Genomic DNA, 72,089 nt, shown 5'->3' on the forward strand with positions numbered 1-72,089 from the left:
AACGTTTATAAATAGTTAATTTGTAAATAATATTTTTAAATTTTTATTTTGATTTTGTTACACATAATTTTTAATTGAATAATGTTGAAGTGTTTATATAATTAATTTTATGGTCAATAAATCTGACGGTTTTTCAAGACTCGAGAAGTTATTGATAAAGAGATGTATGATGAATTATGAATGATTTTGTCCAGATACATAATTTTTATACTCTCCTATTTTTATTATTAATTATTCTTATAGTTTGATATTTAAAAACGAAAAAAATAAGCATTCTCATTTCTTCTATTTTTCACTATTTATAAAAAAATGAAGGCCCATTTATATTCAGATTTATATTTTGACCTACCACTTAAAAAAGATGAAGATAAATATGAATATCCATGACATTTAAGTAAAAATTATCTTTTATAAATAACTAACATGTATTTTAGTTTATATATACTATTTTTGAATCAGGATAATGTTATTATTATTATTATTTAAATTATATTTTTTCTGATAATATATATACATCTTTATTGTGAGTTTTTATAATTTAATATTTTAAAAAAATTTTACAGTAATTTTAATTTTAATAAAATATGATATAAATAAGGTCACGTCAATATTAAAATAAAAAATACTTATCTAATAAATTTGTAGAATGATTAATATATTAACAAAAAAATAAAATTAATTCTTAAAAATAATAAAAAAGTAACTCATGCCTGTTGAGCCAAGTGTCTTCAAATTTTTTCAAATTTTAGTTTTTTCTTTTATCCTGCGGGCTTATTAGAAAAAAAATCAACTAATCACATAAGTTCCTTTGCATTTTATAAAAAAAAAATTATGAACTATATATATATATATATATATATATATATATATATATATATATATATATATATATATATTAACGCTAAACTTTTATTAATTTTATATTCTTTTAATTTTCACATTTTTCTTTTGGTTAAGATTATGGATATTAATTAACGCTAATCAAACCTAAAATTAAGAAATAATTTTAACTAATGGATTAAAAATGTAAATTATTCTAAAATTAAGTAGAAAACTAATTTTACTAATTTTAATTACAATTCCACTCAATGAACAACAAAAAATTGTAAATAATGTGAACAATAGATCATCTCTCAAACTCATGAAATATGAATAACCTTAATTAATTTAAAATTTAAATAAGTTAGGAGGTAACCGTTGAAAGCGATAATGGTTGTAGATAATGTGTGCATGCTTAATGGGAACTGATAGCACGTAGTCATAAGCTGAAAATGAGGAGATTATTTAGAACCCTCATTCCCCTCATTCCTTCATTCTCTGCACCACATATACATCCCCACTCCACTCTCTGTTAATTAATTCCACTTCTTTTTCATTCTCTGCAACACCAAGTATATATCTACTACCACATATACATGTCCACTCTACTCTCTGTTAATTATTAAACAGTTTTCACATTCTAAATTCCAATGCCGATCTCCTTTCAATATCACTACTACTATTACATTATTGTTCTCCTCTCCATCTCCCTCAGAGCAGGTGCTCCTCAGTTTTCCACAGTATTTTCTTTTGTGATACGTCTTTGTAGTTTATCTATGTTACATGTGCTTTTTGACAAAGTATTGATACGGGTACTCGAATATATATTGGATATGCTTCATGATCATCTAAAATTATGTTATATATAATTTGTGTATTTTATATTCTTACACGAGAAATGTTAGAGAGTCGAAGTATGTTGTTGAAAAAAGTGATGGCCCAAAACAATAAATTTCAATGGCTCTCTAGCTTTTCTCTTTTTACATTGTACCCTTATTTGTACATACAACTGAGTAGCTTATATTGTAGTAATTATATACATGAATGTTTTGGTGTCACAGATGGGATACAATTGATACTGGTAAACAACTGCAAAGAAAATGTATGGCCGGGTATTCTTGGCAATGCAGGTCAGGATTCTCCTAAGGAGGGAGGCTTTCTCCTTCCGAGCGGAGAAGAGGCGGAGATCCAAGTCCCTAGTGGTTGGTCAGGGAGGATCTGGGGAAGACAAGGGTGCATATTCGATGACAAAACAGGCAGAGGAACTTGCGAAACCGGCGACTGCGCAGGCCTTTTACAATGCAAAGGTATAGGAGGAGCCCTTCCTGCAACGCTAGTGGAAATGACGCTTGGAACCTCACAGAGTCCGCTGCATTTCTATGATGTGAGTTTGGTTGACGGATTTAACCTTCCGGTGTCAATGAGGGCGGTTGGGGGCAGCGGAGGGTGTGGTGTTGCGGCGTGTGAGGCAGATTTGAATGGTGTGTGCCCTGTATCGCTTGTTTTGGAGAGGAATGGGAAGGTTGTGGGGTGCAAAAGTGCGTGTTTGGGTGCAAGAACACACAGGTATTGCTGCAGTGGGGAATATGCTAACCCGGACAAGTGTAAGCCTACGCTCTTTGCTCGAATCTTCAAGGCTGCTTGTCCACAGGCTTATAGCTATGCTTATGATCACTCTTCAGCCCTCAAGACTTGTAAGGCACCTCGCTATTCCATTACATTTTGCCCTCCCAAACCGTAGCTATGTGTTTTTACTTTTTACAATATATATTTTATTTAGTGCTTGATTATGGTTGACGGTGTTGTCACATCTGAAACTCTGCTTTTCTATTAAGTGCTCATGTTATAATAATAAGTTAAAATCAAATGTTAGGAATTTTTTACTCTCTCTCATACCATAGAGGTAAAAAGAAAATCCAGCCTTCTCTTCTTTAATAGTTTTTTTTTTATGGCAATTACTCCTATGAAGATGCCAAAAACATCTTCTCATGATGATCCTTGTTTAAAAAGTGTAACTTATTTGTTTAGCAATACTTTGAATAAAGATAACACTTTTACTTTAAATAAAAATCAAACCCTATAATCTATCATCCAATGATCAAAATGAAATATTTTCACACGATGACAATCATAAAATCTTCATTGGAGTAGCCACCTTTTTTTTATATATAAGCTTCAACCTCCTCATGATGACTATATATATATATATATATATATATATAATGGATTGTGATGATAGAGAATGTTCTTAGTATTGGATTAGGAGACAGAACAAGCTATTCCAAAGATTAAAGCACTTGTTCTTTGCTTCCAATTTCTAACCAATGTTTACCTACTAAATATAAGATGTGAGAATTGTATTGGGAAGTCTTCCACGCAAATGGAACAATATGAATAAATTTACATTGGAATGCATGTTGTGTAATTGATAAATATTAATTTCTACATACAAAAATAAAGGATTTGGAGAAACTCTTCTATATATCTGGAACAAATCCATTTATTTGCTTTATTCCATATATTTTTTAACGAAAATATTAGGAGGGTGACGTTTTAATTAGTGTAAAAGGAAAAAGAAAAAATTAATTAATATTGATTCAGATATAAAATAAAAATATCGATTATCTATCATATTTCTCTATTATTTTGTTTAAGCTATATATTTTCAGCAACATGTATATTTTCTGACCCACTTTGACTTTGGCATGAGGTTGAAATTTAGTGACAAATTTAAAAATTTTAATAATAGAATAATATATATATAATATAACAAATTTTATAATTATACTATATTATTATAAAATATAAATAGTCTTTAAATAATCTCACGAATAAATTAAAATAATAAAGTAATAATTTAAAATAATAACAATAATATTTAAAATTATTTTATATAACATAATATCTATAATTTCATATATATAATATTTATAATTATATATTATATTTAAAATTATATAATTATTTTAATAATAATTAATAACTATTAAATAAAATAACTTTAGTCTGTTTAGGCTATTTTTTTTTTTATTTTCTCTCGTACATCAGTTTTATTTTTATCATTAGCACCATGCCTAATATTTATACGGCTTCACTTCGCGCGTTCATTAACGCCTTTGACGGTAATAGCTACCAAAATACTGTGAGGTTACGTTAGACCCAACTTTACGTATCCAACGCCGGCCACCATCTACTCAAGTTTTATACACTGACGTCAAGTAGGTGGAGTTAAGTAATCAAATCTTTACCAATAAAATGTGGCGTATAATCCTCTATTCCACACGGATATATCCACCCAAAATCGCATGAGCAGACGAAAAACTAAAAGGGAACCAAAAATAAGCCCAAATTAAATTAGTATATTAACTATAGCCTTACCAAGTTGGAAAATTCTATAGGATCTAATATATTGACGTTTAAATTGTCTAAAAATTGAGAGAGGTAAAAGTGAATTCTATTTTTTATTTTTGTATCAAATAATTAAAAAATTAGATATCATAAAAGATACCTTCCAAATTATCAATAATTTTTGGACAAATGTACAGTTAATTATTAACACTCGTAAATTCGTGCAAAATATAAAATTTATGTATGTTATTTGTTGTTAATATGCATGTAACTGCAGTTTTATAAGCACAAATTATGCTATGTATGTATATTTGTAAAAATGAATAAAATTAAAAAAATAATGTATCAATCAATTATTGACTAAAATTAGTCTTGGAATTTTCGATTAATTAATTAATTAACGTGGAAACGTAGTAATAATAAGGTGGTTGTAAAACCGATAAGCTGTTTTATGTGTCCCAAGTATTGGAGACTAGCTAGTCAAATATAATGAAGCACAATTTCTTAAACATGATCTGTTTCTTATATGAGAAAACATATGTGATTCTTAAGCACTACCACCACAACATTTCAAAGCTAAAACAGAAACGAATCAAGTCCAATAATAATAATGGAGTGTGTGGTGTCTGAGTTAGAAGGCAGGCTTCTGAAGGACTCCGATACTTTCTGCTACTTCATGCTGGTAGCTTTCGAAGCATCGGGTTTGATCCGTTTCGCATTGTTGCTGCTTCTGTGGCCAGTGATTCGGATTCTGGACAAGGTTGGGAAGGGTGACATGGGGCTGAAGGTTATGATATTTGCGGCGGTTGCGGGTGTTGGTGAGTCAGATATAGAGTGGGTGGCGAGGGCGGTTTTGCCCAAGTTCTTGATGGACGATCTGGATATGGAGGTATGGAAGGTGTTGAGCTCGAAGAAGGAGAAGAGGGTTGTGGTGACGAAGATGCCTAGGGTGATGGTGGAGAGGTTCGTGAAAGAGCACTTGCGCGCTGATGAAGTGGTTGGGGTTGAGCTCTGTGTCAATAGGTTTGGTTTGGCCACCGGCTTGGTTCGTGGTGGCTCCATTCATAATGTTTCAAGCTCTGATAGCAAGGTAATCTTTTCAAACCGTGAAAATGGCTTCGTCTTCAACTCGATTATTTTTATATAAAAACATGTACATTTTCAGTGCATGCAGGAAAAGTGCCACAATGAACACCAGCTGCTCCGCCCACTTCCAGTGATCTTCCACGACGGCCGCCTAGTGAAGCGGCCAACACCCTCCACCGCTCTCTTAATCCTCCTATGGACGCCCTTAGGCATTTGCCTTGCCATAATCCGCATCATCGTTGGCTCCCTCCTACCCTTTTGGGCCACCCCTTACGTCTCAAGGCTCTTCGGCGGCAAGGTCGTGGTCAAAGGAAGGCCACCGCCACCCGCCTCCCCTGGAAACTCCGGCGTGCTCTTCGTGTGCACTCACCGTACCCTCATGGACCCCGTAGTCCTCTCCGCCGTGCTCCGACGCCAAATCCCAGCCGTCACATACTCCATCTCTCGCTTATCAGAAATGCTGTCGCCAATTCCAACGGTTAGGTTAACAAGAATACGACACGTGGATGCGGAGAAAATCAAAGAAGAACTATCGAAAGGCGATTTGGTGGTTTGTCCAGAAGGAACAACATGCCGTGAACCCTTCCTTTTACGGTTCAGCGCCCTATTTGCAGAGCTAACTGACCGGATAGTGCCGGTGGCCATGAACTATAGGGTAGGGTTCTTCCATGCAACTACGGCTAGAGGATGGAAAGGCTTGGACCCTATTTTTTTCTTCATGAACCCGAGACCCGTTTATGAGGTGACTTTTCTGAACCAGTTGCCGGTTGAAGCCACGTGCTCTTCGGGTAAAAGCCCGCATGACGTGGCAAACTATGTGCAGCGGATATTGGCCGCCACGTTAGGGTTTGAGTGCACAAACTTTACTCGGAGAGATAAGTATAGAGTCTTGGCTGGGAACGATGGATCTGTGTCGTCTTGCACTTCTTTCGTTCATCGGATCAAGAAGGTCATCACCACCTTTAAACCGTTTTTACAGTAACATTTTGCATTGCTTGCAACTTCATTATTATATATTAGTCAATAAGATTATTAATCCATTGTGTTTTTTATTTATCATTACTCAGCTCTTTTATTCGTTCGTTCATTTGTTTTTATCCTGGATCTTGATTCCTGAAGGAAAAAAAGCACATATATGGGAAACATGAATCAGTGACGAAAAAGGACAAAAAAAAAAAAAAACAATAATGCTTATGCTTAAAATGACTTAACATTTGGATATGGGTAAATTGAAAACTAGTGTGTAACCAAGTTCCTCCTTGACTGCCGTCAATTAACAACATAATAAAACAAGCACGTATGTGTTCAGGAAGGGGAGCGACCATAGTGTCACCAACACCCTCAACAACTACGCCAGTGTTGTAAACTTATTTTAGCGGAAGCATTAATTAGGATCTTAAAAGTTATGATTTTTATACCTGGATTGGTTGTCATAACAAATCCTGATTACGGTAGAGTTAAACTTTAAGATTGATTTTGTTGAGTTTTAGTTACAGTAGAGTTGATCTCTAACACTGGTTTCTCTCTCCTTTTTTTCCTTACGTTCATGCTTTTTTTAGTGAGTGAAAACTATAAAATGTCTCGTGTATTGAGGCAGGAAGAGGATCATTTTTATATGTGATATAATCTTTAAATCTAATGCGTCCATCAAACATTAGCATTAACGGATAAGATTAAGCCATTAATGATTTATAAATAATTATAATTAGGCCACAATAGAAGTTTAAATTACAATAAATTTCCAACATTCTCCCACTTGACCTAAGTGTAATCATATTCTCACACATTACATAATTGCTTTAATATGGTAAAATACTTTGTGTGAGTTATGGCCGTCATGCATTTAATATGAAACACATTTCTTTTCATATACTACAACCACTAGCATCTTACTACACAAGCTACATAAATAACACAATTTTATATCGGTCCCATAAAGTTTCTAGATCATTATGTTATAACTCATACAATAATATTACTTTAACTAGAAACAACAAACTATCAATGTTCAAAAAACACATAAATAAACATAGTGAGCTCAGAGTGTTAGTATCATTCAGAAGAACCAAGACCCATTCTATGTACATGTTCCTTAAATGTCTTTGGTTGCAATCCTTTAGTCAATGGATCAGCAATCATAAGTTCTGTTCTAACATGTTCTATGGACACTCTTTGTTTTCAAACTTCCTCCTTAACGCCAAAGTACTTTATTTCCATATGCTTGGCACCTTTAGAATATCTATCATTTTTTGAGAAAAATACTGCTGCAGAATTATCACAATAAATTTTCAATGGCCTAGCAATTGAGTCAACAATGCCAAGTCCTGAAATAAAATTTCGCAGTCATAAAGCTTGATTTGTAGCTTCAAAACATGCTACAAATTCTGCCTCCATAGTAGATGTTGCTACAACACTTTGTTTGGAACTTTTCTTTTCTGATTTGCCAGCTCCTTGAACCAAGTTGACAGAATGACCACCACAATTCTTAAGTCTATTTTCTTCCTGTATGAGCTTTCCAATTAATTCATTAACGTCCCATTTTTCCTTCGTGACATTATAATTAATTTGAAAATCTCCATACTCAGAAGCTAATGAGTTCATAATGAATTGCATCATAAAGGAGTCATCAACTATCATACCCAGTGACTTTAATTTTGCAGCAATATTAGTCATCTCAATAGTATGCTCTTGCATGCTCTTAGACCCATCAAACTTCATGGACGTGAGCTGTGACATTAATGTACTAGCAAGTGACTTATCAGCTGAACGGAAGCGGTCTTCCACAAACGCAAGATATTCTTTAGCACTTTCTGTTTGTGGAAGGGTAGTCTTAATATTGCTTGCAGTAGTCATTCGCATAAACATAAGGCTTAATCTATTAGAACATTCCCATGTTTTAAGTGCATACTTTTCATCCTCATCATTGTCATCAGTGACAATGTGTTTCTCTTCTAAAAGTGACAAGTCAAGATCCAAAAGACCTAAATAGAACTTCACTTGTTCACTCCATTCAGAAAAAGTTTAAACCATTAAACATGGTAACAGATGAAGCTTGCGAATGAATTGAAATACCTGTCATTTAATCATACAATGCTCATATTAATTTTAATTTTATCATTTATTCATATTACAGAACATAACAAGCATATTACAGTTCACCTTTGGGTAAAATTCTATAATATACTAACATATTAACATACAAATAAATGCCATATTTATCATACTTGAAGATTAAAATTCTCTGCTAAATACATATACCATCTTTGGACAATACATATATCAGACCTAAGAATAATAATTTTTTCTCGTTCAAGTCTATTAATAATAGAAGAGATTTCCTTTGGGTAAATCTAATTCTAAAATTAATTAACACATTATTAAATATACTGGCATTTTACGTTATAACTTGGTCACTTTGGTATACACAAGCAGTAAATAATCTAAATAAATTTAATACTATAAATAAAATATTTATAGACTTTTCATAAAATTAGAGTACATTACGTACTCAAAATAATTTCATAATTGTCATCAATACTAAACTTAAACTCAAGAGTAAATTCATACATGAGTATAATTTATGATCAAATTAAAATATTCAGAAGAAAACATATAGAACATATACAACCACAAATATGCAGTTTTGATGGCATGAAATTTGAAACCCACTTAATTAAAATCCAATTATAAATAATTAATCAGAAACATTAAACACCGTGGATATCATAATTAGATTAGAGAAAATCACATACTTTCAAAACACATGCTCTGATACCACATGTAAACTTATTTTAGCGGAAGCATTAATTAGGATCTTAAAAGTTATGATTTTCATACTTGGATTGGTTGCCATAACAAGTCCTGATTACGGTAGAGTTGAACTTTAAGACTGATTTTGTTGAGTTTTGGTTACAGTAGAGTTGATCTCCAACACTGGTTTCTCTCCCCTTCCTTTCCTTCAGACATTCATCAGGATGGCAGTTTCACGCTCTTTTCAGTGAGTGGAAATTGTAAAACGTCGTGTGTATTGAGGCAGAGAGAGGACCATTTTATATGTGATATAATCTTTAAATCTAATGCATCCATCAAACATTAGCATTAACGGATGAGATTAAGTCATTAATGATTTATAAATAATTACAATTAGGCCACAATAGAAGTTTAAATTACAATAAACTTCCAACACGTGTCTCATCGAGCTCATCCATGACGCCACTGTTTGGTTCGTTCCACATTGATGCCGCGTCAGCAACTACCGCACCTTAGCCTCATTCCAGTTCCTATTTATGGCCCATCTGTCATAAAAGTAACTCAACATCAGTTTTTGCGTCATAAACAACAAAGAGAAAGTCTAAGGGCCAATAGATTTTGTGGTTTTTAACCATCAATTAGCCATCAATAATATTTTTAATAGTGTGAGATTACATCTAATGGTGTAGAATCATTTAATTTTCTTTTGATGGTTAAGTACTGGCCAAAATTTAACAAAAGTACTGCCCCTAGCACTTCTCAACAATAAATAAGAATTCAAAGCATCTCTCTTCTCCATTAGGAGGAACTAACTTTAGTTCCTATTGTGGTCCTACTTAATTAATTAATTAAAATATTTAAAATTAATGTAATTAATTTTTTCAATAATGTAATTTAAATATTTAAATTTAAAAATAATTAACTATTAAAAGATATTAATATTAAATAAATTCATATATAACAATAATACACAATATATAATTTGGGATTACACTAATTTGTAAAATTACTTAATACAAAGAAAAATATTATTTAATATAATAATATAAATATAAATAATATTTAATATTAATTATGATATAAATAATTAATATAAAATATTAATTAAATAAAAATTTAATTATTTAATCTAATTAATTATTATAATTATTAATAAATTAATTATAATTTAATTACTTAATTAATTATTATTTAAATAATTAATATAAATTATTAATTAAATAAAAATATAATTATTTAATTTAATTAATTATTATAATTATTACTAAATTAAATATTATTTGATTATTTAATATAATTATTTATTTAATTATAATTTAATATAATTATTTATTTAAAAGATAACTTGTCATGTGACAAGTTACCATTGCTTGTCCATGAGTCCCTCTAAACAGGGACTCTTCTCCCTTGAGATCTGTGCAGAAACTCGTTTTTTCTCTTCTCCAATGGTTCCGTTCTTCTTTTGTCAAAAGCAGGGCCTCAACATACTGCTCATTGGAGTTGCTCTTAGGTTCCTTCTTACTACCATCCTTTGACGGATGCAAAAAATTTTGATGGTGAGAATAAAATTGATATAACGTGATAATAATTTTTATAATAAAAATAATATATGTATATAAAAAATTAAATATTAAATTATTTATTAATTACTATATATCTATATATAAATATATGTATTGTTTAATTTATTTTTAATATATATTTTATATTTTAATACATATTTTATACAAATAATTATTTTTTATGTACATATAACATAATAAATGATTATATTTTATTATTATAAAATATGATTAGTCTTCAAAATATTTAATATACAAGTTAAAACACTAAAATAGTAATTTAAATAATAATATATAATTTAAAATTCTATTTTTTTAGGTTTTATATTTTTTAAAATTTAAGTAATTTTTCTCTTAACACTACCATCAAACTTTATCTCTTTCTATATATATTACTAAACAATTATTTAAAAATTCACTTCCCAACACAATTAGAAGCCGATTCTTATTGATATTAATAGTTAAAAAAGCTTTCAATTAATATAGTTGCTACGCAAAAATTAAAGCTAATTTGAAAAGAAGATAAATAATATTCTTTTAAGTTGATTTTTTAAAAAGAACACTAATTTCGTTTAAATATGAGAATTGATTATTCTAACGAATATCTAATATAAAATTTTTAAATTGATGATTAAGTCCTAAAAGTTGAGTAAAAAATTATTGTAGAGTCAAATTTAATAATATAATAAAGACAAATAAATATTATTATCATATATTACTCAAAAAAATTCTAAATTGTAGTGAAACACTTGTGCTCACACCAATATACTTGGAACCGCCCTGCTACCATCAACAATCGCATGCTCATGTAGAGCGACCACACAAAGAAAGAAATTATCTCCTTTTTCATATTTGTAATTTTACCATACCCCTTTTAATTTATGTGAATAAAGAGATAAAATTATATCAAAGGGGATGAAGATGAATAATGAGGATTCTTACACGCTATATGTTCTTCATGTTCATTCAATTTGAAATTTGTTTCTTTTATTTACTTTATAAATTGTTTAAAAAAAATTAAAATAATTTTGGTTTATTTTTTAATTTAATTGAGATTCATTTAGATTCATAAATGAATTTGATGTGTTTTTGTTAATAATTGAGTCTTTTTTTAGCAAAAAAGAATGAAATTATTTATTATTACTTTATTCAATTATATTAGATTTTATTCCATTCTATTCAATTTATCTTGAAAGCCATTTCAATTATTGGGACAAATTATTCATCGACAACACTCTTGAACTACAAATGAATCGAAAATATTACTAAAGCGAAACTATTGTTTAATACAAAATGAACCGAATATTTGTCCATTATATAAATTTGAATTTAGAAACACATGCGTGTAGAATGAATCGAAAATATTATCAAAGTGAAACCACTATATAATACTAAATGAACAGAACATTTGTTCATTATATAAATTCAAATTCAATTCAAAATGTTGATGTTGTTGGTGATTACGATAACAAAAGCGAAAAAGAAGGACCTACGTGCGCGAATTTAAAAGGAGGAGAAGAAGGAGGAGAAAACGAAGAAATAGAAGGAGAAAACGAAGACGAAGAAGTTGCGTTATTAAAACGCGCGTGTGATACACGTTGGTGTGATAAAAGTTATTTTTGTTGAGATTGGACCAATTTAGTTAGACTTGGTTGCCAAAAATACTTGAATATGTAACTGGACTATATATATATATATATATATATATATATATATATATATATATTTTTAAATTAATTTGAATTATAATAATTTGATTAATAAAAAAGTAACATGTTATGCATTGTTTGTTTTTTCTTAATCTAGTGTTAATTTGATTAACTCTAAAATAGTTACTAATCGGTTTTAGTAATCTACTTTTTTCAATAAATCAGACATATATACTGAATGTGACCACAAATAATATAGTAATAGTTAAATTTACCAACAAATTTTTATATGTTTATTGTGAACTAAGAATAAATATAATTTGATTACAAATATATATAAGGTAAATGCTATCCTACCCTCTCTAAAGTAACATGTAAGTTACCCTCTCTGATGTGTTACATTTTAATTGGGTGTTTATTTTAACCTGAGTTACCTTCTCCACTCTTTCGTCGTCGTTGCGCCTCCCAAGCCTCACCGTCTCATTGGTGTTTTGTTTTATCTTCCCAAATCATTCTTCTAGAAAAGGTACTCAAACTCTCTCTAACTGTGTTTACTCCTCTCCACTTCTTCGTCGTCCTCATTACACCTCTCAAGCATCACCGTCTCATTGGATGTTTTATTTTCTCTTCCCAAATCATTCTTCCAGAAAAGGTACTCCAACTCTCTCTAATTGAGTTTACTCCTCCCCATTGTACTCCTTCATCATCGTCGTCGTTATGCCTCCCAAGGATCACCATCTCATTGGGTGTCTTGTTTTCTTTTCCCAAATCATTCTTCCAGAAAAGGTACTCCAACTCTCTCTGATTGCGATTACTCCTCTCCACTCCTTTCTCGTCGTAGTTGTGTCTCCTAAGTATCACTGTCTTATTGGGTATTCCATTTTCTTTTTCTGTCAGGTCGTCACTGTCTTCTAATATATTATTAACTCTCGTGAGATTAAAGTAACTTAGGTTAAAATAAATACCCAATTAAAATATGAGAGGGTAATTTACATGTTATTTTAGAGAGGGTAGAGTAGCATTCACCTATATATAATATAAATAAACATGTCAAATAAAAGGTTAAATCAATATGCTTACTAATGTATTTCTTAAATTTTGCACATTGAAGAATAAGTATGTATTCGGTTGCTTGGTGATCACGTAGATAATCGAGTAATTGAGTTGCAAATTGATCCCACAATAATGTAGATCTTATTTTTCCTCATTTTTAAATAAAAGCGAAAATTAAGAGAAATAAATAGTAATATATAATAAAAAATTAAAAGACTTTGCATATGAATCGGTAATTGTTACAAAATAAAATCTCTTTGTGAAATATTAAAATCTTACATACTGCAAACCATGAAGATTAACCATAATATAATGACCATTTTTTTCTACTTTTGACCATGAAATAAACTCTCTTTTTCCGGTCAAGGGTTCAATAATATTTAATTAAAAAAATTGAATTAAAAGCATCAAATTAAGAATAAATAAATGTATAACATAATAATAATACAAATTTACTACGTATCAAATAAGTTAGATTTTTTATTTGTTTGTCTCAATATATTAGCATGAGCAAAAAAATCAAAATGATTGTCAGAAATTTTACGATCATCGACCATATTTGCTATACGTTACTCCTTCTTAAAAGTTATTTTACACACGTGTGCAGTCGGTAGATAAATTCTGCTTGATTCCTCAATCAAAAAAATTGAGAAGACATAAACCTTCCCAACGATCAGATCATTCTCAAACATCTTTGCCAAATAATTATTGATTGAACAATGAATTTTGTCACACTGTAAAACAAATTAAATATAAAGGCTATTAGCATTTATAAATCTATGAAATCGCACTGTTTTTTATTCGTGCAAGGGTTTACTTATCAAATAAACTTAAAATATGAACAAAAAATATTTATAAAATGGATCTAGCATTGCTTGAAAGAATCATGGAAAATAATCAACTTACCTTATTATCCATGAGAACTATTTCTATGTAAGTCGTCTTGCTCTTGTCAAATTTGGATGGGACTTTCCATAACCTTATAATTCTTGCATTTATTTTTCAAACTTTTTCATTATATAATCTACTATAGGTAACATTATTGATAGAATCGTAGCTAGTAGCTATTAGGTATAAAAAATAATAAACACAAGAAGATTTATGTCTAAGTTGCAAATTTTTTAAATGATAAACAATTGTAACAATTCACTATTACTCCTTATATATACACACACACACTAATTGTACACGGTAATAATTAGCGAATATTTTTAATGGAGATACTTACTACAATTAGGTGAAATTTATGCCATTATATTTTATTAACCTTTATGATTAATTCAATGGAGATACTTGTTCAGTATATATGTTATCTACATTAATTATATACCAATATTTTTAAGAAAAAACTAAAAAAGGAGATATATAAATATATATAATATTATTGCTATATAGGAAGCATACATAAATTACTACGTTTTTTTATTATATTATACAACTTAAAAGTATAGTATCATGTTATTATTAATTCTAGATACTTGTTATAATTATATTAAATTTAATTATGATTCTAAATAAATAAAATAGATAACATTCAATATTATTATTTTTTATATTCAATATTTATTGTAAATATAAAAAGTAAAATGACTAATGAAAAAAATATGAGCAGAAAAATAAAATATATTAATTAAAATTCAATTTGTTATCTAATTAATCTTGTGTTCATACGATATAACTTCACGTAAATGTTATGAATCGCAACTTTTTTTATTCTAAACAAAAAATACTATACGTAGCCTTTAGTAATACAAAAATAATTATAAAAATTAATTATTAATTTTGATATTAATCATAATTTATTATTGATACCCTATTTTTTTTAAATATGTTTACTTTTTAAAATATAATGCGTATACCGTATAGACCTTTTCTATTATTATTATTATTATTATTATTATTATTATTATTATTATTATTATTATTATTATTATCCACTAATTGATATTAAATTAAATGGGTCACCATTAATATGTGCATCAACTATCTACTAATAAAATTATTACAGAATTAAAATTATATCAATTAATATAATTAGAATGATTAAAAATATTGATGATTGATAAGTAGTTTAATAATGCATTGAATATTGATTTGATATAATTATAATGAAAATATTTTCTTAAATTAATATAATCATGCATTATTCATAAACTAATTGTAAGAATAAATTTATTTGAAAGAAAAAAAAGAGTTCATGTGTAATTTTTAAAAATCATAATAATTTTTTTATTTATGTACATATATTTTAATTTTGTTAAATAATTCTATATATATATATATATATATTTTTTTTTTTTGGTGACTAAATAGAAAAGAAAGAAAAAAAGAGACAAAACCAAATTAATTAGCTAGGGTCATATCTAAATCTATTAGATGTTGAAGCTCACTCCATGGTTGGCTCCAATTCGAGTGAATGTCCGCGACAGAAGCAGCTGCTTTAGCCATACAATCTGCAACACTATTTGCAGTCCTCTGAATTAAAAGAATAGAGACTCTCCAATTCCAATTCATAACCTCCTGTATATGTTTTGCCAAATCCCATTCCAGAATATCCTTACCAAGCATTCTTTGGTTTACCAAGAAAAGAGCTTCTAAACAGTCTGTTTCACAAATAACCTCACGAAATCCACTCTCCCAAGCAAGAAGTAAGCCTCTCCAAATTGCATACAATTCAGCAAAAAGAACACTGCACACTTCGACTTTCCCAGTGCAACCTTTCAACCAACATCCATCAGGATTGCGAATGATACAACCAAAACCAGCATAGCCAGAAGGAGCAAACCAACTAGCATCACAATTCAATTTAACAGAATAAACTGGAGGTGGAACCCAATGCAAACAAAGTGAAGGAGGAGACAGAGATTGATGCATAGCAAAATAGTGTGAAACTCCCTTACTGAACTACGAATCAAACTCACCACTTTACTAGCACTCCATGAATCATCTATATTAAATAAGTCATGGTTCCTGCTTCTCTAAATCCACCATATGGTCGAAAAGAAAAGAAAAATATTTTCACTCCTTGCACCTCTATAGAGCCAATCATGTAAATTCGAGTTATCTGAATACAGGCCTAAAAGGTTCCAGACCTCCTTGGCCCTAGGGCACTCCCAAAGACAATGAAGAATTGATTCAGAACCATTCTGACATCGATGACAGGTGCTAGATAAAGCTAAACCACGACCCAAACGAAACTCTGCCGTAGGAATAGCATTATGAAGACTGAGCCAAATCAAGAACTTGTACTTCTCAGGAATATGCAGTCGCCATATCCACAACCAATTATCATGCTCATTCCAGTCAAACTTTCTTTTGGCTAGCCAACTGTACCCACTCCTAGCTGAGTAAAGTCTAGAAGATGCCACACCCCACGACCAACCCGAACTCTCTCCAGCATTCAAATCTGGATTATAAGCATTCAAACGCTGTTTGACATCTTCTGGAATGATAGAGAAAATATCATGGAGATTCCATTGACCATCTTTCCAAACGTCTCTAATAGTTAAATCAGAGTCAGATATATGTACAAAAGGGACATCTTGAGCAATTGGACCCTCAATACTCTAATTGTCAAACCAAAAAGATTGATCAAGTGACCCAACGCACCAAGAGAAGGCATCCTTAAGAGCACCAAAAGCCTTTGAGATACTCTTCCAAACATGAGAAGCATTGCAAGGGACAGGGCCATCTAAAACTCCCTCATTCCTCATATACTTCGCCCTCAATAGAGCAACCCAAGGCTTGTCCTGACAATGAAAAAGTTGCCACACCAATTTACCAAGTAAAGATATATTAACACACGCAGGATCTCTAACACCCAGGCCACCAAATTTTTTTGGAGTGATCACGGTCCTCCAATTAACAAGAGAAAGACCTTTACCATCAACTTGACCCTTCCAAAGGAACTGTCTCATCATAGAAGATAATTTGTCGCAAACCCAATTTGGAAAAAAAGATACCTGCATATGATAGACAGGAATGAATGCTGCAACAGAATTGATCAGGCAAAGTCTCTCTGCTTTATTTAGAAGCCTTCCTTTCCAATTAGCTAATCTTCCCCTCACCTTTTCAATCACCGAATGAAAAGAAGCCCTACTGGTACGGGAATGATTAAGGTTAACTCCAAGATATCTTCCTAAGTCCAAAGCAAAACGTATTGAAGAAACACTAGTAAAAATATCTCTTCTACGAGCAGTCACATTTTTAGAACAAAAAGCTTTAGACTTTTCAAGATTCACTTTCATGCCAGATGCCTTGCAAAAAATGTTAAGAGAATGCATGACCATTTGGACCTGACTCTTTGTAGCCTGACAGAAGAGTAAGAGATCATCTGCAAACATCAAATGAGAAAATTTTGGGCCACCCCTAGTGACAGAAACTGGTTTCCACACACCCTCGACCACCTTATGAGATATATAGCAAGCAAGTCTTTCCATACAAAGCACAAATAAGTAAGGAGACATTGGATCGCCCTGTCTAAGCCCCCTTCTAGGAGCAAAACTATCCAATCTATTCCCATTCCACATAATAGAAAGAGATGATGCACGGACACAAGTCATAATCAAATTAACAGTGATGATAGGAAAACCAAAAGCAATGAGAGTACTCTCCAAAAACCTCCAATCCACCCTATCATAAGCTTTTTCAAGATCAATTTTAAAGGCAAGAGTACCTTTCTTGGATTTTGTATGCTTCATAAAATTCAGAATTTCTTGAGCCACAATAATATTATCAGGAGCACCACGACCCGGAATAAAACCTCCTTGTAAAGGACTAACAATATCTGGAAGAAAAGGCCGAAGTCGGTTAGTCAATACTTTTGTGATAATTTTATAAACAACATTACACAAGTTAATAGGCCTGAAATCCTTCATAAAGGTAGGGTTATCAATTTTAGGAATAAGCACAATCAGAGTTTCCATGATGCTAGGATTTAAGAACTCTCCCAAAAAAGCGCTCCGGACAATATTCCAAATCTCAGTGCCTACTATCTCCCAATATTCTTTAAAAAAATAAGCTTGAAAGCCATCTGGACCAGGAGCCTTAAAAGGGCTCATACTGAATACTGCTGACTTGACTTCCGCAAAAGAGACAAGGTCAATTAACCTAGCACAAGCCTCAGTACTTAGAGTGGGCATCGGAACATCCCCTAAACAATCAACCTCAACCTCTTCCGTTGTACCAAAGAGATTCTTGTAAAAAGAGAGAGCTTCTTCCTGGAGAATATCTGGATCAGTAGACCAAGACCCATCTCTAACATATAATCCATGTACTCTATTATGGTTTCTACGTACCAAAGTCTGAAGATGAAAGAATTTAGTGTTTCTATCCCCATACTTGACCCACTGCTCTCTAGATTTCTGGTACCAAAAAAGTTCCTCTTGCAACAAAAGCCTATTGTAATCTTCCCTCAGTTCAGCTTCTTTAATTCTCAGAGATAACACATCGGTAACCTCCAAACGCCATTGAATCTGATCAATATGATATTCCAGCTTATTTTTTCGCACAAAAATATTTCCAAAAATCTTTGAGTTGAAGTCCAAAGAAGCATGTTGAACCATCTTAAGCCTTTCGGTAACACTTCCAAACTCTTGATTCCAAGCCTTACTAATAACATGTTTATAAGAAGGATGTGTTGCCCACGCAGCTTGGAACCTAAAAGAACGTGAACCTTTCACTCTGGGGCTACCATGACAACGAACTAAAATAGGACAATGATCAGAATGAAGCCTGCTAAGAATTTCAGAATAACCCTCAGGAAACATTGTCATCCACGCCTCATTAACTATAGCTCTATCCAACTTTTTAGCCAAGTCCCTGCCAGCCTGAACTGCTCTATACCAAGTATATCTCCTACCAGTCACTTTAAGATCAAAGAGCTCACAGTCATCTAGAGTAGTAGCTAATAGACTAGCTCTGTGAGAAGAAAAATAAGCACCTGTACTCTCATCTGGTGCCACAATCTCATTAAAATCACCAACGGCCATCCATGGTCTATTATGGCCTGAATTAATAGAACGCAAATGATCCCAAAGCATACGTCTTTTTTCGAATTGAGGACTCCCATATACTGCACTACAAAGCCAAACTAAGTTACCCACACTCACTTTTACTGTGATACATTGGTCAATTTGATCAATAACCACACAAGAAGCATTAGCAATAGAAGATAGAAACCAAATGCCACCCCTGTGTCCTACTGCTTCCTCAATACCAACACAATGAAAACCCAACTTATCCCAAAAATTCTTCAAATTATTAAACATGGTATGAGTCTCAAAGAGAAAGAAGAAAGATGGTTTATATATTCTCACCAAATTTTTGCAATGCACACGGGCCATCTTGTTAGACGCACCCCTCACATTCCAGGCTATGATATTGAAACTATCCATAAAAATAGCAAAAAGAGAGCTCCAATAACAAACCCGAGACTCAACATGATGTTCCTGTCTTCGACGATCCTGCCTTTAATGGACTCTCAAGTTGCAGCCCAATTTTCTCCGTCGAAACTTGTACCATACCCGCCGTCGATGCTCCATCCTTATCTACTGGTGAATTCTGCAAAGAGTTTGGGCGAGGACGCTTTCGCACAGTGCCATTTGTTGTCTCACCTTGCTGCTGATGATGAACATTGTGCCGGGTCCCCGAAGAAGCCACACTAACCGGTTTTCCAATATTGATGCCCCTGCTTAATTTTACTTTGGATCCAGTTGCATGTGTTGTACGTTGGTGATTAGGCCTTGTCCAAGTATTGGTAGCCTTGTTAGGAGTCTTCTTTACTTTTGGTTGGACCTGATGGGTGCTAAGAGAAGGCTTTTGACCCATTTTATACTTCCCTTTCCTAATCACTTGAGTCCAACCTTCCAAATCCTCATGTTGTGCATGGTCTACATGAACAGCATGCAAATCACTCTCCACCAAATCCGGGACAGTAACATTTACAGTCTCATCTCCAAGATTCTTGCCAAAATGAAAACTTGCCTTTTCTACATGTACTGGATTTTTTGAATTTGAGCTTTCTGGCTGCTTTGCTACATCGCTGATCACCTTGGCATTAGTTCCTCCTTCTGCATTGCTGTCAGTCTTGCACACCTTCATATCATGACCAAACTTGAGACAGGAGCCACAAATAAGGTGAAGACTTTCATATTCAACCTCATATTCAACACCTTCAACAAGAATCTTCTTAGTCACTGGCAATCTTAAATCTATCTGAACACAGGCTCGAGCATATCGTCCTCTTTCAGCTAATTTTGTTGCCAAATCAACCTTAACGGGAATGCCAACTGCAGCCGCAACACGGAGCATTGCATCTTCTTGGTAGCACCAAATTGGTAATCCGAAAATTCTAATCCACACTAAAGTTGCTCCAAAACAGTTTTCACTTGATCTAAACTCTTGATCCCAAGGCTTCACAGCCACATAATTTCCCTCGATCATCCACGGACCTCCTAAGAGAACCTTTTCTCGCTCCTCAGCTACATCAAACTTCACAAGAAAGTAGTCAAATCCCACGTCCAATAAATCAAAACCTCCCTTAATCCTCCATACCGTTCGGAGTTTATGAGACAATGCAGTGTAGCTATAATGTTTACCTAGCACCTTAATCACTATAGCATCCTTATAAGGTTCTGCCAAGCAATTCTTAGTTCCTTGGGTAAACGTGACACTCGGTGGCAAGAGATCTCCTTGCTTCCCAGAAACTACCGCAATGTTATCTCCCGATAAAGTTTCAACAAGTGAAAAAGCTTTAGCAATCTTGGAACCCACAACTTTGTCCCTGAAAGAAACCTTCAAAGGCTTAGAAACCCCTCCCGAAATATGATCCTCCTTTTACCCTGATGCAATCCCTCCCCCGCTCTCCCCCTTATCTCTTCCGCCGATATTACCGGCTGTCTCACCGTGTTTCACCCTCAAAGTCTCTTCCCCGCTCACTCCACCGCTCATCTTCAATTTTCAAAATTGTACAGAGTACGGAGTACGTACTCCCACTAAACCCTAAAAAAACAAAGTTTTTTTTGGTTCCCGTTTAAGTTGGAAGAAAAAATTCTCTCTCTCTCTCTATATATATATATATATATATATATATATATTACAGTAGTTTTTTTAATATATATACATAAAAAATATATGAATTATATTTTGTTAAACTCCATGTCACCGGTTATTAAAAATATTTAAATTACATATATTAATTATTTTTTTGTTATAATTATTTCGTTTTATATATATGATTATTTTTATTCTACAATTATGCAATAATTTTTTATTTTTTATATCCATATATATTTTTCAATCTCGACCCCATTCATATACATATTAACAATTTTTTTTCTAATAGTGATGTTTTAATTTTTCGTTTTCCTTTTTTTCACGTATCTTTCCTTTTTCTTTTAAATAGTAATGTCTTAATATTTTTGTTTCTTTTCTTTTAAATACGATTCTCTTAATAATTGCATTACTAATCTGAAATACAAAATGAAAAAAAAAGTAATACATATATTCAATAAAAAAAACTTAAAAATAAAAAAAATTATATTAAAAAAATTTAAAAATAACATATATATTCAAGAAGAATAGTCGTAATATATAAATTGAGACAGCAATTTAAATTTTTTAAAACTAATTTAATCAAATACCAATATTAGAAATAAATTATTTAAATAATATTTAATCTATTCTAATTTTTAGACACGTATAGATTAGAGTCATTCTCGTAACGATAACCAATTAAAACAACATCGTAAGTTCGAACATTTAGAATTCGTGCAAATTCGGACTATCCCCTTGATATGATATTACACTATTTTACCTCATTTACTGAATTGTAAAATTCTAATTTTAACCTTATCACGTGCATAGTCACTATTAATTGTTAACTGTTAATAATATGCATATTCGAACATTTATTATCATATCATATCATATATTTATAATATAAATAGGTCACCATTAACATAGTAACTTGCCACTAATAAAATTATTGCATAATGAATGAGAATTAGAATTGTATTAATATAATTAAAATTAATACAATTTGTGCAAATTCGGTAAAATAGAGTTTATTACCCCTTCGTTTGACTCTTATATCCACGTAGTTAGAACCCAAATTAGTAAATAGATATGGTATTTCATGGATGTAGTGCATTGTAAACGATTGCGATAAAAGACAATCGCATTGGAACATTAGATGAAAAGAATAAGTTGGAGTAAGATCAATCATTAAATTATTAAAAGAATAATATAATGGAATGAGTATATAAAAAATACCAAAAATACTTTTAAATTGTACCTTAAAATGATCAATTTCGATGAAGAATAAAGAATACATTCTTATTCTATGAAGTAGTAAATAAAGAATAATAAATTAAAAAATGAGTTGACTCTCGTATCTAGACTCATAAATTACAAAAAATACTATATATAGCCTTTATTAGAATAAAAATAATTATATAATTTAATTATTATTAAGTAGATTTTTTTATTATTTACATTATACATCATATATTTGTTTTGTTAAAATTATAAGATTTTATCATATCATCATTAGAATCATAGATTTTATCGTGGTTAGAATAACCCATGTCATTATCATATCATATTATTATTATTATTAAAAAGACTTATAAGTACAGAATAACCCGAATAACTCGTGCATTGAAAAGAATTTTATCATGATTAGAATAACCCGCGCCATTATTATCATATCATATCATATATTTGTAATATAAATAATATAAATAGGTCACCGTTAACGTAGTAGTAACTTGCCACTAATAAAATTATTGCATAATGAATGAGAATCAAAATCGTATTAATATAATTAAAATGATTAAAAATATTTTTAATTAATAATTAATTTAATAATGTATTAAATATTAATTTTATATAATTATAATAAAGATATTTTTATAAAATAAATTAAAAAATAATATATTTATTTTGAAAGGAAAAAACTCACGAGAAAATGACACCTCACATTTATTAATTGGGAGAAAAATACAATTTTAATATATTATTAAGTAAAAGTATATATAATAATAATAATAATAATAATAATAATAATAATAATAATAATAATAAAGTTAACACATATTTCTATTCTTTGAAGAAAACAAATTTAACTAAAATTAGTTTTCATATTAAGTTATTAACTAACGGGTAATGTTAGATAGACCAAAAAAATAGTCAAAATTTGTCTTATTTAGCATTAATTAATTATCGCAACAATTAATGAATACTAAATAAGATAAGTTATGATTATTTTTGACTGATTTTCTTTGGTTACCAAACATTTTCGTTAACTAACTGGTTCCAGAAGTTCAAAATTCCCAAATCTTATCCTTACTTTTACAAGAGTGTTCAGTTAAATGAAAATTTTCTGCTCCATTCTTTACGTTTTTTTTTTTTACCTGCCAATTCTAATATGAGTGGTATAATATTCTCCTACCTTCTTCGCATAATACGTTTTTATTTATTTATTTATATTCAGTCTGATGACTTTTATAAGTTTATCACTAACATTATTTCCTTCTTAAAGCACATGTGATATAGTCTGGACCCCACGTTAAGAGTTAAGGACATCTTTAGATAGAGACCCCTAAAGTGTGATAATTAAAATCTCATATTACAAATATATCAAGATTGGTTATTCAAATTAACATATATATGATCAATTATTCCTGCATAATTTGGTATGACAGATTGGGCATTATTTGTGGTTTGTATTTGGCGAGAGAGGAGCTAGCTAACTGGGTGAGGAAACATTGACGTCATTCCCCCAACTTGTGTTAAATTGATTGAGAAGATAATTAATAAGAATAAGAAAATGCTCCCAAGCTACCGCATTCAAGTCTAGAAGCCTATGTAATAGGTGGCCAAAAGAAGATTCGAATTTGGTTTCGGTTCATCAACTAATATCTTTTACTATATATAAATTTTATAAAAGCACTCGTTCCGGATCTAGCGTTCAAATTTTTAACGGATTCAATATAATCGAATAAAAAATATTCTCGTCATCTTATTTGTTTGAAATTATTTTTATCTTCTAATTATCTTCTAAAATTATATAAAGTGAGGCTTCTTTTAATAAAAATAAGATGACTTACATTACTTATAAAAAAAAATTCAATTATTCTTCTAAACACGATTTATTATAAAAAATTAAAATAGATAGATAAATAAGTAATCATAACCGTAATAGTCTACATAAATACTAGACAACCGACAAAACAATGGAAGAATTTATCATTGTAAACTTAAACTAGCAAGAGTAAAAGTAACGGAAAAGTATTTTTTTTATTTATGTATTTTTAAAAAAAAATTTAATGTTTAATTTTATTTAACTTTTTAATCATTTTTTTATTCAGATTAAAATTATCTCTGACGTGTACCCTAGAAAGTCGAAAATAAATTTAGCCGAAGAATAAAATTACGTAACTCGACTGCAATTTTAAATTAGTCAAACATCATCTACAGTCCGTTACCCATAATAACGGCACCCACAATATCACTAAAAGATCAGAACAAACAAAAGGAAGCTAACACTTCATTCATTTATAAAACGAGCCAATAAACTCGGTTAACCACATGTGACATAATTCACTTAATTTTTTCTTTACATCCCTTTCTTCACACGTTATTCTAACTTGAGCGGAGTACTTTTTACAGATGCTCCCGCCGTGGTGTTTCATTTTACCAAGGTGTTCCATCCTTCACCCAGAACGACGTATAACTCTCCATCGAAGTTGAACGTCATCAACGGAAAGAATCTTCATACATCGGCTACACACAAACGGAACAATCTCTAAGTATTAGTTCTATCTAAATTATTAAAAGCAAAATTAAAAATATTTATAATAATTTTGATATAAATAAAAAATATTAAAAATAAAATCAAATGAATTAAAAATATTAAAAATAAATTAAATAAAAAATATTAAAAATAAAAATATACTTTATCTTAAAATTAAATATTTTGTTGTATGTTCTGAAATATATATTTTTTCTCTCTCATTTAATTTATTTCCCCATATATACTTTAGCTAGGTTAGTTACAAGTTCAATACTCGTCATCATGAATCATTAAATCGTAAGGCACTTTCTTTCTAGGAGGCCACACTAAAGAAAAGAAAAGAAGATGGAAAAAAAAAAGGTAACACCGAAAAAAGAGGCTTTTCTTTCCTTGTTTCTTTTCTCTTTCTGGGTATCTTTGATGTTAATCTTAAGTAAAAAGTCTTACTTTATTTTTGTTCTTTCACGTATTATCCATCACCAATCTTTAATTTTTCTTTTCCATTTTTGAATATTATTTAATTATATAAAATCCATGTAGCAGAAGAAAATTCTCGTCGGTGAGCCACGAACGCATGTAAGAAATTCTCTATGACGAGTATTAGTAGTCCTTTGATTACAACTTAAAAGAAACGGGGATAAAACTCGTAGTTGACACTAATTACTGAAAATCATGACATAAAAAAAGATACAATATAATACCAAGATATCAAATTCAATGAATGTTTTTGTAGAGGTTGGTCGGTGTATAGTTTGTCTGTCAATGAATATTTATAAGTTTTTCGCTAGGATGAGATATACGTTGATAATGAGAGAATAAGAGGGTGGGTATATCTGTAAAAGACACTTTAATGCTTAAGTCAATAAGAGGATGGGTATACCTGCAAAAGGCACTCTAATATTCAAGTCAGTAAGTGAATAATAAACTTTGCAGAAAATGCAATAATCAAATAAACGTTTTACCTCTCTTTTATATTTTGGAATGAAGCATGAGAAATTAAATGGGATTATGCAGAAGTTGTTGGTGGAGGAAAAAACTACACCCGATTTTGCATTAATGAATGAAAAACTCAAATATAAAGGGAGGTTAGTGCTTGCAAAAACCTCTAAATGGATTTCAAAAATTCTGATGGAATTTCATAGCTCCAAGCTGGGAGGCCATTCGGGCTTCTTTAGAACTTACAAGAGGATTTCTGCTATCCTTTACTGGGAAGGTATGAAGGCAGCAGTGATGAACTTTATTAAAGGCTGTGAAATTTGTCAGCAAAACAAACATTCTACCTTGCAACCTGCTGGTCTCCTACAACCGCTGCCGATTCCTTCCAATGTATGGGCTGATATCTCAATGGATTTTATAGGGGGATTATCCAAAGCCAAAGGGATGGATACGATATTTGTGGTGGTGGATCGCATGACTAAATATGCTCATTTCTTCCCACTTTTACATCCCTTTACGACAAAGGATGTTGCTGTTTTGTTCAGTAAGGAAGTGGTACGCTTCCATGGTTTTCTATCTTCAATTGTCTCCGATCGAGACAAAATATTCATGAGTGTGTTATACTCTCAATAATTTGCATTAATGGAGAGTGATGATAACATGTCAGGGCGCTACAATATTTCTTTTGGTGCCCGTTATTGATAACTAATCTATAAGATATGCTGCCGAGTTATAGCATTAAGGATGAGTTATAACGGCCATATCATAGCCCCTAAACTTGGCCTGGCTATATTTTGATAAAGCAGGTTGAGCTTTTTTAGTTATAACTCGGCAATATGAATTATAGGTATGAAACCCCCAAATCAACTTACTTTATTAAAATAAATAATAAAGTAAGAGCGAGGTTATAGATGCTTTTACTTAAGGGTTTGAGCGTGCTGTTATTTATGCAAAGTTTTTAGCCTCAGATAGTGACCTCTCAGCAATGGATCCGAGTAAAGTTGTTCGAGATAGAATTTTGGTTGATCACAAAGATGCTGTCGAGGATGAAGATGACAAGTTGGCAGATTGATGTTTGTATTTTGTTTCAAAAATCTTTTGAATTGTTTGGATACATTTGACCCTTGCCAATTTGTTTTGGCTTGCTTGGATTTGTAATAGGTAGTTTCTTTGAACTGACGTCATTTTAAAAATATTTAATCACTGTTTGGTTATATGATCTTTGTTTAATGAAATTGAATGCCAATTTGCTTTGGCTATTTGAAATAAGTATTTGGTTGAAAATGATCTCATCTGAACTATTTGAATTCGGTTTGATAGACATCTGAGTAATCGATAGATTGATATTTGATTTAGACAATAATTGCCGTTACTATGTTGGTCCCTTATGTTTGTTAGAGATTTGATAGTAAAGCAAGAATATCTCATCTTTGTTTGATAACTGAGTTAGGCAATGGCTTGTGTTAGATTGTCATTGATGTATTGGTCCTTATTTCTGAGACGAGTTTGATAGAAGTGAATTGGTTGGGCAAGAATATCGCGTTAGTTCACTTTTGTTTGGTGATTTGATTGATGATTGAGTTTGGTTGCTCATGTATAAACAATGCGACTTTGAATTGAACTGTTATTGCGAATGGATAAGTGTTTGTGCTTGTTTGATATTTGATTGAATTTGTTGACTGTTTATAGTCATAGTTCAGAAAATAGTTGATACAGATCTAATGATAGTTGGTATATATCTGAAAATGATTAATGTAGATCGGATTTGAAATAGATCCGACAATGATTGATATAAATCCGATAATGATTGATATAGATATGATAATGATATAGATCCAACAAATATTGATATAGATCCAATAATGATTGATATAGATCGGATAATAATTGATATAGATCGGAAAAAAGGAGATAGCAGATATAGATCGGCCTTTCTCTGGCCATAATGATTTATTATACGATCTTTGTTTACAAAAGTGCAGGTAGGCTTTCTTCGTTAAAACCTCTCAAAGCAAAACCCTCTTTGAAAAGAAATCTTGTGAGTAGGAAAAAGAGTACAAGTCTGTCCCTGTCTTTTTAGCTATAATATTGCTTTAAAGAAGAAATATCCTAAGTGTTAGGTAGCATTGTACCATCTAGAGATTCGAAGGGTTTCTTGTTGTCCCTAACTTTATCATCATCCTTACTGTTTTGATTATTCTCGGATTTCCGAGCTTGTCGAACCTTTAGCCTTTTCGCAGAACTCGGCCAAGGTTTTTGGGTTTGGCCACTACGATGGTTTCTTGGAACTTTCCTGGGCGAAATCCACTCTTTATAGCATGCAGATACACCTCGGGGTGGAGGTTTGAAATGCTCATTGCCACTTTGGTGAAACGGGTGATATAGTCCTTTAAACTTTTGTGCTGCTCTTGCTTGATAGTGTTTAGATAGTCGGAATCGTATAAATAGATGAAAGATGCAACGAACTGATCTTTGAATTACTTGGTGAGCTCCTGAAAGCGTGAAATTGAATTGCAGACAAAGATGAAAATCAATCAAATGTAGGACCGTCTAAAAAGGTAGAAAAACAACGATATAGAATAGGATCAGAAGCACCGTTTACGATCATCATAAATTGAAATTTCTTGATGTACTTTTTTGGGTCTCCCATGCCATCATAGGGAGTCAATGTGAGCAGTAAGGTGAAGTTCCTAGGCAGTTTGAAACTCATAACATCGGCCGTGAATGGACCAACAGCGTTGTCAAATTCGTCATCGTCATCATTTTGCTGGTTTTCTTTTGGTTGTTGAGTTTACGAAATGTGTTTTGGATCAGAATTTTCTTCACCGTCTTCTGGCTGCTCATTGTCATTATTTTCAATTCGAGCATTGGTTAGCTCGGCTATTTAACTTGCCATTCGTTGATTTTATTTTGCCATGCACTGATTGGCCTGTTGTAACTCCGTTACCATTCGAAGAAGCTCGGATGGTGTAGGAGGAGGCAGGTTAGTCATGAGCAGGTATGGTAGTTTTGGGACCTATAGAAAGAAGGATTTTATTTCGAGTCCCCACAGACGGCGCCAATTGTTTTTGTAAAAGTTGGCCAGTGTATAGCTCGTCTGTCAGTGAATACTTGCAAGCTCTCTGCCAGGATGAGATATACGTCGACAATGAAAGAACAAGGAGGTGGGTACCTGCAAAAGGCACTCCAACGCTCAAGTCAGTAAGTAAGTAATAAATTTTTCAAAAAATATAATAAATCAAATAAACATTTTATCTTTTTTTTTATATTTTGGAATGAAACATCGATAGTTATACTCTCAGTAATTTACATTAATAAAAAATAGGGCAATTTACGTAAATAAATTATTTCACCTTTAAAATTACGCAAATGCATTGTTTTCAAAATAAAGACGCAAATGCATTGTTTCATGTATTTATAGAAACCGCTACTAGCAATAGCGGTTTACACAAACACAGAATCCGCTGCTGTCAGCCGCGGATTACGTTGAAATGTGGCAGCATGAAAACCGCTGTAGCCTGTCGCAGTTTCTGCTTGATTTGAGTTGGTCATAAACCGCTACTGACAGTAGCGGTTTATGTGTATTGGGACACGTGCGTAAACCGCTAGAAGCAGCAGCAGTTTACGTTAAGTATGGGTTGTGTTCTTTGCTGCAGATTTGTATTTGAGATTCTAGTTAAATGAATTTTCTTTGTATTTGTGCAACTTTGTTGTCTTATGCCAAAAGCTAATGTAATGGCTAAGATTTAAAGATGATTTTTTAAATACATATTAATTGGTAAAATTTTATATTCTTATGAATTATTTTTATAAATTAAAAAAAATAAAATTACTAATACCTATCAGAATAATTATTTTTAACAAAAGGCTTCTACAATTACAGAAAATATATATCTCTTTAAAAAATAATAGAAAAAACGGTTGAATAGATCGTACTTTGTACAGCCGTTAATTTCACTCTATTCTTCTCGTGCGAGATACATTAGTTGTGATTTCAAGGTGTGTGTTTTGTGTTATAATAATCATAATGAATTCGTTTCAATGATATCAACTTCATCTAGTTTGGGATCTCTGATGCACGGAAACTTGTCCTTTAACAAATTTCCTTCGGCAAGTGTACCGAACTGTCGTCAAGTAAAAACTCACTATAGAGTGAGGTCGAATCCCACAGGGATTGATTGGTCAAGCAACTTTAATTGGAAGAATGTTCTAATTGAGCTAAGCAGAAATTGGGTTTGAGATTTGCATAAAATTAAATGGCGGGAAAGTAAATGGCAGAAAACTTAAATGCTGGAAAGAAAGAGCTGAATGTAAATGGCAGAAAGTAAATTGCAGAATCTTAAATGGGAATGGGGAAGATGCTCATAAAAGTAAATGGCAGAAATTAAAGAGAATGGGTAAGATCAGAAATGGGGAGTTCATTGGGCTTAGGAGATATTGCATTCTCCGGATCAAGTTCATTTTCATCTCTTCCTCAATCGATGCATTCATTGATCTCCTTGGCAATCTTAAGTGATTGAATTCCAATTCCTTGGTAATTCAATCTCTCAAATCAGATCAATAGCCAATTCCTTAGTCTAATTGCTCATGAGAAGAGATGAAGTGTGGTCACTGATTATACCACATGTATTTCCAAATCAAAGTATTGGGAGAATTATATGTCACCATATCCGCCCAAATCCCAATTTGGTCCAACATGAGAAAGCAATTCTAGCATGATCTCTTCATTCCTCTTTCAAGGTTCAGAAGAGATCCAAGTATGAATAGCTTCTTTTCCAAGATAACTACTCAATGGGATGAAGATTGAAAGCTTTCTAGTAAAATCAAGAGAAAAGAGAGAAGAAGGATAATGAAAACTATTATTTATCCATCAAATTACAACAGAGCTCCCTAACCCAATGAAAGGGGTTTAGTTGTTCATAGCTCTGGGAAATGAAAGCATAGATGGAAAATACATTATGAAAAGTAAAACTAGAAGTGCAGAGAGAGTAAAATATTACAGAGGCTAACTAAAATTCCCAACTCCCTTTTCTAATTCAAAATTACCCCTATATATGCCACTCTTCTGATCTTCTAGTTGGTTCTTCAAGTCTTGGATATGGGCCTTTGGATCTTGAGTTTGAAGCAGTTATCCTCTTCAGTGGGCTTAGCTTTACTTGCAGAGAGAAAGTGTGAAGCAGGCAGGGACTCTAGCTTAGGACGTTAGTGGCGTTAACGTTAAGTGAAAATGTGGGTTCGAGAACGTTAGTGACAATCACCTTTTTCACTAACGTTCCTAACCCAAGGATGCTCCACGTTAACTTCAACGTTAGTGGCGTCAACGTGACCACTAACGTTGCCTCTTGGTCCTTCGCACACGTTATTGGGACTTACTTTTTCCAATAACGTTGAGAATCCTCCTTTCTTCCTACATTAGAGTTCACGTTAGTGTGGCTAACGTGACCTTTAACGTAGACTTGCCAATTCTTTGAGAACGTTAGTGACACTTACCTTTGTCACTAACGTTCCAAAACGCCCCTACTTCCCACGTTAGAGTTCACGTTAACTAGGTTAACGTGGCTTCTAACGTGGTAGTGATAGCCATCTCCAACGTTAGTGACAAAGGTGAGTGTCACTAATGTTGGCTCATCATTCTTTCCTCCACGTTAGCTTCCACGTTAACTAAGTTAACGTGGGAGTTAACGTTGCTCATAGTGGTTCATTCCAACGTTAGTGACAAAGGTGGGTGTCACTAACGTTGGTGATTCTTTGCTCCCTCCACGTTAGAGTCCACGTTAACTAAGTTAACGTGGCTCAAAGTGGCTTAGTCCAACGTTAGTGACAAAGGTGAGTGTCACTAACGTTGGCCATTCTTTTGCTTCCCCACGTTAGAGTCCACGTTAATTGAGTTAACGTGGCTCTTAACGTGGCCAATATGAGCTTGGTCCAACGTTAGTGACAAAGGTGAGTGTCACTAACGTTGGCTTCATTTTCTTCTTCCACGTTAGAGTTCACGTTAACTTAGTTAACGTGACTCTTAACGTGGGCTATGATGGCTTCAAGGATGTTATTGGCGATTACTTTTCTCATTAACGTTGCAAGCTAGCTCCCTTTCCACGTTAGTGGTCACGTTAGTTAGACTAACGTGGCTGTTAACGTGGTTCTTCCTTGCTTCCTTTGTCCTGAAATCAAGCAGTAGAGTGCATCAAAGTTCTAATCCAAGTCATGAGACATGCATCATCCAATTTGTCATTTAATTCATGTATAATTCTCATGAAATCATGTAAAGTGCACAATGTTTGCTTGAATCAAGATGTAAGTGAAATTCTACCCAAAACTTGCTTATTTCCTAAGAAAATGCATGAAACTACCCTAAAACAGTAAAGGAAATGTCAGTGAAACTGGCCAAAATGCCCTGGCATCACAACACCAAACTTAAAGCTTGCTTGTCCCTAAGCAAGTACTGGAACAAGAGAATGATGAATGAAATGACAAGAGGAATGAATCATTATTGTGAAAGTCATATTCTTGGTTTTATGGGTTTTCATGCATAGCAACTTAGGTTCATTCCTTCACTGGCTTTCAGACCTTTATCATGTCCTGGAATACTCACTTGATTGCACCCTATGAGACTTTTATTTATTGATCCCTTTGTCTTTCCAAGGTTTATTTCTTCCTTAGGCTAAGTGTTCTGTGAGGGGGCGACTCTTTAAGATAAGCTTTCAGCCAACACTCCCGAACCAGTTGGTTCAAGGTGCTAGGTGTTGAAACACCCCTAAGGACTTACTCCCTCAAGTCTCTTTCCCCCATACATGCACACCACATGCACATGTGATGAGCGGATATTTTATACGCTTTTTGGGGATAATTTCATATAGTTTTGAGTATGTTTTAGTTAGTTTTTAGTCTATTTCTATTAGTTTTTAGGAAAAATTCATATTTCTGGACTTTACTATGAGTTGTGTGTTTTTCTGTAATTTCAGGTATTTTTCTGGCTGAAATTGAAGGAGTTGAGCAAAAATCTGATTCAGGCTGAAAAAAGACTGCTGATGCTGTTGGATTCTGACCTCCCTGCACTCAAAGTGGATTTTCTGGAGCTACAGAACTCGAAATGGCGTGCTTCCAATTGCGTTGGAAAGTAGACATCCAGGGCTTTCCCGCAATATATAATAGTCCATACTTTGCACAAGAATAGACGACGTAAACTGGCGTTCAACGCCAGTCCTCTGCCCAATTCTGGCGTCCAGCGCCAGAAAAGGATCAAAAGCTGGAGTTGAACGCCCAAACTGGCATAAAAACTGGCGTTCAACTCCACAAATGGCCTCTGCACGTGAATTGCTTAAGTCTCAGCCCCAGCACACACCAAGTGGGCCCCAGCACACACCAAGTGGGCCCTAGAAGTGGATCTCTGCATCATCCATCATAGTTTATCCAATTTTTGTAAACCTAGGCTACTAGTTTAGTATTTAAACAACTTTTAGAGACTTATTTTGGATCTCATGACATTTCAGATCTAAACTTTGTATTCTCTGACGGCATGAGTCTCTAAACCCCATTATTGGGGGTGAGGAGCTCTGCTGTGTCTCGATGAATTAATGCAAGTATTTCTGTTTTCCATTCAAACACGCTTGTTCCTATCTAAGATGTTCATTCGCGCTTAACTGTGATGGAGGTGATGATCTGTGACACTCATCACCTTCCTCAAATCATGAACGTGTGCCTGACAACCACCTCCGTTCTATATATGATTGAATGAGGATCTCTTAGATTCCTTAATCAGAATCTCCGTGGTATAAGCTAGAACTGATGGCGGCATTCATGAGAATTCGGAAAGTCTAAACCTTGTCTGTGGTATTCCGAGTAGGATTCAAGGATTGAATGACTGTGACGAGCTTCAAACTCCTGAAGGCTGGGCGTTAGTGACAGACGCAAAAGGATAGTGAATCCTATTCCAACCGGATCGAGAACCAACCGGTGATTAGCCGTGCTGTGACAGAGCGCGTGAGCATAGTTTACACTGGAAGGATGGAAGGTAGCCATTGACAACGGTGATCCACCAACACACAGCTTGCCATAGGAGGACATGCGTGCGTGAATCAGAAGACAGAGGAAAGCAGAGATTCAGAAGACAAAGCATCTCCAAAACTCCAACATATTCTCCATTACTGCACAACAAGTAACCTTTAATTTATGCTCTCTTGGTTATTCGCAATTCAACTGATAAACATAATTGACTTCCTGACTAAGATTTACAAGATAACCATAGATTGCTTCAAACCAACAATCTCCATGGGATTCGACCCTTACTCACGTGAGGTATTACTTGGACGACCCAGTGCACTTGCTGGTTAGTGGTACGCGTTGTGAAAAGTGTGATTCACAATTCGTGCACCAAGTTTTTGGCGCCGTTGCCGGGGATTGTTCGTGTTTGAACAACTGACGGATTATTTTGTTGCTTAGATTAGGAAAAAAATCTTTCTTTTTGGTTTAGAGTCTTTTATTATTTATCCCTTGTTAAAACACTTTAAATTTATAACTCAGTTAGTTAGAACGTGGTGTTTATGTTCATGGTAATTGGCTATCATAATTTTTTAAAAACCTTTTTCAAAAATAATTTTTCTGTTAAATCCTGTGCCAAACTTTAAGTTTGGTGTTTTCAAAAATAATCTTTCTTAAAATTTTCGAAAATTCCATAACTCATTTGGCTAGAGCGTTAATCTGTGTTCTTGGTAATTGGGTTAGAATCTTTTATACTCTTTTCAAAACCTTCTTTTTCATAAATAATATTTTCTCTATTAAATTGTGTGCCAAACTTTAAGTTTGGTGTTTTCTTGTTGAATTCCTTTTGGTTTTCGAAAATTTTGGTGGTTTTCTAAAAATTTTAAGTTTGGTGTTCTTTCTTCATGTTCTTGTGTTCTTGTGAGTCTTCAAAGTGCTCTTGAGTTTTCCTTGTGTCTTGATCTTAAAATTTTTAAGTTTGGTGTTCCTTGGTGTTTTCCCTCCAAAATTTTCAAAAACAAGGAGCATTAGATCTAAAAATTTTAAATCTTGTACTATCTTATTGTTTTTCTCTCTCCTCACTAAATTCAAAAATATCTTTTCAAAATATCTCTTCTAACTTCCTAACTTCTTATCTTTTCAAAATTTGTTTCAACTAACTTTTTGTTTGTTTCTTAACTTTTTCAAAACTACCTAACTAACTCTCTCTCTCTCTAATTTTCGAAAATATCTTCCCTCTTTTTCAAAAATTTCTTTTTTATTAACTAATTAATTTTTATTTTTTTATAAAAAAAAAATTTTAATTTCAAAATTCAAATTCTTTTTAGTTACTTTATTTTATTTAAGTATTTACTTCTTATAAAATAAAATAAATAAAAAGATAAATCAGTCCAAGTTATATCCATATATCCATCATGGACATAAGTGGAAATGAACAGTCCAGGAGGACTCTGGGGTCATATTCTAACCCCTCTATTGCTTCATATGGGAGTAGCATATGCATACCCTCCATTGGAGTTAGTAGCTTTGAGTTGAATCCTCAGCTCATTATCATGGTGCAGCAAAGTTGCCAGTATTCCGGTCTTCCACAGGAAGAACCTACAGAGTTTCTGGCACAATTTTTACAAATTGCTGACACAGTACATGATAAGGAAATAGATCAGGATGTCTACAGACTATTACTATTTCCATTTGCTGTAAAAGATCAAGCTAAGAGGTGGTTAAATAACCAACCTAAGGCCAGCATAAGAACATGGAAACAACTGACAGAAAAATTTCTGAATCAGTATTTTCCTCCAAAAAGGATGACACAGCTAAGGCTGGACATCCAAGGCTTTAAACAAGGAGATAATGAATCTCTTTATGATGCCTGGGAGAGATACAGAGAGATGCTACGAAAATGCCCCTCTGAAATATTTTCAGAGTGGGTTCAGTTAGACATCTTCTACTATGGGCTTGCAGAAGGAGCTCAGATGTCTCTAGATTACTCAGCTGGTGGATCTATCCATATGAGAAAGACAATTGAAGAGGCTCAAGAGCTCATTGATACAGTTGCCAGGAATCAGCATCTGTATCTAAGCAGCAACCCTTCCATGAATGAAGAGGTTAAAACAGTAACTGCTGAATTCAGTACTGTAAAACAAGCTGCTGAATTCAATCAGCAATTGGATTTTCTAACAAAGCAGCTAGCTGAATTCAAGGACAGGCTACAGGAGACAAGGATAGCTAATATACATATGGACGAACAGTTTAAGCAAACAAAGCAGCAGCTATCAAGGCAAATAGCAGAAGAATGCCAAGCAGTTCAATTAAGAAGTGGGAAAACATTAAATACCCCACCTCAAGGCATCAAAAATTCAAGAAATGAGCGACCCACCAAAGATTCACCTGAGGACAGTAAGAGCCCAGGGAAAAATAATTCTGGCACTAAAACGCCAGAAAATGGGTGGAAGGCTGGTGCTGAACGCCTAGACAATGCCCAAAACTGGCGTTCAGCGCCAGAAACAAGGCAGGATTGGCGTTCAACGCCAGAAATGGGCAAGAATCTGGCGTTGAACGCCCAAATGGGGCAGAATCCAGCGTTGAACGCCCAAAATGGGTACATTTCTGGCGTTCAGGCGCCAGGAACAGACAGTGAGCTGGCGTCTAACGTCACTCCAGCTTCTGACTCTGGCACTCAATTGCCAGTGAGGGATCAGACACACACAAGTGCTGATAACAACCCCTCTAAAAAGGCTTCTTTAACCACTAAGGTTGAGGAATATAAAGCCAAGATACCTTATCCTCAAAAACTCCGGAAAGAGGAGCAGGATAAGCAATTTGCTCGCTTTGCAGATTATCTAAGGACTCTGGAAATAAAGATTCCATTTGCAGAAGCACTTGAGCAAATACCTTCTTATGCCAAGTTCATGAAAGAGATCTTGAGTCATAAAAAGGAGTGGAGAGAAACAGAAAGAGTTCTCCTCACTGAAGAATGCAGTGCAGTCATTCTGAAAAGCTTTCCTGAAAAGCTTAAAGACCCTGGGAGTTTTCTGATACCATGCATATTAGAAGGTGATTGCACCAAGACAGCTTTATGCGATCTTGGGGCAAGCATCAACCTGATACCTGCATCCACTATCAGGAAGCTTGGCTTAACTGAAGAAGTTAAACCAACCCGGATATGTCTCCAACTTGCTGATGGTTCCACTAAATACCCATCAGGCGTGATTAAGGACATGATTGTCAGAGTTGGGCCATTCGCCTTTCCCACTGACTTTGTTGTACTGGAAATGGAGGAGCACAAGAGTGCTACTCTCATTCTAGGAAGGCCCTTCCTAGCAACTGGACGATCCCTCATTGATGTCCAACAGGGGGAAATAACCCTGAGAGTCAATGATGATGAGTTTAAGTTGAACGCTGTCAAAGCCATGCATCATCCAGACATATCAACAGACTGCATGAAAGTTGATCTCATTGACTCTTTGGTAGAAGAGATCAACATGGCTGAGAGTCTCGAATCAGAGTTGGAAGACATCTTTAAAGATGTTCAGCCTGATTTGGAGGATTCAGAGGACATGAAAGAGCCTCTGAACTTTCTTCTGAAAGAGGAAAAACCTCCTAAACCCGAGCTCAAGCCACTACCACCATCCTTGAAATATGCATTTCTGGGAGAAGGTGACACTTTTCCAGTGATCATAAGCTCTGCTTTAAATTCACAGGAAGAGGAAGCACTTATTCAAGTGCTAAGGACACACAAGACAGCTCTTGGGTGGTCCATAGGTGACCTTAAGGGCATAAGCCCAGCTAGATGCATGCACAAAATCCTATTGGAGGATAATGCCAAACCAGTGGTTCAACCACAGAGGCGGCTAAATCCAGCCATGAAGGAAGTGGTGCAGAAAGAGGTCACCAAGTTACTAGAGGCTGGGATTATTTATCCTATTTCTGATAGCCCCTGGGTGAGCCCTGTTCAAGTCGTCCCAAAAAAGGGAGGCATGACAGTGATTCATAATGAAAAAAATGAACTGGTTCCCACAAGAACAGTTACAGGGTGGCGCATGTGTATTGACTACAGAAGGCTCAATACAGCCACCAGAAAGGATCATTTTCCTTTACCATTCATAGACCAGATGCTAGAGAGACTAGCAGGTCATGATTATTACTGCTTTCTGGATGGCTACTCAGGCTACAACCAGATTGCAGTGGATCCCCAGGATCAAGAGAAAACAGCATTCACATGTCCATCTGGAGTGTTTGCTTATAGAAGGATGCCATTTGGGCTATGTAATGCGCCTGCAACCTTCCAGAGATGCATGCTCTCTATTTTCTCTGACATGGTGGAAAATTTTATGGAAGTCTTCATGGATGACTTCTCAGTATATGGAGACTCATTCAGCTCCTGTCTTGATCACCTGAAACTTGTTCTGAAAAGATGCCAAGAGACCAACCTAGTTTTAAACTGGGAAAAATGTCACTTCATGGTGATTGAAGGAATTGTTCTTGGGCATAAAATCTCAAACAAGGGAATAGAGGTGGATCAAGCAAAAATAGAGGTAATTGAAAAATTACCACCACCTGCCAATGTCAAGGCAATCAGAAGCTTTCTGGGGCATGCAGGATTCTATAGGAGGTTTATAAAGGATTTTTCAAAAATCGCAAAACCTCTAAGCAATCTGCTAGCTGCTGACACGCCATTTGTGTTTGACACAAAGTGCCTGCAGGCGTTTGAAACGCTGAAAGCTAAGCTGGTCACAGCACCAGTCATTTCTGCACCAGACTGGACATTACCATTTGAGCTAATGTGTGATGCCAGTGATCATGCCATTGGTGCAGTATTGGGACAGAGGCATGACAAGCTTCTGCATGTCATTTATTATGCCAGTCGCGTTCTAAATGATGCCCAGAAAAATTACACAACCACAGAAAAAGAACTACTTGCAGTGGTTTACGCCATTGACAAGTTCAGATCATACTTAGTAGGATCAAAAGTGATTGTGTATACTGACCATGCTGCTCTTAAATATCTACTCACAAAGCAGGATTCAAAACCCAGGCTCATCATATGGGTATTGCTTCTGCAAGAGTTTGATATAGCAATAAGAGACAGAAAAGGGACAAAGAACCAAGTGGCTGATCATCTGTCCCGGATAGAGCCAGTGGAAAGGACGTCCCTCTCCTTTCTTGAGATCTCTGAGACGTTCCCTGATGAGCATCTATTTGCCATTCAGGAAGCACCATGGTTTGCCGATATTGCAAACTATAAAGCTGCACGGTTCATACCCAAGGAGTACAATAGAATACAAAAGAAGAAATTAGTCACTGATGCAAAGTACTACTTGTGGGATGAACCCTATCTCTTTAAGAGATGTGCAGACGGAATTATCCGTAGGTGTGTCCCCAGAGAGGAAGCACAGAGAATCCTATGGCATTGCCACGGATCTCAATATGGAGGCCATTTCGGAGGTGAGCGAGCAGCCACCAAGGTCCTCCAATGTGGCTTCTATTGGCCCACACTTTATAAAGATTCCCGAGAGTTTGTACGTAATTGTGACAGTTGCCAAAGAGCTGGTAATCTGCCTCATGGTTACGCCATGCCTCAACAAGGAATCTTGGAAATTGAGTTGTTTGACGTATGGGGAATTGACTTCATGGGACCTTTTCCACCATCATATTCAAACACTTATATTCTGGTGGCAGTTGACTATGTATCAAAATGGGTTGAGGCTATTGCCACACCCACCAATGATACTAAAACAGTGCTGAAGTTCCTCCAGAAACACATCTTTAGCAGATTTGGTGTCCCTAGAGTGTTAATCAGTGATGGGGGCACTCACTTCTGCAATAAACAGCTTTACTCTGCCATGGTTCGGTATGGAATTCGCCACAAAGTGGCCACTCCATATCATCCACAAACCAATGGGCAGGCTGAAGTCTCTAACAGAGAATTAAAGAGAATCCTGGAACGGACAATAAATACCCGTAGAAAGGATTGGGTAAGGAGCTTGGATGATGCTCTGTGGGCTTACAGAACAGCATTCAAGACCCCTATAGGGACCTCTCCATACCAACTGGTGTATGGTAAGGCATGTCACCTGCCCGTGGAACTGGAACATAAGGCCTACTGGGCAACCAGATTCCTAAACTTTGATGCCAAATTAGCAGGAGAAAAAAGATTGCTCCAGCTAAATGAGCTAGAGGAATTCAGATTCACAGCTTTTGAAAATGCCAAGCTTTATAAAGAAAAATAAAAAAAAATGGCATGACAAAAAGCTGTCATCTAGAATCTTTGAACCAGGACAGAAGGTCCTGTTGTTTAACTCTAGACTCAGGCTATTCCCCAGGAAACTGAAATCCCGGTGGAGGGGACCATACGTGATTACAAGTGTGTCACCATATGGTTATGTGGAGCTCCAAGATATTGATTCTGATAAGAAGTTCATTGTCAATGGACAGAGAATCAAGCATTATCTTGAAGGCAACATCGAGCAAGAATGCTCAAGGCTGAAGCTAGATTAAAAGCTCAGCAAGGTCCAGCTAAAGACAATAAAGAAGCGCTTGCTGGGAGGCAACCCAGCCATGGGGCAACAATCCTCTAAGCATTTTGCCCTATTTTTATTTTTATTTGTTTATATAAAGTTTACTGACACTAAGGTAAAGAATCATTTGCATAAATTTACAGGGTTACAGAAGGAATTTGCACACAAAACAGAGATAGGGAGCTCAATGGCAAGAAAACGCCAGTAAAGGTGCATTTTGGGCGTTCAGCGCCCAAAATGGGCATCCACTGGGCGCTGAACGCCAGTAATGGCAGCAATTTGGGCGTTCAACGCCAGAAATGGCCACCCACTGGGCGTTGAACGCCAGGAATGGCAGCAAATGGGCGCTGAACGCCCAGGAGATCAGCATTTGGGCGCTGAACGCCCAAAACAAGCAGTGTTTGGGCGTTCAAACGCCAGGAAGACAGGGAGGAGCCAAATTCATTTATCCCACACGTATTTCCATTTTAATTTCAAATTTTATGCTTCAATGCATGATTTTTACATGAACATGTCAAGAACCCTAATTTCTAAAATCCTTAATTTCAAAAAAAAAAATCCATCTTTCCAAATTCAATCCAACTCTTTTCAAAATCTTTTCTGAAAACAAATCTATCTTTTTCAACTCAATCTTTTTATCTTATCTCTTCCATTTTTTCGAAAAGCCACCCCCCACCCCTTTAAAATCGGGTTCGGCCTCCCCCCTCCTCCATCAACAAGTGCACCTCGATCTCCTTCTATCCCTCTCCTTTCTTTTCTTTTGCTTGAGGACAAGCAAACCTCTAAGTTTGGTGTGTTTTTCCGAGATCACTAAGATCATGGCTCCCAAAGGAAAACAATCCACTCCAAGAGGCAAGAAAGAGAGCGTTCCAAAACCACTTTGGAATCAAGGGAAGTTCTTATCTAAAGAACATTCAGACCATTATCTTAAAGTAATGGGTCTGAGATCAGTGATCCCGGAAGTTAGATTCGATCTGAAAGAAGACGAATATCCAGAGATCCAGGAGCAAATTCGAATCAGGAACTGGGAAGTCCTAGCTAATCCTGAAACGAAAATAGGAAGGAACATGGTCCAGGAGTTCTATGCTAATATGTGGCAGACTGTCAAGCAAAGACTATCTGGAACTGCCTGCTACGAATTTCGGACCATGGTCAGGGGAAAGATTGTTCATACCACCCCTGACAAGATCAGAGAGATATTAAAGCTACCTCAGCTAAAGGATGATCCAGACTCCTTCAACAGGAGGATGATGAGAGCAGACATTGGCCTGGATAAGATTCTAGAGGACATATGTATCCCTGGAGCCAGGTGGACCACCAACACAAAGGGCGTCCCAAATCAACTCAAGAGGGAGGATCTCAAACCAGTTGCCAGAGGATGGCTGGACTTCATTGGGCGTTCTCTGTTGCCCACTAGTAACCGTTCTGAAGTCACAGTTAAAAGAGCAGTGATGATTCATTGCATCATGACGGGGAAGGAAGTGGAGGTTCATCAGCTGATTTCCACTGAACTCTACAAGATTGCTAACAAAAATTCAAAAGAGGCCAGGTTGGCTTATCCAAGCGTGATTTCTCTGCTCTGCAAGGACGCTGGAGTCAAGATGGGAATAACTGAATATATCCTAATTGAAAAGTCAATCACCAAAGCATCAATGGAGAGACAACAAGCACAGGAGGATCTTATCAAGAAGAGAGCACAGGAATTCCTCCCAGAGATTCCTCAAGCGGAATATTGGGAATATCTTGAGACGTTTGTCACCAAGATACAGGAAGCTATGGAGCAAATAATAAAACAACAGAAGGAACACAGTCAAATGCTGACTCATATGTTTAAAGAACAAGAGGAGCAGGGACGTGATTTAAGGGAACTGAAGCGCCAAAAGTCTTCTGTAATACCAAGCATCCCAAGGATCAGAGGAACCCCCATACCCCCAGAATAAAGGTTGTTAATTTCCAATTTCTGCCTTAACTCTGTGACAGTGTCCTTATAAAAGTTTACCTTAGAAGTCATATAGTAGTAATTAGTATCTATTTTGATTTTATCTCCAATTAAGCTATAGTTTATTTTTCTCATCATCATTAAACATGAATAAAATAGTAGATCTTTTGAATAAGAGGCAATAAAATTTCGAGTTTTAATAAGAGAAATTCTAATTAGTTAAATGTGGTGGCAATGCTTTCTGTCTTCTGAATGAATGCTTGAACAGTGCATATGTCTTTTGAATTTGTTGTTTAAGACTGTTAAATATGTTGGCTCTTGAAAGAATGATGAACATGAGACATGTTATTGATGATCTGAAAAATCATAAAAATGATTCTTGAAGCAAGAAAAAGCAGCAAAGAACAAAGCTTGCAAAAAAAAAAAAAAAGAGAGAGAAAAAGCAAGCAGAAAAAGCCAATAACCCTTAAAACCAAAAGGCAAGGGCAATTAAAAGGGATCCCAAGGCTTTGAGCATCAGTGGATAGGAGGGCCTAAAGGAATAAAATCCTGGTCTAAGCGGCTAAACCAAGCTGTCCCTAACCATGTGCTTGTGGCGTGAAGGTGTCAAGTGAAAACTTGAGACTGAGCGGTTAAAGTCAAGGTCCAAAGCAAAAAGAAGAGTGTGCTTAAGAACTCTGGACACCTCTAATTGGGGACTTTAGCAAAGCTGAGTCACAATCTGAAAAGGTTCACCCAATTATGTGTCTGTGGCATTTATGTATCCGGTGGTAATACTGGAAAACAAAGTGCTTAGGGCCACGGCCAAGACTCATAAAGAAGCTGTGTTCAAGAATCATCACACTAAACTAAGAGAATCAATAACATTATCTGAATTCTAAGTTCCTATAGATGCCAATCACTCTGAGCTTCAATGGATAAAGTGAGATGCCAAAACTGTTCAGAAGCAAAAAGCTACTAGTCCCGCTCATCTAATTAGGATCTGAGCTTCAATCAAAAACTCTGAGATATTATTGCTTCTCAACCTATTAGTCTTCTATTTTATTTGTCTAGTTGCTTGAGGGCAAGCAACAGTTTAAGTTTGGTGTTGTGATGAGCGGATATTTTATACGCTTTTTGGGGATAATTTCATATAGTTTTGAGTATGTTTTAGTTAGTTTTTAGTCTATTTCTATTAGTTTTTAGGAAAAATTCATATTTCTGGACTTTACTATGAGTTGTGTGTTTTTCTGTAATTTCAGGTATTTTTCTGGCTGAAATTGAAGGAGCTGAGCAAAAATCTGATTCAGGCTGAAAAAGGACTGCTGATGCTGTTGGATTCTGACCTCCCTGCACTCAAAGTGGATTTTCTGGAGCTACAGAACTCGAAATGGCGTGCTTCCAATTGCGTTGGAAAGTAGACATCCAGGGCTTTCCAGCAATATATAATAGTCCATACTTTGCACAAGAATAGACGACGTAAACTGGCGTTCAACGCCAGTCCTCTGCCCAATTCTGGCGTCCAGCGCCAGAAAAGGATCAAAAGCTGGAGTTGAACGCCCAAACTGGCATAAAAACTGGCGTTCAACTCCACAAATGGCCTCTGCACATGAATTGCTTAAGTCTCAGCCCCAGCACACACCAAGTGGGCCCCAGCACACACCAAGTGGGCCCCAGAAGTGGATCTCTGCATCATCCATCATAGTTTATCCAATTTTTGTAAACCTAGGCTACTAGTTTAGTATTTAAACAACTTTTAGAGACTTATTTTGGATCTCATGACATTTCAGATCTAAACTTTGTATTCTCTAACGGCATGAGTCTCTAAAACCCATTGTTGGGGGTGAGGAGCTCTGCTGTGTCTCGATGAATTAATGCAAGTATTTCTATTTTCCATTCAAACACGCTTGTTCCTATCTAAGATGTTCATTCGTGCTTAACTGTGATGGAGGTGATGATCTGTGACACTCATCACCTTCCTCAAATCATGAACGTGTGCCTGACAACCACCTCCGTTCTATATACGATTGAATGAGGATCTCTTAGATTCCTTAATCAGAATCTCCGTGGTATAAGCTAGAACTGATGGCGGCATTCATGAGAATCCGGAAAGTCTAAACCTTGTCTGTGGTATTCCGAGTAGGATTCAAGGATTGAATGACTGTGACGAGCTTCAAACTCCTGAAGGCTGGGCGTTAGTGACAGACGCAAAAGGATAGTAAATCCTATTCCAACCGGATCGAGAACCAACCGGTGATTAGCCGTGCTGTGACAGAGCGCGTGAGCGTAGTTTTCACTGGAAGGATGGAAGGTAGCCATTGACAACGGTGATCCACCAACACACAGCTTGCCATAGGAGGACGTGCGTGCGTAAATCAGAAGACAGAGGAAAGCAGAGATTCAGAAGACAAAGCATCTCCAAAACTCCAACATATTCTCCATTACTGCACAACAAGTAACCTTTAATTTATGCTCTCTTGGTTATTCGCAATTCAACTGATAAACATAATTGACTTCCTGACTAAGATTTACAAGATAACCATAGATTGCTTCAAACCAACAATCTCCGTGGGATTCGACCCTTACTCACGTGAGGTATTACTTGGACGACCCAGTGCACTTGATGGTTAGTGGTACGCGTTGTGAAAAGTGTGATTCACAATTCGTGCACCAACATGGTTTGTTTATTTTCTTTCTTGAGACCTTGGTGTCCAACACCTCTTTGGGTTACTAAGTGTTCTGTAGCAAGGGTTACTCTTGATAGTGGACTTTCAGCTGATAATCCCGGGTTAGTTAACCCAAGTTACCAAGTGATAAGGCACCCCAAAGAGCTTATTCATCCAAGTAAATCCCTGGTACAAGAGCACCACAGACACATCCCTCAAGTTTCAAGCCCTTGGTGCCTAGCCTTATTCTTTATTAACTTTTCTTTATTTTTCAACTCTTATTGTTCTTTTCCTTTTTCTTATTAGGATCTTATTATTTAGCTAGTCTCATGGGGCGTGTTTCAAGCATATGATTCAGGACAGATAGTTGCCTTCCCACCTTGTTGGTGAACCAACTTAGCTAAGTGATTACTACACCACAAATTTAAGGACTTACTCCACAACTTGAACATCACTCTGGTCTTTCATAACATCTATTTTTATTGGACTTAAAAGGACAAGCATACAATAAGCAAGATGAAATTGAAAACAGGCAATTTGACTAGCAATCATAGACCTAAGCAAGGAGAATACTAAAAACAGAATTGAAAATTCTAAACTACCATGGAAGCATGTTCTATTTCAAACATGATTTCCCTTATTTAAAACTTGAAAAAGATGGGACAATGAGGGAACTCCACCACCTTTTAATCATGGGGTTGCCCATGCTCTCCCTCTTGCTTGTCCTCTTTGCGTCCACTTGTGCTTCCTTGTATCCGTGCTAGTCTGGCTCTTTTCCAATCTTCAAGTGCCTTCCTTACTGATTCATGACTTTTCTCCACCCTTTCTCTTTCTTCTCGTGCTAACTCATCCTTCACTTCGTCATATTTTGTGATTCCCGGATGTACTATAGGTAGCTATCCGACTAAGTATCCGAGCCTGGCTAGCATGTTTACATGATTTCCACTTTCACTCATGTAAACCCCTTCAGAGAATGCCCTGTGCTCGTCAAAGAGTTCTGCTTGTTCTATTTGTTTTCGATGCATCTCATGTATGTGTGCACCTTGATGTGCTTGGATATTGATTAGCTTCTGGATAGATTCTTGTTGTTCATTTTGCCTTTGTTCTATCCTGTGGAAGGATTCACTCCCATTATTTTCCTTGTTCCAATTGCTGCTCCATCATTTGCTTTTGCCACTCCCCTTGTTGATTCATCCATCTCGAGAGCGATTCCTCTTGACGGCCCATCATCTATAATTGAAGCTCCTTCTGTGCCTCTTGATTTTCCCAATATTGCCTAGATAAGCCATCAATGGCTTCTTGTAATTGGTGCATGTTCAAGGTGGTTGCGGCTTGCTCCTCTGGGTTTTGCCCTTCTACAGTTTGCTGGGCTACCCTCTTTCTTATCCTTTGTTGAGGTAGGGGAGATGCAACAGCATGCATACGCCGGATAGTAATTGGGATACCAACTTTTATCCATTCGGGGTTTTCATCTTCGAACACCACCCTTGCCTTGTCACACAGGCGGAAAATGATGCTGGGATAGCCTAACCTCCCCCCAGAATCACTTTTCTCAGCCATCTTCCTAATACCTTGGGCTATGAGTTCATGCACCTTGATCTCTCTCCCTTTAAGTATACATTGCACCATTGTTGCTCTCTTAAGATTCACCTCTGAATTATTTCCGGCAGGGAGGATGGATCTCCTTACAATTTCGAACTACCCCTTTGCTTCAAGGGTGAGATCACCTCTTTTTATGAATTTGGGCTTTCCATTGGATCTCTCACCCAATCCGCTCCTTGTACGCAGATATCCTTCACAATTAGGTCATAATTAGGACTACCATATATTCGAGATTGATAGCTTTCTTCCTCGAATGGTATGGTTTGTAGCTTTAACACCCTCATGACGCTCACGGGACTAAAATCCACAGTTACTCCTCTCACAAAGCTTATATAAGATTCCTCTTTCCTATCATACCTCACTGCATTTGCGTAAAACTCTCTTACGAGCGTTGCATTTATCCTTGCGGTGACTGGATCGGTGAGGAGCTCCCATCTTCTCTTTTCTACCTTCTCTGTGATTTCGAGGCACTCAGTTTTCTTGACTTGAAAGCCTAGCTCATATATGATCTCCTTATCAGCCATCCATCCAAATTGAAGTGCATGGTAAAAAGTCCTAAACTTCTTTTCATCAAAGGGGCGTTGCTCCATAGGCTCTTTCCCCTTTCTTCTTTTAGAGCTTGATGATGCCATGAGTAAGAGTTGATGTGTGAAAGTGTTGAGGGGTTGTGGATAAATGGTGGAATTTGGTTAGGTTTGGATAGGATGTAGCTTGAAGAATTGTACTTCGAGAGTGAGAAGTTTGAAGAAATGGTTGCTGGAATGTGAAGGGAAGTACGGACTAGGAATCACTTATATAGGAAAGTGATGAGTAAATGAAAGGTGTGGATTGATGGGGTGGTTGTGTGATGGATGGATGGGGTTTAGCATGGGATGAGCACAAGGATCATCAACTTTATGATGGTGTTGGTTCAGTTTCCAAGCTTGTTCTTCTTCCAATGTTTCATGGCAATAATTTCCAATGCAATTCCCTTGGAGACACGTATACAGTCCTCTCCTTTTGTGGTAGCCGAACCCTTCAATTGTCCCACCAATCCTCCTACAAAATAAAAGAAAAAATAAAATTGTGGGAAGTGGCGGCAAGATTTAAAAGACAAGAAAGAGTAACTACTGATGAGTTTGGAAAACTCTATTTCTAAAGAAGTGATGATCAAAAATTATTAATAAAATCAGTTGCAAAAATTATTGATATTAAATTAAAATAATTAAATTAATTTTTGCAATGCAGGTTCAGTTTGGGCCAAAAAATGAAAATCTGGTGCAAGCCCAATATGACTAATTTCAGTTAGATGTTGAATTATTGTGGCTGAAACAAATTGTTGTTACTTAGGCCAGATTAAGTTATTGTTGCTACAAGCCCAAATGAATGCCTTCCTGTTTACTCTATGCATGATCCAAAAAATATACATCAGGAAAGCAAATGTTATTAATTAGGCCAGATTAAATGATCATTGCCACTAAGCCCACTTTTACTTGAGATGAGAATTCCTCATGCTTTGTCCGAATCCATGAAGCAAAGAAAACAAAGCCTCAATGCTTCCAACGGATTCCATTTCACTTCTTGGAAGAATTTCAAAGTTAATTTAAGCATTGAGAACATAAGTAAGTGAGAGAAGATTGATTTGATTGCTATGATAGCTATGCACGCCTCTCACCAAAGAGAAGTAAAAGAAACCTTTACTTGTGTAATATGTTTATTACATTGAATTACTTTTTCCAAGTTGTTTATTCTCTCTCATCTCTTTCTTCTCTTCGGACATTAACCAGGAAATAATGGAAGCCATGGAAGCTACATCTACTCACCGAAAAGAAGATAGAGCTCGTCTCAAGACCATCATGAAGATGGCAAGAAAACATACTAAAATAAAAATGAGCTATGGCTAAGATATTCACCAAATGTGGTTAGATTTGGTGAGGTAATCTTGAGCTCTTCATGATCAAAAAGGAAGAAGAAGATCTCGGCCAGCAAGGTGAGATTCTTGGAGGCATGGCTTGTCTTTGATTCTGCTCAACCACCACAGGAAGTAGCTAGAGTGGCGAAGTGATGGTAGAGGCAGAGATTGAAGCAGATGAAGTCATCATCATCATGAAGCATCAAGGGCCAGAAATCCATCTTGGAGAGCAAGCCAAGGATGGAGAGCTCGGATTGATGAAGAGTGATGACCAAGGAAGGACTAGAGGTAATTGCATCTTGGTTATTGCATGGTTATCTCTTCTCTCTCTGTGTGGCCGAACCGGTTTCTTGAAGGAAGAAGAAGTTGGCTTGGGTTTTTGGCTTCAAGTGTGGAGGCTTTTCTCTTCTATAAAAAAGGAGAACAGCCACTGTTTGGAGCAAGGAGTTAGAAGTAAGCAGTGAGAGTGCAAGGCATAGGATTCTCAGAGCTACCTAAACTTACAGATTTTTTTCTCCTTCAATGTATTCTGTTTAGTATTTTTCTATTTAATTTTGTCATGTCTTGAGTCTCATGGAAAAAGACAAACAGTGAGGTTTGTATGAAAAAGCCATAGAGCGGAAAAAGGTAGAGAGTGCAAAATTAAAAGAAAAAGCCATAGATGTCTTAGAGTTCCTTTGTTCATCTATGTTGTGTTTCATGATTCTGTGGGAATCCCCTTGTAAGTTGGGTTAGCACTTTACAGTTTGTAATCAAGTTGATTATAGTGAAATTCCATCATTGTTATGATGGAGACTGGATGTAGGCTGCACTGCACTTAGCAGCTGAACCAGGATATATCTGGGTGTAATCTTCCTTCTCTCCTACTCCATTTCTGTTTTCTACTACACAGGAGCAAAAACCAAAAATGTCTCGTGCCAAGTGACGAGATAAAATGAAAAAGTCTCGTGGCTAGGGACGAGCTAAAAACAGAAAAGTCTCCTCTAAGTCCAGCAAGTGTTAGCGAGCAAAAAGGGGCTAAGATTCAAACCCCCTTCTCTTAGCCACTGAAACCATCAACTACTTTTTAAAAATTTTTGTTGTTAACTACTAAGTGCTATTCACAAATGCAAACCAACTGACTAATTAAATTTCCATATATGCAACCTTGGTGACACCAAACTTAGTTTGTGGCAATGTGGTGTAAGATGATTTGTTCAAGGTGCTAAGAGTGACATGCTATGAGTTGCATTCATGTCCTCTTAGTGTGCCTTGAACACCAAACTTGTTCTTCACTATATGTTGCATAAAAGGATTTATTCATGGATATATCAAAGTTGATTTGCAATCCATGAACTTTGCTTTATTAACTACTTTAAAAGCATGTAAAACATGGGTTGCCTCCCATGAAGCGCTTCTTTAGTGTCACTAGCTTGACGTTCTTCCTTTGTCAGGGTGGTTGGTAATGCTTCAAATATTCCCCTCTTGCAGTAAACCTATATCCATTGGCTTCATCAATGATCTCCACATGTTCTAGGGAGAGAACTTTGTTGATGGTGAAAACCTTAGGTAACTGAGATGGGATGGTGGGGAGATGAGGTGGGATATCTAGGAAGTAAGCTGAGATCACTTTATCCCCTGGAGAGAAATCTTCTGTAGGGATCTTTTTGTTCCTCCATCTCCTTGGTATCTTCTTCTTTGTTTCTTTTGCTGTTATCCTGCTCTTTGTGGTCTCTTTTCCTAGGGGGATTTTGTTGCTGGTCTCATATGATTCTGGTGGTTTTGGCTCCACTTAAGTTTCCTTTAGCTGTGACAGCTGCTGATTCTCTTGTTCATCACCCAAAGGAATTCCAGGGTGTACAGCTTGTGCTTCAATGCTTTTTTCTCCCACCATTGCTCTCTCATGCTCTGCTCTTAGTTCCTTACCTTCCTGACTTGCTTCTTGTGAGGGTTTGAAGACGTTGAAGGTGAGTTGTTCGTCATGTATCCTCAGTATTAGCTCTCCTCGCTCCACATCTATGAGCGCTCTGGCTGTAGCTAAGAATGGTCTTCCCAATATGATTGGGTAAAGGTGACTTTCTTCCATTTCCAGTATGATAAAGTCTATGGGAAGGAAGTAGTTCCCAACCTTCACCAGCACATTTTCAACCACTCCAATTGCTTGTTTTTGAGTTTTGTCCGCCAGCCTGATGACTACGTCTGTGCGCATCAGCTCATTGATTTGTAGCCTCTTCATAAGGGATAAAGGCATTAAGTTGATGCTTGCTCCCAGATCACAGAGTCCTTTGTCAAACATTGTTTCTCCTATGGCACAGGAGATGTGAAAACTCCCTGGGTCCTTCTTTTTTGTAGGCAGCTCTGGTTGAACAAACTCCTTAGCAGCTGAACCAGGATTTATCTAGGTGTAATCTTCCTTCTCTCCTACTCCATTTCTGTTTTCTATTGCACAGGAGCAAAAACCAAAAATGTCTCGTGCCAAGTGACGAGACAAAATGAAAAAGTCTCGTGGCTAGGGACGAGCTAAAAACAGAAAAGTCTCCTCTAAGTCCAGCAAGTGTTAGCAAGCAAAAAGGGACTAAGATTCAAACCCCCCCTTCTCTTAGCCACTGAAACCATCAATTGGTATCAGAGCTTGGTCTCAAAGAGATCAAGCTTTGCAGCTTAGAGTAAAGATCCTCATGGCAGAAATTAGTGGCGCAAATGTGGTGTCCTATAATCTGACTGAAGGTCAATCAAGCAACAGACCTCCTCTTTTCAATGGAAAAAATTATACCTATTGGAAGGAGAGGATGAAGATATTTGTACAAGCAGTGGATTACAGACTTTGGAAGATTATCCTGGAAGGGCCTCAATTTCCAACTACCACAAGTGCTAAAGGAGTAGTCTCTCTCAAACCAGAAGCAAGATGGACCGAGAAAGATAGAAAGAAGGTAGAATTAAATGCCAAGGCAGTAAACCTGTTCAACTGTGCTATCAGCTTTGAGGAGTACCAACGGGTATCACGATGCACAACGGCAAAGGAGATCTGGGACAAGCTACAAATCACTAATGAAGGAACCACCATTGTTAAGAAGACTTGGACAGACATGTTGAACAGAGAATATGAAATGTTTGCAATGAAGGAAGGAGAATCCATTGATGAACTGTTCGAACGGTTCAACACCATCATTGTTGCCTTAGATGCTTTGGGAATTACACATTCAGAATCTGTGCTAGTGAGAAGAGTGTTGAGATGTATTACAAAAGAGTGGGAAACAAAAGCTTCAATTATTTCTGAGAGCAGTAGCTTAGATTCCATGACAGTTGATGATTTGAGAGGAAATCCTCTTGCTTTTGAAAACACCTTTTTTAAAAAGGATTCAAAAAAGAAATGAATTGCTTTTTCTTCTGTGACTAACCCTCTGGATGATGAATCCAGTGATAACTCTTCTGAAAATGAGTTTGTGTTGTTTGCAAAAAAATTCAGAAAAATTGTGAAGCTCAAAGGCAAAGGCAGCAGCTCAAGGAAGTTGAAGAAAGACCTTAGCAAAGTAACCTGTTACAATTGCAAGGAAATGGGGCATTTCAGATCTGATTGTCCCAAGTTAAAGAAGGAGGAGAAGCCGAAAAGAGTACAGAAGAAGGGACTGATGGCCTCATGGTAAGACTTGGAAAATGACTCAGATGATGATGATGAAGAAACCGAGACCAAGTCACAACCATGTCTCATGGCAGATCACATAGATCAGATAGTCTTTCATAACCCTAACACTGAAGATCTTCATCTTATGATAGACCACCTTTCTGAAAAAATAAGATGTTTTCTGCTGGAAAATCAAGAGCTTGAACAACAAATCACCATTCTTAAAGCTGAAAATAGTTTTCTTAAAGAGAAAGTAAGAGAGGCCGAAACTGCTTGTGATCTTGTTGAGGAAAATAAGCAGTTAAAAGCCCAAATTAAAAGCTATGAAAGTAATCATTCCATTCTTGCATATGTAGATTGTTTTAAGCAAAATGAAGAGTTGCTTAAAGAGGTTAAAAGGCTTAAGGAAGACTTAGCCAAATTCACCCAAAGTTCTGAAAATCTGAATCAAATCTTGGCTAGTCAAAAACCTCTTTGTGACAAGGCTGGGTTGTGGTTTTATAAATCTGAAAAATCTCACTTTGAAAACATTGCTTCATCTTCAAATGATACAAGGTATCAAGACCCCACCTACTTTAACAAAACAGCAACTCCTAGATTTTGTAGGTTGTGCAAACGAAATGGATACTTTCCTATTCAATGTTTCTTTGGTGAAAGAATGATTGGTGATAAAGTTTGTAAAGTTGTTTTTGATTACAATGGCTTAGGACATAGGAGATGGTTTAACATGAAAGGATCCAAGAAAATTTGGATACCTAAGGTCACTTAAGTTTGTTTTGTAGGTGTGCCTAGCATCCAAACGGAAAGAAAATATGTGGTATATGGACAGCGGATGTTCTAGGCATATGACTGGAAAGACAACCTTCTTCATAAAGCTTGATGAATATGATGGAGGTCTTGTCACTTTTGGTGATGATTCAAAAGGAAAAATAGTGGCTGTTGGGAAAGTTGGTAAAAATTTTTCTTCTTGTATAAATGATGTTCTCCTTGTACATAGTTTGAAACATAACTTGCTTAGTGTTAGTCAATTGTGTGATTTGGGTCTTGAAGTTGTTTTTAAGAAGTTTGTTTGTTTAGTTGTTTGTGAGAAAACTGGGGATATTTTATTTGAAGCTAAAAGGTGTAACAATGTGTATGGATTAACTCTTGAGGATTTAAAGGAACAAAATGTAACATGCTTTACATCTCTTGAATCTGAAAAATGGCTTTGGCATAGAAAGTTGGGTCATGCTAGCATGTACCAAATTTCTAAGCTAGTCAAAAAGAATTAGGTTAGAGGAATTCCAAACATCAAGTTTGATAAGGATCTTACTTGTGAGGCTTGCCAATTGGGCAAACAAGTAAAATCCTCTTTTAAATCAAAAGATGGAATCTCAACCAAAAGGCCATTAGAAATGTTACATATTGATCTTTTTGGTCCTACTAGAACTCAAAGTTTAGGAGGAAAACACTATGGTCTTGTGGTGGTAAATGATTACTCTAGATTTGGTTGGGTACTTTTTCTTGCTCATAAGAATGATGCTTTTCATGCCTTTTCCACTCTTTGCAAGAAAATTCAAAATGAAAAGAATTTGAAAATTGCTCATTTGAGAAGTGATCATGGAAGAGAATTTGAAAATCAAGACTTTGAAAAATTATGTGATGACTTAGGAATTTCTCATAATTTCTCATGCCCTAGAACCCCCCAACAAAATGGGGTGGTTGAAAGAAGGAATAGAAGCCTTCAAGAGATGACTAGGGCTATGCTATGTGAGAATGAGATTCCTAAATTTTTATGGGCTGAAGCTGTGAACACAGCATGTTATATTTTGAATAGAACGATCATTAGAAAATGGTTAAAGAAAACCCCTTATGAGCTATGGAAAGGAACCCCTCCAAATCTGAAGTACTTTCATGTTTTTGGATGCAAATGTTTTGTGCTTAATAATAAAGAAAATCTTGGAAAGTTTGATCCAAAATCCTATGAAGGAATGTTTGTTGGATATTCCACCACGAGCAAGGCCTATAGAATTTATCTCAAGGAGCATAGGACTATAGAGGAATCCATACATGTTACTTTTTGTGATTCTAACTTAATTCCCAGTACTGTGATAGATAATGATTCAGATGGTGAAGAAGTTAGAACAAGCAAAGAAAATCCCAAATCTGTTCAGAATGAAGAATCTGCCAGTCTAGTTTTGTCTCGTCAGATTGGAGGAGACATTTCCATTTTGTCTCCTGAGCAGGCACGAACAACTGAAACAGTGAGACCACCAGAAGTTCATCAAAGCTCTACATCTGTCCGAAAGCCTAGAGAATGGAAGTCCATGAGGGTTTATCCTCATGACTTCATCATTGGCAATCCCTCCCAAGGAGTAACAACAAGATCATCCACCAAAAGGCAAACCGAACCTAGCAATCTTGCTCTCTTGTCACAAATAGAGCCCAACAATGTTAAACAAGCTCTTGAGGACCCATCATGGGTTAAAGCAATGCAAGAGGAGCTTGCTCAATTTGACAAGAATGAGGTTTGGACACTAGTACCTCATCCGGATGGTAAGAAAGTTACCGGTACTAAGTGGGTATTTAAAAATAAGCTTGGTGAGGATGGACAAGTTGTTCGTAACAAGGCTAGATTAGTGGCCCAAGGTTACGATCAAGAAGAGGGTATAGATTTTGATGAGTCTTTTGCTCCGGTAGCTAGAATGGAAGCAATTAGATTGCTTCTTGCCTATGCTGCCCATAAAGGTTTCAAAATGTTTCAAATGGATGTTAAGTGTGCTTTCCTTAATGGCTTTATTGATAGAGAAGTGTATGTGGCACAACCCCTCGGTTTTGAACAAAAAGAGTTTCCAAATCATGTTTTCAAATTAACTAAGGCTCTTTATGGTCTTAGACAAGCTCCAAGAGCTTGGTATGAAAGGCTTAGTGCCTTATTGTTGGAAAATCAATTTCAAAGGGGTACCATCGACACTACTTTATTTATTAAAGCATCTAATGATGATATACTCCTTGTTCAAGTTTATGTTGATGACATTGTATTTGGATCGGCCAATATTTCCTTGTGTGAAGAGTTTGGAAAACTCATGACTAGTGAGTTTGAAATAAGTTTAATGGGAGAGCTTACTTTCTTTCTTGGCCTCCAAATTAAACAAACTCCTAGCGGTACTTTTATTTACCAAGGAAAGTATGCAAAAGAACTTGTTAAAAAGTTTGGCCTAGAAAATTCCAAATCAATGGGTACACCGATGCATCCCAACACAAAACTTGAAAAGGATGATGATGGTCAAGATGTGGATGAAACAAAGTATAGGGGAATGATAGGTTCACTCATGTACCTTACCTCCTCTAGACCGGACATTGTCCAAAGTGTGGGTGTATGTTCAAGGTTCCAATCTCACCCAAAAGAATCCCATCTCACGGCTGTTAAACGCATCATTAGATACATTAAGGGAACTTGTGATTATGGATTATGGTATCCTAAATCTGATGACTTTTGTGCAGTAGGGTTTTGTGATGCAGATTTTGTGGGAGATAGAGTGGATAGACGAAGCACATCCGGCATGTGTTGCTTCCTTGGAAGCTCACTCAATATGTGGTCAAGCAAAAAGCAAGCCACAGTGGCTTTATCCACAGTTGAAGCAGAATACATTTCCGCATCTGCATGTTGCACTCAATTAATTTGGTTAAAAATATAATTAAAAGATTACAAATTAAAAATCAATAGTATACCCTTATTTTGTGATAATATGAGTGCTATAAATATTTCAAAAAATCCTGTTTTGCACTCAAGAACAAAGCACATTGAAATTAAATATCATTTCATTAGAGAACATGTGCAAAAGGGAACTATTGATATTCAATTTGTAAAATCTGAAGACCAAATTGCTGATATTTTTACAAAACCCCTCTGTGAAGACAGATTCTGCACCTTGAGAAAAAGTTTGGGAATGTTTGATTTAAGTTTCATTGAAAATCTGTGAATTTTTAACTCTGTTCAGTTTTGTCTCGTAGGTTAGGACGAGATAAAAATGCAGGTTTGATGGAGGAGCTATGATCAAGGGGGAGGCAACGTAGATTTAAATTTTTATGGGCCCCACCTAATAATTCCTGACCCACCATGGCAGTTTAGTTAGTTATTCTTTCTTTGAAAAATAAAATCACAAAATCCCTTGGATTGTCTTTTCATATCTTGTTGGAAGAAGCATGTTGTCAAATCATATCTTTTCCTTCCAACTAATCCCTTGATTCAAGGAAACTCCCTTTTTATCATTTTTTTGAAACTCTCATTTGGTTAATAACCGCGCTATTATGGTCATTAACTTCCCCATCATCTCTCTCCAATCCATATTTATTGCACTACTAACCTCCTTCCACTCTCACTCTCTTTCGGCATTCACCCTTTCATATTCAACTCCTCCATTCATCCTATCATGAAAAAGAAAACTGCACTTAGGAGAAGTAGCCAAACCCCCATTCCAAAAAACCACCTTTTTCATCACCTCCAACCCATACGCATATCCATCTCCATTCTACCTCCTCTTTTACTCATTCCCCTCCTTCCAAAAAGATCGAAACCATGCGCCGTAAGGTAGTTGCTCAGAAAATTTCAGGGAGAGGCAAAACTGGAAAGACCAAGGAACTTAGTGTTGAAGAGGATGAAGACGAGTCACATACCTCGCCCCCTCAATCACCACCAAAAAGATCCACCTCACATGCAAGAAGCTCTCAAAAGAAGCAGAAAAGCTTTGTGTTACATGATACTAAGGAACCTGCGAATTTGGAGTCACTTGAATTCAAGAACAAGCATCACAAAAATCACTCACATTTTGATCCTTCTCGGTTCTACTCATGTGCTTTCTATGAGTTTCACAAAGATGTTTTGATGAAACGTCATCTCTGCCCCTCTTACGTGGTGAACCTTGAAAATCTGGCCAACAAAGGAATCAACTTTTCTTCTCTGTTTGATGCTCTGAAATGGACCCCCTTGGTTCAGATTCAGAAACTTGTTTACCCGTGGCTGGTCTGGGAGTTCTATGCAAACATGCGTTTAATTGATGGCTCGATCCATTCTTACGTCAAGCGTGTTTATATGACCCTCACCCCTCAAACCATAGGTGCTGCTCTTGGGTATGAAGATGAAGGACCAAAAGTTTACATGATTGATAAGTGGGATGATCAAGTTGGCGTTGCACAGCAAACAGTCTTGCAACACATCTGTGCAAATCTTTCAGGTTTAGATGGACTAATCCCAACTCATCGAGCACTCGCCCCTGAAAACTCTCTATTGCACCGTATCATCACCCACATTCTCACTCCACAAAGTGGCTCTCATCATAGAGTAACAGTTTCTGATTCTATCATTCTCTTTGCTCTTATCACTTCTACTCCAATTTCATTTGCTTATATTATGATACGTCATATGTGGGAAGCAGTTAAAAGTACTAAAAAGGCTAATCTTCCATATGGAATGTTCCTCACATGTATATTTGAGTATTTTAAGGTTGATTTGTCTAATGAATCTATTGAGAACAAGGTTTCAATGATTAAGGGAGGAGGCATTTCGGGCAAGAAAGACAAGCGGTCTGTTCACTCTAGACCATCTCTCAGCGATCTGGAGAGCCGTCCTGAACCCTCAAATGTCACTACATCAATCCGGGAAGTGCTCAGTGAGTTCCGCAACATGTCCAAGTTGATGTTCAAATCCCACAAGACTGCCCGGAAATTGGAATATGAACAGGAAAGGGCTTGGAAGAAGTGTCACGAAAGAGTTGGCTTCATGATTAAGAGCTTTGATGATGAAATGGGGACAGGGAATTACGAAGATGATTCTGGTTCAGAGTTCAATCTTTCTGATGATTAATGACTGTTTCTTTACTTTTATTTGATATTGGCTCCATTAGGCTCAATCTGTTTTTTGTAGGAGCATGACTTGATATTCACTGCTCTATGATACTTTGATACACTCTTGTTACTTTATTATGGATTTTTTGTTGTGTTGTTCATATTTTGTGCAGGTGCCCCTTAATGACAAAAGGGGGAGGAAATTGAAACTAATGTAACAGGGGATGATTTGCTGAAACAGGGGATGAAATTTTCATTTAAAAATTCATGATCACCCTTGTTCAAAGAATGCATGCTGTTATTGCATTTGTTTCACTATGGTTACTGCTGTTGGAAATGTTTTTGGCATTTGGTTTGACAATATATTTGTATTGATCATATGAATGTATGGTTGTTGATTTATCCTGATGAACATGCTTGTATTGAAATAGGAATATTCTTATTCATCTTGGTAAACATGTTGGTTTGAAAATTTATTTTTGGCAGTTCCTTTAAACTGTGATATCTAAACAGCTGCAATGTTTTTGATGTGATCATGAGTGATTCAAAAATATTTTCTTACTTGAATAATATTGCTCTGATATCTTGACTGAAAATATTTGAAAATTTTTTTGAACTACATTGTTTTGGAATCAGTTGATATGTGTAAAGTTTGAGCAGTAAATCAGTTTATGATATCAAATGAGTTTTGATTATCAATTTAAAACTGCTCATAAATCAAGCATTTAGCATCATATAATATGCTAAATAACATTGTTTTTGAAGCTTGATTAAAATATTACAGGTTAGTGCTTCCCTTGGTAAAATAAGCATACATCAAGGGGGAGTCATGTGACATTTAGAAAGGAGGAGAAATTCAACCTTCAAAGGGAGTACTCATACTCAATTTTTTAAAAATTTCTTTCCATTTCAATTTTAATAATGTTTGTCATCAAGGGGGAGATTGATGAGTTTGGAAAACTCTATTTCTAATTAAGTAATGATCAAACATTATTAATAAAATCAGTTGCAAAAATTATTGATATTAAATTAAAATAATTAAATTAATTTTTGCAATGCAGGTTCAGTTTGGGCCAAAAAATAAAAATCTGGTGCAAGCCCAATATGACTAATTTCAGTTAGATGTTGAATTATTGTGGCTGAAACAAATTGTTGTTACTTGGGCCAGATTAAGTTATTATTGCTACAAGCCCAAATGAATGCCTTCCTGTTTACTCTATGCATGATTCGAAAAATATACATCAGGAAAGCAAATGTTATTAATTGGGCCAGATTAAATGATCATTGCCACTAAGCCCACTTTTACTTGAGATGAGAATTCCTCATGCTTTGTCCGAATCCATGAAGCAAAGAAAACAAAGCCTCAATGCTTCCAACAGATTCTATCTCACTTCTTGGAAGGATTTCAAAGTTAATTTAAGCATTGGGAACATAAGTAAGTGAGAGAAGATTGATTTGATTGCTATGATAGCTATGCACGCCTCTCAGCAAAGGGAAGTAAAAGCAACCTTTACTTGTGTAATATGTTTTTTACATTGAATTACTTTTTCCAAGTTATTTATTCTCTCTCATCTCTTTCTTCTCTTCGGACATTAACCAGGAAATAATGGAAGCCATGGAAGCTACACCTACTCACTGAAAAGAAGATAGAGCTCGTCTCACGACCATCATGAAGATGGCAAGAAAACATACTAAAATAAAAATGAGCTATGGCTAAGATATTCACCAAATGTGGTTAGATTTGGTGAGGTAATCTTGAGCTCTTCATACTCAAAAAGGAAGAAGAATATCTCGGCCAGCAAGGTGAGATTCTTGGAGGCATGGCTTGTCTTTGATTCTGCTCAACCACCACAGGAAGTAGCTAGAGTGGCGAAGTGATGGTAGAGGCAGAGATTGAAGCAGATAAAGTCATCATCATCATGAAGCATCAAGGGCCAGAAATCCATCTTGGAGAGCAAGCCAAGGATGGAGAGCTCGGATTGATGAAGAGTGATGACCAAGGAAGGACTAGAGGTAATTGCATGTTGGTTATTGCATGGTTATCTCTTCTCTCTCTGTGTGGCCGAACCGGTTTCTTAAAGGAAGAAGAAGTTGGCTTGGGTTTTTGGCTTCAAGTGTGGAGGCTTCTCTCTTCTATAAAAAGGGAGAACAACCACTGTTTGGAGCAAGGAGTTAGAAGTAAGCAGTGAGAGTGCAAGGCACAGGATTCTCAGAGCTACCTAAGCTTACAGATTTTCTTCTCCTTCAATGTATTCTGTTTAGTATTTTTCTGTTTAATTTTGTCATGTCTTGAGTCTCATGGAAAAAGGCAAACAGTGAGGTTTGTATGAAAAAGCCATGGAGCGGAAAAAGGCAGAGAGTGCAAAATTAAAAGAAAAAGCCATAGAAGTCTTAGAGTTTCTTTGTTCATCTATGTTATGTTTCATGATTCTGTGGGAATCCCCTTGTAAGTTGGGTTAGCACTTTACAGTTTGTAATCAAGTTGATTATAGTAAAATTCCATCATTGTTGTGATGGAGACTGGATGTAGGCTGCACTGCACTTAGCAGCTGAACCAGGATATATCTGGGTGTAATCTTCCTTCTCTCCTACTCCATTTCTGTTTTCTACTGCACAGGAGCAAAAACCAAAAATGTCTCGTGCCAAGTGACGAGACAAAATGAAAAAGTCTCGTGGCTAGGGACGAGCTAAAAACAGAAAAGTCTCCTCTAAGTCCAGCAAGTGTTAGCAAGCAAAAAGGGGCTAAGATTCAAACCCCCCCTTCTCTTAGCCACTGAAACCATCAACTACTTTTTAAAAATTTTTGTTGTTAACTACTAAGTGCTATTCACAAATGCAAACCAACTGACTAATTAAATTTCCATATATGCAACCTTGGTGACACCAAACTTAGTTTGTGGCAATGTGGTGTAAGATGATTTGTTCAAGGTGCTAAGAGTGACATGCTATGAGTTGCATTCATGTCCTCTTAGTGTGCCTTGAACACCAAACTTGTTCTTCACTATATGTTGCATAAAAGGATTTATTCAGGGATATATCAAAGTTGATTTGCGATCCATGAACTTTGCTTTATTAACTACTTTAAAAGCATGTAAAACATGGGTTGCCTCCCATGAAGCGCTTCTTTAGCGTCACTAGCTTGACGTTCTTCCTTTGTCAGGGTGGTTGGTAATGCTTCAAATATTCCCCTCTTACAGTAAACCTATATCCATTGGCTTCATCAATGATCTCCACATGTTCTAGGGAGAGAACTTTGTTGATGGTGAAAACCTTAGGTAACTGAGATGGGATGGTGGGGAGATGAGGTGGGATATCTAGGAAGTAAGCTGAGATCACTTTATCCCCTGGAGAGAAATCTTCTGTAGGGATCTTTTTGTTCCTCCATCTCCTTGGTATCTTCTTCTTTGTTTCTTTTGCTGTTATCCTGCTCTTTGTGGTCTCTTTTCCTAGGGGGATTTTGTTGCTGGTCTCATATGATTCTGGTGGTTTTGGCTCCACTTGAGTTTCCTTTAGCTGTGACAGCTGCTGATTCTCTTGTTCATCACCCAAAGGAATTCCAGGGTGTATAGCTTGTGCTTCAATGCTTTTTTCTCCCACCATTACTCTCTCATGCTCTGCCCTTAGTTCCTTACCTTCCTGACTTGCTTCTTGTGAGGGTTTGAAGACATTGAAGGTGAGTTGTTCGTCATGTATCCTCAGTATTAGCTCTCCTCGCTCCACATCTATGAGCGCTCTGGCTGTAGCTAAGAATGGTCTTCCCAATATGATTGGGTAAATGTGACTTTCTTCCATTTCCAGTATGACAAAGTCTATGGAAAGGAAGTAGTTCCCAACCTTTACCAGCACGTTTTCAACCACTCCAATTGCTTGTTTTTGAGTTTTGTCCGCCAGCCTGATGACTACGTCTGTGGGCATCAGCTCATTGATTTGCAGCCTCTTCATAAGGGATAAAGGCATTAAGTTGATGTTTGCTCCCAGATCACAGAGTCCTTTGTCAAACATTGTTTCTCTTATGGCACAGGGGATGTGAAAACTCCCTGGGTCCTTCTTTTTTGTAGGCAGCTCTGGTTGAATGAGAGCACTGCACTCCATGTTCATCACTATGATTTGTCCTTCCTTGAGTGAGCTTTTCCTGGTCAGCAGCTCCTTCATATACTTGATGTATGAGGGCATTTGTTGGAGAGCCTTGATGAATGGTATGTTTACATGGAGGGATGCAAATATGTCAAGAAACCTTGAGTATATTCTCTTTTCTACACCACCATTTAGTAATTGGCGAAAGGGTGCATAGAGCCTCAGCAACTCTTTCTGCGTAATTGTGGTTTCCTGAGGATTCTCTTCCTGCTTTCCTGTTGATGTATCTTCAGATTGTTCTGATGGTTTGTTCAGCTCTTCCTCAGTCTCCTTATCATTTATAGTAACCATCTTGCAATCTTCCCATCTGACTTTCTTTGCTTCACCTCTCAGATTTTTTTCTGTGTCACTTGGGAAGCTATCAGTAGGTTTGGGAATCTTCTCAGATAGGTATCCCACTTGAAATTCCAGCCTCTTGATGGTGTCTCCCTGATTCTTGATATTGGCTCGCACCTCCTCTTTGAACACCTTGTTATCTTGAATCTCCTTGCATATGCCTTCAAGTAGAGTCTCAATCCTTGATAGTCTTTCTTTCGATGATGGAGAGTTGAGATTGGAAGGATGATAAGGGCCATTTTGACTTTGGTATGGATGTTGAGGTGTGTTGTTAGGTGGGTGCTGATATGATCTCTGTGTGGAATGTTGGTGAGTTGCATTGTTGCTGGGGTTGTGGCGTCTCTGATCTTGGCCTTGGTCTTGTTGATTTTCCCACCCAAAGTTTGGGTGGTTCCTCCAACCAGGGTTGTAGGTCTTGGAGTATGGATCATGGGTCTGCCTGGGTGAGTTTCCAATGTAGTTGGCTTGTTCATGCTCACCCTCTGCCTCTGCATTTACCCCCCTCTTGGGTTGTTGATGAGGTGGTGATTGCTGCTACTTGGTTCCTCTCCATCTTCTTGGTGAGGTCAGCCAGCTGCTTGGTAATAAGTTTGTTTTGGGCTAGCAGTGTATCCATATTGTTCAGCTCCATCACTCCTCTAGTGTTGCCTCTTTCAGAAGCATAGAAGTAGTCATTCTCTGCTACAGTCTCAATGACATCTATGGCTTCCTCAATGATCTTCTTTTTGTTCAGAGATCCCCCGGATGAGTGGTCTACTGCCTTCTTTGATTTATAAGAAAGACCTTCATAGAAAATATGCAACTGCACCCATTCATTGAACATATCTGGCGGGCATCTTCTTGTCAGGTCCTTAAACCTCTCCCATATTTCATATAGAGTCTCACCATCTTGCTGCCTAAAGGTTTGTACCTCAGCTCTCAACCTGTTGATCCGTTGAGGAGGATAGAATCTTGCCAAGAATTTGTTCACCACATCTTCTCAGGTTGCTAAACTCTCCTTTGGAAAGTATTCCAACCATTTAGATGCTTTGTCCTTGAGTGAGAAAGGGAACAGAAGTAGTCTATAAGTGTCAGGATGAACACCATTAGACTTCACAGTATCGCATATCCTCAGGAAGGTGGTTAGATGTTGATTGGGGTCTTCTTGGACACTTCCTCCGAATGAACAATTATTCTGAACAAGGGTGATGAGCTGTGGCTTTAGTTCAAAGTTGTTGGCATGTATGCTTGGCCTTTGGATGCTACTCCCACAGTTTTCTGGGTTTGGGTTGATGTAAGAACCCAGAACTCTTCTCTCTTGCCCAGCCTGATGCGATGGACCTTCTCTGCCATGGTTGTGAGCCTCTTCTTCATGATGGTTTTCCATATTCTCATCCATGTCTGCTTCAAAGTACTCCTCCTATTCCTCAGCACCAACTACTCTCTTTCCTCTTGCTTCCCTCCTTAATCTAAGGAAGGTCCTCTCAAGTTCAGAATCAAAGGAAGTTGAAGCCCCGCTTCTTCTACCTGTCATACAACCAACAAGGCAAAAGCAAGAAAGATAGATGTGGATAGTAATTTCTACAGAAATGCTGTTAGTGTGAGTGATACAATATATCAAACAGTTAGTGGGTTAGTGACTGAATTGTAAACAACTAAGAAAATGGGTAGGGGAAAGGGAAGAAAATAGCTAAACAGAAAGTAAATTCCTCAAATGAACTTAAATCAAACAAAATAAAAACAAATGCTCAATCTAGTTATCCACCAATTTAATCATTGTTGATACAAAATTAATCCCCGGCAACGGCGCCATAAACTTGATGCATGGAAACTTGTCCTTTAACAAATTTCCTTTGGCAAGTGTACCGAACTGTCGTCAAGTAAAAACTCACTATAGAGTGAGGTCGAATCCCACAGGGATTGATTGGTCAAGCAACTTTAATTGGAAGAATGTTCTAGTTGAGCTAAGCAGAAATTGGGTTTGAGATTTGCAGAAAATTAAATGGCGAGAAAGTAAATGGCAGAAAACGTAAATGCTGGAAAGAAAGAGCTGAATGTAAATGGCAGAAAGTAAATTGCAGAATCTTTAATGGGAATGGGGAAGATGCTCATAAAAGTAAATGGCAGAAATTAAAGAGAATGTGTAAGATCAGAAATGGGGAGTTCATTGGGCTTAGGAGATGTTGCATTCTCCGGATCAAGTTCATTTTCATCTCTTCCTCAATCAATGCATTCATTGATCTCCTTGGCAATCTTAAGTGATTGAATTCCAATTCCTTGGTAATTCAATCTCTCAAATCAGATCAATAGCTAATTCCTTGGTCTAATTGCTCATGAGAAGAGATGAAGTGTGGTCACTGATTATACCACATGTATTTCCAAATCAAAGTATTGGGAGAATTATATGTCACCATATCCGCCCAAACCCCAATTTGGTCCAACATGAGAAAGCAATTCTAGCATGATCTCTTCATTCCTCTTTCAAGGTTCAGAAGAGATCCAAGTATGAATAGCTTCTTTTCCAAGATAACTACTCAATGGGATGAAGATTGAAAGCTTTCTAGTAAAATCAAGAGAAAAGAGAGAAAAAGGATAATGAAAACTATTATTGATCCATCAAATTACAACAGAGCTCCCTAACCCAATGAAAGGGATTTAGTTGTTCATAGCTCTGGGAAATGAAAGCATAGATGGAAAATACATTATGAAAAGTAAAACTAGAAGTGCAGAGAGAGTAAAATATTACAGAGGCTAACTAAAATTCCCAACTCCCTTTTCTAATTCAAAACTACCCCTATATATACTACTCTTCTGATCTTCTAGTTGGTTCTTCAAGTCTTGGATATGGGCCTTTGGATCTTGAGTTTGAAGCAGTTATCCTCTTCAGTGGGCTTAGCTTTACTTGCAGAGAGAAAGTGTGAAGCAGGCAGGGACTCTAGCTTAGGACGTTAGTGGCGTTAACGTTAAGTGAAAGTGTGGGTTCGAGAACGTTAGTGACAATCACCTTTTTCACTAACGTTCCTAACCCAAGGATGCTCCACGTTAACTTCAACGTTAGTGGCGTCAACGTGACCACTAACGTTGCCTCTTGGTCCTTCGCACATGTTATTGGGACTTACTTTTTCCAATAATGTTGAGAATCCTCCTTTCTCCCTACGTTAGAGTTCACGTTAGTGTGGCTAACGTGATCTTTAACGTAGACTTGCCAATTCTTCGAGAACGTTAGTGACACTTACCTTTGTCACTAACGTTCCAAAACGCCCCTACTTCCCACGTTAGAGTTCACGTTAACTAGGTTAACGTGGCTTCTAATGTGGTAGTGATAGCCATCTCCAACGTTAGTGACAAAGGTGAGTGTCACTAACATTGGCTCATCATTCTTTCCTCCACGTTAGCTTCCACGTTAACTAAGTTAACGTGGGAGTTAACGTTGCTCATAGTGGTTCATTCCAACGTTAGTGACAAAGGTGGGTGTCACTAACGTTGGCGATTCTTTGCTCCCTCCACGTTAGAGTCCACGTTAACGTGGCAACTAACGTGGCTCAAAGTGGCTTAGTCCAACGTTAGTGACAAAGGTGAGTGTCACTAACATTGGCCATTCTTTTGCTTCCCCACGTTAGAGTCCACGTTAATTGAGTTAACGTGGCTCTTAACATGCTAATATGAGCTTGGTCCAACGTTAGTGACAAAGGTGAGTGTCACTAACGTTGGCTTCATTTTCTTCTTCCACGTTAGAGTTCACGTTAACTTAGTTAACGTGACTCTTAACGTGGGCTATGATGGCTTCGAGGACGTTATTGGCGATTGCTTTTCTCATTAACGTTGCAAGCTAGCTCCCTTTCCACGTTAGTGGTCACGTTAGTTAGACTAACGTGGCTGTTAACGTGGTTCTTCCTTGCTTCCTTTGTCCTGAAATCAAGTAGTAGAGTGCATCAAAGTTCTAATCCAAGTCATGAGACATGCATCATCCAATTTGTCATTTAATTCATGCATAATTCTCATGAAATCATGTAAAGTGCACAATGTTTGCTTGAATCAAGATGTAAGTGAAATTCTACCCAAAACTTGCTTATTTCCTAAGAAAATGCATGAAACTACCCTAAAACAATAAAGAAAAGGTCAGTGAAACTAGCCAAAATGCCCTGGTATCAATCTCCATGCCCCATTTTAAGTAACTAAATATGAGGAAAGGGGTTTATGCTTAATCCATTTGCTTTTTACTTATGCAAACCATATAGCTGTTGGTAATGTTGAGAATGCAAATGTTTTACTTGGACAAAGTTTCATGCTTGCCTCACCCGATAGCGATACTATGCAGCGAATGATGGCCTATTTTATGAAGTATTTGCTGATTGGATACTTAATATAGCGCGAATTATATAGAGTCCTCAACTTAACTAGAATTGTTATGGTTTTTAAGAAATTCTTACTAGAAAGTTCTTTTATGAGATTTTTTTCTGAAAGTAGTATTTTTTTTTTTGTGACAAATCAAACTATTATTGAGTCGATGAAATGTGAAAAGTGATTCATATAATTGATCTTAATACTGTTGAACTTGCTCAATAAATTATGCTCCTCCAAACTTTAAGTGCACCAAATAGCTCATACCAAAATTAAACAGACACTAGCTATAACTTTTATTTTTCCATTACATTAGCTTTTGGCATAAGACAACAAAGTTGCACAAATAAAAAAAAAAATCATTTAGCTAGAACCTCAAATGCAAATCAACAGCAAAGAACAAAACTCATACTTAACGTAAACCGCTGCTGCCTCCAGCAGTTTATGTACGTGTCCCAATACACATAAACCAGTAGCGGTTTATGACCAACTCAAATCAAGCAAAAACCGCGGCAGACTACAGCAGTTTTCATGCTGCCACATCTCAATGTAATCCGCAGCTGGTAGCAACGAATTCTGTATTTGTATAAATCGCTACTGCCAGTAGCAGTTTCTATAGATATATAAAACAATACATTTACGTCTTCGTTTTGAAAACATACATTTAATAATTTATTTACATAAATTACCCTAAAAAATAATAACATATCAAGACATTACAATATTTTTTTTAATGTTTGTTATTGATAAATGATCTATAATATACACTGTTTGACTGTTAAATTATAACATTAAAAACGAGTTATAATGCCCTATCAATGGATATTCCACCAAAATTTCCAACTCCCGATATTCAATTATTCATACATAAACAGTCTCGGTCCCTAGATTTTCAATTTCAAAGTTTTAAGGTGCTGGCAACTCGTTAATGTACTATAAAAGATTCCCTGAGCTTTTCTTTTGGGCTTCGTGTGGCACCAAAATGGCAAAAATTCGAAGTCTATCAATACCGAATTAGCTGATCATTAGTTTGTAAAGACTTTATTTAGTGAGTTATTTTATTATTTTATTATTTTAAATTGAAAAGTAAAACACCGTAAATGCACGCCCGAACGGCGCTTGGAACAAATGATGGCTTGACGAAAAAACAAAGTGGTAACATACCCAAAAGGAGCAACATCATGATCTGGTCCAATTATTTTTAGAATTTAGTTAATATAAATTTAATTTTACTGAAATATTTTAAATTTTTTTATTTAATAAATATAAAATAAATATATTAAAATTAAAATTTTTATATTTTTAATAAAATTTGTTTAGTTTTCAATTTTAACTTATGTCCTGAAAACACAAAATAAATAAATTTTTATTCTTATTTTTAAAATGAAAAAGTTAATCGCTACCTACTTTTAGAATACTAATGAGTAGTCTAATGACTACTTACTAATTGTTTTTGCACTCACTAAAAAATTAATTTAATTGAAAGAGTGTAAAAAATTACAAGGAAATCACTTGTCATAAAATATTTTAAATATTTTTTAATAATAAATAAACACATTAAACAATATTTTTAAACTTGCCAATAAACCCTTAAACCCAATTTTTAATCTGTTGAAAAGAGAAAGTTGGGGTTTGTATCCAAAAAAAGAAAAACCGGTTGGTGGTCTTAGTTACGGAAAAGAGAATGTGCGATTTGGTAATGGCATAATTCCAAAACTCCGTTAATATTTAACATCCCTAAGTAGCAGTTTCAACTCCCAAGTGAAGAAGCTTGAATGTCGCGCCGGCTTCACCCTGAGTCGCTCATAGTAAACGGCTCATTCGGCTAGTAGAAGGCAAGGCCCCCACCGTTTTATCTTTAGCAGTGTGTCGTTTTGGTCTGATCCAACGGCACCATGACACGTGGCTTGCATCGATGAGCGTTCGTGACACGCTAACAAAGGGGGACTACCCTGTTTCGCTGTTATCTTCGTTCCACGCGACACACACATCCCTCTCTCTCTCTCTCTCTCTCCATGGATGAAGAACAACAACACACATTCATCTTTGAGCGTTAACCCCATTTCATACACACTCCCTCTATCTCTCTCTCTCCCTCCTCCCACAAGAAAAGGAGGAAAAAGAAAACCGCATCTTCTACTTTTTGCAGATTTCTCTCTCTCTCCTTTTTGAAATTGGTATTGTCTTTTTGGGGCTTCATAACATAGCGGCATCTGGTTTGCGAATTGGATCTAGAAACATACATGTCTTCAGGGACATCATCGTATTGGTGCTACAGGTGCAGTCGATTTGTCAGGGTATGGAGGCACGACACTGTGGCTTGTCCCGATTGCGACGGCGGTTTCGTTGAGGAGATCGAGCCTCCGCCACGCTCCGTCAACCTCGACGCTCGCCGTCGCAGATTTCCTGCAGCAGCCATGTACATGATTGGCCAGCGCCCCAACTCCTCCTCTGACCAAAACAATAACGTCATCGACCACAATAACAACTCTGCCATCAACCGCCACGCCCTCCGCCGGACCCGCCGCAACGGCGGCGACCGCTCCCCTTTCAACCCCGTCATCGTCCTCCGTGGTAGCGGCGGATCCTCCGAGTCTCAGGAAAACAGCAACGGCGGCGGAGGGGAGGGACGCGGGTTCGAGCTCTTCTATGACGACGGCGGCGGCTCGGGCCTGAGACCCTTGCCGGCAAGCATGTCAGAGTTTCTGCTGGGATCCGGGTTCGATCGTCTTCTAGAACAGCTGTCTCAGATCGAGATCAACGGTATTGGGCGTTACGAGCACCCTCCGGCTTCAAAAGCCGCCATTGATTCCTTACCGACAATCGAAATCGATGAGAACCACTTGGATTTGGAATCTCACTGTGCAGTTTGTAAAGAGGCTTTCGAGATGGGAACTTCGGTGAGGGAGATGCCATGTAAGCATATATACCACCAAGACTGTATATTGCCGTGGCTCACACTCCACAATTCCTGCCCTGTTTGCCGCCACGAGTTGCCATCCGATAACCCCAGCAACAGCAGCGGTTCGCCGTCATCGTCGGGGCACTCGGTTGCGTTGACCGAGGATGAGAATGTTGGGTTGACCATTTGGAGGCTCCCCGGTGGAGGATTTGCTGTTGGGAGATTCTCTGGTGGGAGGAGAGGTGCTGAGAGGGAGCTTCCTGTCGTGTATACTGAGATGGATGGTGGCTTTAACAATGGTGGTGAGCCCAGGAGGATTTCTTGGTCTTCTAGAGGAACTCGAGGGCGGCAGAGTGGTGCCTTTCAGAGGTTTTTTACGAGTTTGTTTGGTTGCTTCAGTGGTAGGGGGAGCTCATCGCGTTCTCGAACCGTGGATCACTCTCCACACTCGAGAAGGACATGGTCTATGGATGTAAACAGTGGAATGAGGTCATGGTGAAAGGATTCTATCTTGAAGATTTCAGATGTTGTGTTCTTTTCTCAATGTACATATATAATGGAATTTGAGTCCGGGTCCCAGATGCAATGCAATCAAACACTGAAACTCTACATCTCGCTTATGGGGGGACACCACACAGCAATGGCAGAAACCAAATTAGATGAGTGGAATAGACGAAGGAGAACCTTTGCGGGTATTTGTGTAATAATATTTTGGAGAGGGGGACAATCAAGTAGATAAGTATCTTTTGATCTAGTTTGATTATTGATAAGCTCAAGAAGCACCTTCAATATTGTTTTTTCATTTTCCTATGTTTCTCCTTTTTCTATGTTGCTCAAACTCTAGTTCATAGCTCAGTAAACTTTTTATCATCTTTCAGAATATAGATACATGTCATTATTTCTCATTATTGTTTTTTATCTTTCTCAATGGAAATCCATAACTTGAAATGCATGGTAAGCCACTCCTGCTTTAAATTGATTGTTGTTGATGATGATGATTCATTTGAATAATTTTCCCAATCAGCGAAAAGCAATTCATTCGTTGCTACTATATAGCCAGACTACAAAATGGTTCTTATTGTGGTCCAACTACAAAAAACAATGAATCTAGTCATTGGAGGAAAAGGAGGATTCAATTGTGGATTCTGTTCAATCAGGTAAGAGGTTGTTCTGAATTGAACCCTGAAAGAATTAGCTTATTGCTTTTTCCTTTCAATCAAGGTAAAGTATGTTTTACAAATTTGCATGTTAATAATGTTTTGCTTTTGGGATTATATCACATTTGTATGCAATGAACCTTGCCACACTCTAGGATTCTGTATTTAGTTATACAATGACAGTTGGGCGTGGACATTTGCCAACAGACAAAGCTCAAGTTGGTAAAGTTTTTGTAGGTTTCTCTATAAACGTATATGCGTGTATCGTTCTTTAATCACACCAACTGTGTTTTTATAGTCTTGATTAACTGTTGTGCTTTCATTAGAGAATATTATCATGATGACCTGAAGATTTTTTTTTTCCTTGACAGTATTGTCCACTTTCTAGTTATTATAAGAGTTGGACGGAAACTAAGATAACCACTTGACCATTCCCATTTCAATTTCAGCTATGCGTTTTATTTATTTATTTATTTATTTTTACTTTTGGATTTATTAGCCTTAACCAACCTATAATCTTATTGCCTTTGTAAGTGACAATTTTATAATAACTCATGGAAACTTGAAAACTGAAAAGGTTCCAGCGTGGACCGTTTTTTCTTTCTTTAGTAATTCCTAGAAGCGGTTGCTAACATTCAACTCATGTTGTGACTGTATGGGAAAAAAAAAAACTACCAAGTGAAATAAGCAATAGGATGCTTTAAACATTATCCTGAAATTTCATAGTCAGTGTAATTAAAAGTTTGTAGCTGGTTAATTAGTGCGTTAACTATTAAACTAACCTAAGTTAGTTCAAGAAGAGAATTTATATATCGATAAATATGAAACTTTTTAATGAGTTTAGCTAATATATATTCTTAAAGTACATGTTAAAGTTACTAATTAAAAAAGTTAATATAAAAATATATACAAAATTTAATTTTTCATATAATTATTGTGTATTTATTTAAAATCCCGCTTATGGTCACAATTAAATTTTTAAATAAAAATAAATGGCACAAAAGAACAGGAGAGTTCATTAGTTGTACACGTTGAGGTTGCAAAAGATGGTTGGGGTTATAATGGGGAGTGGCGTTCTAAGGTAATCAAGAAAAAAAAATTAAAAAAGGGTATAGAGGGAAAAAAAATAAAGGAGAAAAGAGGAGAAGGGGGGGGGGGGGGGGTTGGGTTTGAGCGGAAGAAGCAGCAAATAATTGCACGTGCAATGCTGGGTGGGTACTTTGATTTTGCCCCCGCACGCCATT

General features: G+C 36.2%; 2 protein-coding genes and 2 pseudogenes across 3 annotated transcripts; 3 read left to right on the plus strand and 1 right to left on the minus strand.

Moving 5' to 3' along the window:
* Positions 1-1,675: 1,675 nt before the first annotated feature.
* Positions 1,676-2,560, plus strand: LOC107634696 (thaumatin-like protein pseudogene; annotated as a pseudogene).
* Positions 2,561-4,700: 2,140 nt separating this feature from the next.
* On the plus strand, positions 4,701-6,309 carry LOC107631282 (glycerol-3-phosphate acyltransferase 5). 2 transcript variants are annotated; one of them, XM_016334680.3, is made up of 2 exons: positions 4,701-5,257; positions 5,333-6,309. In XM_016334680.3, the coding sequence occupies exons 1-2, from the start codon at positions 4,778-4,780 to the stop codon at positions 6,233-6,235; spliced, it is 1,383 nt and encodes a 460-aa protein (XP_016190166.1). In that variant the 5' UTR covers positions 4,701-4,777; the 3' UTR covers positions 6,236-6,309. The 2 variants fall into 2 exon arrangements, with proteins under 2 accessions (XP_016190166.1, XP_016190167.1); XM_016334681.3 differs by having other exon boundaries at positions 5,342-6,309.
* Positions 6,310-19,815: 13,506 nt separating this feature from the next.
* Positions 19,816-26,476, minus strand: LOC148572526 (uncharacterized; annotated as a pseudogene).
* A 42,270-nt stretch (positions 26,477-68,746) lies between these two features.
* LOC107631281 (putative E3 ubiquitin-protein ligase RHC2A) lies at positions 68,747-70,593 on the plus strand. The gene has a single exon (XM_016334679.3). It carries the CDS (start codon positions 69,030-69,032, stop codon positions 70,185-70,187), a length of 1,158 nt encoding a protein of 385 aa, XP_016190165.1. The 5' UTR covers positions 68,747-69,029; the 3' UTR covers positions 70,188-70,593.
* The last annotated feature ends 1,496 nt before the right edge of the window (positions 70,594-72,089 follow it).

The sequence above is a fragment of the Arachis ipaensis genome, chromosome B3, assembly GCF_059453495.1.
Source record: "Arachis ipaensis isolate K30076 ecotype BB chromosome B3, ASM5945349v1, whole genome shotgun sequence".
Lineage (NCBI taxonomy): Eukaryota > Viridiplantae > Streptophyta > Magnoliopsida > Fabales > Fabaceae > Arachis > Arachis ipaensis.

Bases quoted from the DNA above. Each gene is read 5' to 3' on its own strand.
- LOC107631281 (XM_016334679.3), top strand. From the start codon at position 69,030: ATGTCTTCAGGGACATCATCGTATTGGTGCTACAGGTGCAGTCGATTT.
- LOC107631282 (XM_016334680.3), top strand. From the start codon at position 4,778: ATGGAGTGTGTGGTGTCTGAGTTAGAAGGCAGGCTTCTGAAGGACTCC. The intron at 5,258-5,332 runs GTAATCTTTTCA...GTACATTTTCAG, and splicing joins TTTCAAGCTCTGATAGCAAG to TGCATGCAGGAAAAGTGCCA.